Source organism: Acanthopagrus latus, chromosome 18 (assembly GCF_904848185.1).
Source record: "Acanthopagrus latus isolate v.2019 chromosome 18, fAcaLat1.1, whole genome shotgun sequence".
In the NCBI taxonomy this organism is placed as follows: Eukaryota; Metazoa; Chordata; class Actinopteri; order Spariformes; family Sparidae; genus Acanthopagrus; species Acanthopagrus latus.
In genome coordinates this window covers 637,591-698,538 of record NC_051056.1, presented here as the reverse complement: position 1 = coordinate 698,538, position 60,948 = coordinate 637,591, and the positions used below count along the sequence as shown (strand labels likewise).

At 42.8% G+C, this 60,948-nt stretch overlaps 3 protein-coding genes and 1 long non-coding RNA gene across 6 annotated transcripts in view; 2 read left to right on the top strand and 2 right to left on the bottom strand.

Annotated features, from left to right (window-relative positions):
* Positions 1 to 13,790: 13,790 nt before the first annotated feature.
* On the bottom strand, positions 13,791 to 16,597 carry LOC119008052 (probable serine/threonine-protein kinase clkA). The gene is made up of 5 exons (XM_037078083.1): positions 16,581 to 16,597; positions 15,865 to 16,491; positions 15,304 to 15,825; positions 14,881 to 15,264; positions 13,791 to 14,841 (listed from the first exon to the last, which is right to left on the bottom strand). The coding sequence occupies exons 1-5, from the start codon at positions 16,595 to 16,597 to the stop codon at positions 13,791 to 13,793; spliced, it is 2,601 nt and encodes an 866-aa protein (XP_036933978.1).
* Positions 16,598 to 22,064: 5,467 nt separating this feature from the next.
* On the bottom strand, positions 22,065 to 26,720 carry LOC119008050 (chitinase-3-like protein 2). The gene is made up of 12 exons (XM_037078081.1): positions 26,696 to 26,720; positions 25,693 to 25,719; positions 25,346 to 25,550; positions 25,199 to 25,255; positions 24,475 to 24,640; positions 24,267 to 24,385; positions 24,052 to 24,175; positions 23,776 to 23,958; positions 23,518 to 23,634; positions 23,257 to 23,389; positions 22,616 to 23,181; positions 22,065 to 22,544 (listed from the first exon to the last, which is right to left on the bottom strand). The coding sequence occupies exons 1-12, from the start codon at positions 26,718 to 26,720 to the stop codon at positions 22,065 to 22,067; spliced, it is 2,202 nt and encodes a 733-aa protein (XP_036933976.1).
* A 23,920-nt stretch (positions 26,721 to 50,640) lies between these two features.
* The window catches only part of LOC119007331 (cytochrome c oxidase assembly protein COX18, mitochondrial), a 32,393-nt gene continuing 22,085 nt past the window's right edge, over positions 50,641 to 60,948 (top strand). The window contains exons 1-3 of one of the 3 annotated variants that reach the window (XM_037076930.1): positions 50,641 to 50,807; positions 51,897 to 52,448; positions 54,080 to 54,180. In XM_037076930.1, the coding sequence (XP_036932825.1) occupies positions 51,906 to 52,448; positions 54,080 to 54,180 (644 nt within the window). In that variant the 5' untranslated portion in view covers positions 50,641 to 50,807; positions 51,897 to 51,905. The remainder of the gene's footprint in view (positions 50,808 to 51,896; positions 52,449 to 54,079; positions 54,181 to 60,948) is intronic. The other 2 variants (XM_037076932.1, XM_037076931.1) reach the window with 2 other exon arrangements.
* The window catches only part of LOC119007333, a 19,082-nt gene continuing 12,753 nt past the window's right edge, over positions 54,620 to 60,948 (top strand). The window contains exons 1-2 of the long non-coding RNA XR_005071104.1: positions 54,620 to 57,434; positions 57,895 to 57,963. This is a non-coding gene — a long non-coding RNA (uncharacterized LOC119007333). The remainder of the gene's footprint in view (positions 57,435 to 57,894; positions 57,964 to 60,948) is intronic.

The window sequence follows — 60,948 nt, the reverse complement described above, 5'->3', positions numbered from 1 at the left end:
ACTTCAGTGGTTTTTCTGCTTGCTCTCCAGTCTCGGATAGCATCTCTTAGAAAAGTTTGCAGCTAAATAACCAGTCAACCAGTCAGCTAAACAGTCATGTCTCCTCCACATCACTCCTGCATCTTTCCTGGATGCCACAGTGTGCAGAGTAACAACACCTTTAGCTTATTTAAGTTTCCTAAAGATGACAACTTAAGGAAACGGTGGATCGATCCACAGCTACTGTGGAGAATCACCACCAACACCTGTCTCTGCAGTGTCCACTTAGTTATATATAGTTAACTACAGTGACTGTCACCAGGTAAAGTCTGGATATCTGAAGAGTCTGTTGACGCTGGTCAGTGGGGCTGAACCAACCCTGCCCGTCCCCGGCTTGCATCCTCCCGTCTCGCTGACAGCGCATGCTCTCATCTCCACCGCCGGCATTATGTGCCTGCCTGCGACCGTCCCGCCGACAACAGGTGCTCTCATCCCCACCACCAGCCAGACTTTAGATTCTCTGCGCTGACCCAAACCGGACCGGCCGGACCCGCCGGGTCGGGCCGACATTTCCTGGATTGGGTCAGCACTTGATCAAGCATTTGTGTGTGTGTGTTTTTGTTTTTGTAATAACTCAAAATAATGACGGCACTTCCAGCTACAAAACGCACATCTCTCTCCTCCCTCCATGTTGTTTGTGCCGCTGCACGGTTTTACACGTGAGTGAGTCTCCTCGTGCAGAAAACGTGACTTCTCGCGCACGTGACATCACTCCCCGAGATGCAAGAAGAAAAGCTAAAATAAATATTTTTACTGAGGAAAATGACGAAAATAATAGTAACGCACAGTGATTTGAATAAGTAATTTTAATCTGATTAGTGGTTTGGAAACATTATGCGTTAGATTACTCCTCACTGAAAAAAGTGGTCAGATTAGAGTAACACGTTACCGGCATCACTAATTGGGTAGTGTAAGTACAACCTGGGGCTTGAGAACGTCCGTTATAACAGCCAACGTATTTTAAAAGAATGTCGGGTTTAAATCGGGTTCCGGCTCATAATTACAGTTAATGTGTCAGGCCGGCTGGCTCAGACACAACGTGCACGGGCTGGGCTGGGCTGGGGTGGGCTTGGGTCGGGTTGGGATTGATTGTTTTGGGCCAGATCTAAGCTCCAAGTATAAATGTGAGCGTATGTATGTTGTAAATATTGTACATTTTGGCAATTAAATGCATTTTGCTGAAGGTGGTCTCATTTGAATTGGTCTCATCTCTGATGGTGACGAGTCCGCCTACAGGTGGGAGGTTGACCACCTGGTGACCTGGTGCAACCAGAACAGCCTAGAGCTCAATGCTCTAAAGACAGTGGAGATGGTTGTGGACTACAGGAAGAACTCAGCCTCACCTGCCCCCATCACCCTCGTGACTCCACTATTGACACTGTGGAGTCTTTCCGCTTCCTGGGAACAATCATCTCCCAGGACCTCAAGTGGGAGCTGAACATTAGCTCCCTCATCAAGAAAGCACAGCAGAGGATGTACTTCCTGCGGCAGCTGCAGAAATTCAGTCTGCCAAAGACAATGATGGTGCACTTCTACACAGCCATCGAGTCCATCCTCACCTCCTCCATCACCATCTGGTACGCTGCTGCCACCGCCAAGGACAAGGGCAGGCTGCAGTGTGTCATCCAGTCAGCAGAGAAGGTGATTGGCTGCAACCTCCCGTCTCTTCAGGACCTGTACACCTCCAGGACCCTGAGGCGTGTAGGAAAGATTGTTGCTGATCCCTCCTATCCCGGTCACAAACTCTTTGAGACACTCCCCTCTGGCAGGAGGCTGCAGTCCATCAGGACCAAAACCTCACGCCACAAGAACAGTTTCTTCCCGTCTGCTGTCAGCCTTATCAACAAGGCCTGAATCCCCCCTGACACTCCTCACACTCCACCTCTACCACTGACTCTACTGTCACACTGACAGCACCATAACTCTATGCGTTACATTAACGCTCAGCTTGAACTTCCTATTCATTTGCGCATTTTCATTTGCACATCATTTCTTGTAATTGTTCACTGCCAGCTGGTCTGCTCCTTTTATCCCTTTATCCAAAAAACAGATTGTGTATATATATTTATATTGTATAGTTATATTTTTTACTTTTTAAAATAGTTTATATTGTTAATTTGTTATATTTTCTATTCTTTAAATAGTTTATATTGTTAATTTGTTATATTTTCACTTAATAGTTATTTGATGCATGCACCAACATCACCACAACAAATTCCTCGTATGTGTAAAATCGTACTTGGCAATAAAGCTTTTCTGATTCAGATTCTGTGCAAATCCTTAAAGTGATTTTACACCGTGCATCCTGTCATGCCCATGTAATGTTTGCAAATGTTTTTGCATTTAATCATGACATGATTTGGCCTCATTCCCGGAGCGGAGTTCATCTGACAGGACAATGATAATCCACAGGTAATATTTTATGTGCACCAATATAGTTATGACAAGGAATTGTAGGTAGACTGGGGTTTTACATTTGTGTGTAATGTAAAACATGGACTGTGAGGAACGAGGCTGGGCACTAGCAGTGTCTGACTCAGAGTCAGTTTCTGGCTCTGGCGGCTCATACAGGTCAGGCTGGGTCCGTCCGATGATGCTGCTAGCTTACATTGTTACTGTAGGTTATGTCCTTGTACAGTACATGGAGGCTCCCCTCCTGCGTGTGGGCGTGGCTCCAGCACCTCTATCTGACACGCCCCCACCGTTTCACAGTAGAGAGTAGTGCTTGTTTTTCCATGATTTTGAGACCTAATTTTATATACTTGTCAATTTTTTTTAATCTTTCAAATTTGGCTCAGTGGTCAATAACACGTTTCTGTGGTATGACAAACTCATAACACAAATTTATTTCTGCTTTACACTGACTTTAATATGTTTAAAAGACACTCAAAACTACTTTCAAATGTTGATTTACTGTTTTCTATTTTTATATGTATTTGCAGTGCTTTTATTTTGAAAATCTCCTGTCTAACCGGAAGTAGGAAGTAAAGATGTAAACAAGAGGAAAAACCTGTGTGCATCATCTCACGGCTGCAACAGAAAGCAATGGTTATAAGCGTTACTCATTGTTTACAGGTTTGATAAGATGTGTTAATATCTTTTAAGGGTATTTTGTTTGTAAAGTAACAATATAATGTCATGGCTTGTGTGACAGCAGTGTGTATACTTACCCGCTAATTTGCCTTGTTTTCTAGCCTGCTGTGCTAATACCTGTTGAGTTAATATCAAGCAGCTGATACTAGATAATGATATATACACAGCTGTTTATTAAGACTTTGTTTGTATCTTTCTTTTCTAGTTTCACACCAAGTTCACTGCAGTCAGAAATGCACACTTCCTGGCTCTTGAATAAGGAATTTGGCTGGCTGTTTGTCTGTGTTCATGCAAGAGCAAAACACACAGAGAGAACAGTATAGTTGCATTACCTCCTGTTTAACAGCTAAAGCTATGACACTGTAACATGTCTAAGCTCCCTCTGGTGTCATTCTGGCTAACTCTGTGGGATCGTGGGGGATTTCACAAGCATTGAGCACTTTGTCTTTCAAATCAGATGGCAACATCAGTTTTAACAGTTGCATCATAGCGGGCATATGAGGACTGTAGATCATGCACACTAAATTCCAGTCTTCTAACCATTTTTGTTTATTTGTCATTACATCTTTGGGAAAATGTCTGACTATTGCTTTTAGCTCACTTCAGCTCCAAAGTTTGTAGACAACATCTTTTCCCATTGTAAGATGTCGAGCTAATTTTGTTGGGTTTGTTTTCTTTGGTTTTCAATTTTTTTTGTTGGAACCCAGTCTTGTTATTCTACTTCATTATTTATCTCAGGAACCCAGTCATCACCAGTGTTATGAACACTGGATTCTTTTATCTCTCTTACAGGATAAAGGCTTTCTATTTTGATCGTATTTTTGTTTTAGTGTTTCTGCAGGACATTTGATTGTCCAGCTTAATCTTAGTCTGTGTTGTGTTTATTTTTTTTCCTTCTTTTTCTTCTAATTGAGCTTTTAGCTTTTTATTTTGATAAAAAGTGGCAATTTCTACATTAAATTTCTTAAAATCTTATAATCTAACTTAACTCAATTTAAACCCATGTCGGAACAAATGACAAACAAACAACAAACAAAACTAGCGTTAAACAAAACAAAACAAAACCACAGGAATTTCAACACTGATCTTTTCTATCAGACCAACAGAATCACAGAAATTCGACACTGGTCTTTTCTATGAGACCATTAGAATCACAGGAATATTCGACACTGATCTTTTCTGTTAGAACAGAATGACTGGGGTTTTTGACACTGATTTTCCATCAGAAACACAGAATCACAGGGGTTTTCGACACTGATTTTCTATCAGAGCAAATAGAGGAATTCAGAATTCACAGGAATTCAAACAAAGTTCAGACCTGGTCTTTTCTATCTAAAACGACATAATCACAGGATCTTTAAAACAAAACAGAATCACAACACCACAGGAATTTCAACACTGATCTTTTCCATCAGACCAACAGAATCACAGAAATTCGACACTTGTCTTTTCTATGAGACCAATAGAATCACAGGAACTTTCGACACTGATCTTTTCTGTTAGAACAGAATCACAGGGTTTTTTTTTACACTGATTTTCTATCAGAGCAAATAGAATCACAGAAATCTAGACCTGATTGTTTGCAACATAACAGACAAAACAAAACAAAGTTCAGATCTGGTCTTTTCTATCTAAAACGACAGAATCACAGGATCTTTCAAACCAACAAAATCAGAGGACCTTCCGACATAGGCCTATATTCTCAGAGGACAAACCTCACTTCGTTCCCCAAATCAGCCCTCTATATCACCATGTGGATGTTAAGTAAGATGCTAACCCCTAGATGCTTGGCCTTTATGAGAGTAAATCTTCATAAGACTAGGAAAACACAAGCAATTCCATAACCAATCAAAAGATATTAAAACAAGCATTCCTATACATCTAAAAACTAACTTCCCAGTAACATCGATTTTGAAACCGGAAGGCGCTCTGGGGGTCTGTGGCAAGGATGAAGGCAAAGGTGCTCTGGAGGCCGGCGGCGAGGACGAAGGCTGAGGCACTCGGGAGGCCGGTGGCGAAGACAAAGGCTGAGGCACTCGGGAGGCAGACGGCGAAGGCTGTGTGGGCTGGAACGCAACTGGGTTTGCCGGGAGCTGGTGTCCTGGGAGCCGATGAAGGGTCGCTGGCAGCAAACAACCTCGGCCAGGCCTCCGACCGAGGAGCAGGCACTGGTCTTGGCTCTGGACTTGGCATGGAACTCGGCCAGGCCTCTGACCGAGGAGCAGGCACAGGACTTTGTACTGGATTTGGCATGGGACTCGGCCGGACCTCCAACCGAGGAACAGGCACTGGACTTGGCACTGGACTTGACACGGAACTTGGCCGGGCCTCTGACCGAGGAGCAGGCACTGGACTTGGCACTGGACTTGGCATGGGACTCGGCTGGGCCTCCCACCGAGGAGCAGGCACAGGACTCGGCTGGGCCTCTGACTGAGGAGCAAGCACTGGACTTGGCGTGGGACTCGGCCGGGCCTCCGACTGAGGTGCAGGCACTGGACTGGGCGTGGGACTCGGCTGGGCCTCCGACCGAGGTGCAGGCACAGGATTTGGCGTGGGAATCGGATGGGCAGGAGACTGAGGGCTACTGGCAGGTGTCAACCGGGGTGTCAGCCATGCGATCAGTGGAGCAAACCCGGCAAGCGCTGGCTGGGCAGCTGACAATGGACAAGAAAGGAGACATTTCGGCTGAGGCTGGAGCTGAGGCATGGTCTGAAGCATGGGCAAGTTCAAATCAAACATGGAAAAAAATGCAAAAAATCCAAAACATACCAAACAGGGGACAGGAACATGGACAGGAGTATGAATGCTGACAAGGACAATCAAAGACAATGACCGGACAAGGAGTGAAGGAAACACACAGACTAAATACACAGACACTGAATACCAACGAGGAACAGGTGAGGAGAGAGGAAGGAGGAAGCCAGGTGAGGTAACAAAGGGGGAAAGGGAACAATACAGACAGAGGGAGCCAGAGGGGAGAACATAGGAGACACTTAAAGGATAAGAGACACAAGAGGGCATGGAAATTCAAGGGAAATACACAGGGAAACTTAAAGGACACATGAGGGCATGGAAAAACAAAATGATACAAAGACATAAATCAAGTACAAGAAACCAAAAACCAGACACAAGAACATAACACAAAGAACATGAATCCAAAGTCACAACATATCCATAGGGTGCAGGAGACAGACAGAAATCACCATTTATATCTGGTGGGGCTCTTTCCAGACGTCACTTCAAAATGTGTATTTTCTTCCTCAATATTTAGAGACAATGTAATGTGACAGCTTTGTCAAAATAACAACAACAACCATTTCAAATTTTGATATTTTGTAATTGCTTTACTTCAAAACGGTCACACAGTGGCGCATTTCTGTTTAATGGTCCAGCGCATTTCTGTTTAATGGTCCAGTTGGTTTATTAAGAGTAGATGAGTAGCCTCAATTTTGTCTCACGTTCCGTTTTCCTTGTAATGTCACCATTAAAGAAATTTGAACTTTGTCTATCTGGTACAAAATAGAAAGTACAATACAATTAAAACAGCTATTAATTATTATGATGAAAACTGTGCTTAGGTGCATGATTATATCACAGCTGAGGGGAATTTGCTGGCCACATTTAACAAACATGCATATCTCTAGACATATGAGATGATGCATTTTCTTATAGCAACATTATTCACATTGAATGAAATACATTTCATCAGTAGCATGGGGGCGGCTGGTTCAGGGCTGAGCTTTTACCCCTCATCAGTGAGGACCCTGATAGGGCCCTGACAAGGGCCCTGAGATGAGCTGGCGACTTGTCCAGGGAGTACCCTGCCCTCGCCCTGAGGGGTGGGATTGGCTCCAGCAGCAACACCCTACGACCCCATGGAAAGGGATAAGTGGTTACGTATAATGACATGACATGACAGTAGCGTAACATCATGGTGATAGGCCCCGGTGCAAATGTTTTTTTGTGTCCCTAAACAGAAGTGCACACTCTTGCGCACTGCATGGACATGCTTGCGCACGCGCGCCCCCCCCCCCCCACACACACACACACACTTAGACACATGCACAGCCTCTTGAGAGAACTGCTATTGCAGGGGTGGACTGGCCATCGGGAGTACCGGGATTTTTCCCGGTGGGCCGATCAATAATGGGCCAATGGACAGCCATTTTATTTATTTATTTATGCATTTACTTAATTATATAGAGGTTTCTCTGTCGACACAGTCAAGAACATGAGAGATTGGCGAAAAAAGAAAACTGAGCTTCAGCATCTGTTTGAGGAAGACAGCGACAGGGCCAGGCTGCCTGGTGGAGGTAAGAAGAAGGTTAGCGAGGAGCTTGAGATAAACATGCGGGGATGGGTGATCAGCAAACGGGCACACCACAAGAGAGTGTCCCACAAAATGATCAGGGCGATGGTGAAACAAATGTACACCACCATAAGTGACAGCAGAGATGAGGAGTTTGCCGCAAGTGCTGGTTGACTAAATCTTTTCCTTCGCCGAAACAACTTCACTTGCAGAAGGATGCCAGAGCGTTCACTAGAGGCTGGCAAAGTTTGTGACATTTTCATCCCGGATTTTTTGAGAGGAAGGAATTAAACACCTGTCCCAAATAAACGCCTGGTCTGTTAAGTGATTGAAACAAATAACACCCCAAGCTATTATCTGGTATGTTACAGTATGATAACTCTCCTGGCCCGGGGAGAGATACATGCATTGGTTCGGCCCACAGTGCTCAGTTGCTGACACAGCAGAGAGGTGACAAGACAGCGTCTCAGTGGCCCTAGCTTTCATGATGCCCTGGACAAATCTCACCTCTAGTAGCCCCCCTTCCGAAAAATGGACAGAAAAAAAAAAAAACTCAAAATAACTTATTTAATAAAGTTGTTGGAAATTTGGCCCAACATACACAGTAACGGCTACAATAAAACATATATACAATCATAAATACAAATAGGTACCAACAATCAAAAGAGTATAATAATTTTACTACACTTTGTACAAGAAACACAAAATGAATACCAACCAACTTCTAGATATATTTTCCCCACTAACCAATGACTTCCTCAAATAATGATGTTGGCAACTTCTTCCATCACTGTCGTTTCTAGGGAATACAGAGTCAGATGGTACCTGACTTGGTCCCGTGGAAACCAGCTGTGTCTGAATTCTCACAGTCAGAACTGAAGGCCAGTTAGCAGGTCAGTGGTCAGAGGCTCATCCTCAAGAGACGATGCTGCTCCAAGCGTTTCTAATGGAGAGCACAAAGGAATTAGTGTACACACATTATTCACAGTGTTTATAGTGCAGAACATCACACACACCCAGTGATAATAACATAAAACTGTCTGCAAAATGCTTTGCAGGGATGCACACACACACACACACACACTCACAGACATATGTGCACACAAACTCAAAAGAGTCTTGCTGGGGAGAAGTAGAGGTAAATGGGTCTTCATCCTTAGGATCAGACAGTTTGTGGAGACTATGTGTGGCTGAGGAGGTAGATGGCCCCTCATCCTAGCTAGTGGCAGAGGGTGCTCCAAAATATTTAAAAAGTCCCCTGCATTTGCATTAAAATACAACATGAATGATCAATGCAGGAATAGCACAATTAAATCTGTTATTAAGCATAATGTATCCAACTTTTAGAATAGGAAACAAATGAATAAAAAACAAAACACAACCTCCTTGGTTGATGGCTAATTATATACATGACACTCCAATTGACTCAGAAAGCTACATCACGATATCTGTGAAATATACGTCTTACAGAAGATTACAGAACTGATAATTCACTTTACTGAGCAGCACAGGACCTAGCGTGATGTTTAACAAACAATATGTGAGCTAGTCATGTTGTGTTACATTACTAGGGTGAAATGAATTAGATATAATGTTTGCTGGTCAGCTGGACTGAAAACGGATGCTGTTGTCATCTACTATTTTAGCCAGCAGTGTAGCAAGAGGCTAACAAACATACGAGTTAGCCTAACTTATACTAATTAACGTTATTTCATCTCATTACATGCATGGTCACACTTATGAAGAGTAGATGACATGGCTCCATGCCTTTATCTTTCGCTCTTTTCTCCTCTTCTTCTTCTCTCTTTTTCCAGAACTAGGCACCTGATGGCTGTGTCCTCTTCTTATCCATGTGTTTATTTGACAATCAACACGTGACCCCTCCCAACATCGTCAACCAAGAGTTAACCAAGAGTTAAGACTAAACCAATTCACCTCGTTTTGTAATATATTTCATAATTTAATCGAACCCCCAAAACATATGTGAAACTATGTGCTTTTATTCACAATATTCTTTAGACTGAAATTTCCTTCATGTGGAAGGAATTCATGATGTGATTGACTTTATCCTACAAACTGCATTTGTTGTGCACTATTAGATGAATCCCCCTGCCCCAGTAGGTGAGCCTGTCCCCTCCCGGCTACCCTTCCTCACAGACTCTGTGTGAGACTTTCAGCAGCAGCAGCAGACACACCTTGATAAAACACACACACACACATATATACGAAAAAACCGCCACTGCATATAACCAGAGTGCATATATATATATATATATATATATATATGTATATATATATATATATATATATATATATATATATATATATATATATATATATATATATATATATATGAATGATATGGGAAACCGTGTGCTTTAACTGCACTTTAACACTAATGTAAACTTTAACAAACACAACCTGTGACACAATTAAACAAAGGCTTACAACTACCCTATTACTTATAAAGGGGATGGACAACTATATGCATTTTAACTGACTTTTAACATTCTAACAAGTCCACTTTTTTAAAAATTCTAGTGTATAACCTAGAGGTCAAGTCTGTCTGGAGGACTGCTATGCTTCCGGTCCGTGTCACAGCCCGTGGGGGAGATGGTGATGACCTTGTGGCTGACAATCTTTGAGACGTTGCAGGGTGGCTGACGACTTCCAACACGTTGCCCCCACTCGCATGGCCCCCTTCAGTTGCACCCAAGTCCACAGGCTGCTCAGGAGACCATTCTGTGTGGGCTGACAGCTGTGGAGGGGCAACCTCTGCTGGACGGATATCGAACGTGTTGTGACGATACACTGTTCCCTCCACGTTGACGAGATAGGACTGCAGTTCCACCTGCTGCAAACATACGCCTCTCCGCCATCCTGTCACCCGGGAGTGGTTTCATTCTGATGGGATGGCCAATGTTCAGCTCCAGTAGATCCCTTGCAGATCTGTCATAAGTCAGCTTCATTGCCTGATGCTTCACTCTCAGCTTGTCTGTAACCCCCGTGATGACCTTGTGTGTTATCGCTGACTTTCCATTAAGTGATGTATCACAAAATGCTAAGTGTAGCTTGGTAATGTCTTGTGCTGTGTATGGCTTGCCCTGAGTGTTGCGACTAACTTTATATGGAGTAATGAATTACAAAATGCAAAGTGACGCTTGGATACTTGTCATGCTGTGGCTGAGGACAGTCTTTTGTTCACCAGGGGGAAATATGAAACAGTCGGATTTATTGAATGTATCACCACTATGTGGCGCCTCCTTTTGTTTAGTGAATTGTAACCTGTACCTAGAAGAAGAGCAGCTGTACTTCCACTCCACCATATGCAATGCCACCAGTGGAGTGAAGACCCCTTTTATTTTACATTATATTATGATGTGTTGGTTTAGGATCCTCGGCCTGTGTTTGTCAAGGCATGTATGCATGTGATAACTACAGCCGTAGAGACATGGCTTGGTATGGTCTGTAAGTTACAGTGGAATAAAAGTATGTGCGGAAATCCCACGTTGCCTGCCATGTCATTGAGCTAGCTGGAGCTACCGCCATTGAAGCGGACCATAACCTGCCCATTCACCGCTAGGTTACACAGTGCCACAGCACCTCTTTGCCCAGCAGGCTCCTCAGCGGTCCACACATCTCTGAATGCCTTTTGCATCTGCGGGGTTTGGCACGTCCTTGACCACCCTGACCTTCTCAGGGTCAGCTTTGAGGCCCTCCATCGACAGTATGTGGCCATGGAAGTGGACCTCCCTCACACAAAACTGCAGCTTCTTCAGGCTCAGCCTCAGCTTCACTTCCCTGCATCTATCCATAACAGCAATGAGGTGTGCATCGTGGTCACATACAGCTTCCTTCTCCGTGTCCCCACAGCCAACTACGAGGATGTCATCAGCTATGGGCTCAATCCCTGCTAACCCGGCCAGCAGATCATGTTGTTTTCTCTGGTACAGCTCCGGTGCGACTGACACGCCGAAAAGGCAGGTTTTTACTAGTGCATTGCCCATAAGAAGCATGTATTCCTATAGAAAAGCGGGAGGTTAAAGTGGGAACTTTTTCATGGATGGCCAAATGAGATTGTGTTTGAAGGTGAGACGTCAGGGATATAATTGGCTGTTTTTGACTACTTTTGATCATACCATTATATTAAAAGATTAAACACTGAAACTGCAGCTTTCTGACAATATACTGCAAAACCATGTTGCCCAGATGCGACTGGGAGATGAAGACAATGGAACTGCTACTTTACGCCGTTGATGCGATTTGGGTGGTAGACGATCTGTTTTCACTTGCACATACCTTGAAAAGCTGGTCGGGTGCTTTAGTTCAATGTGCCGTTTCAGGTTTGCTGTTGATGTTGTTGATGTACAGAGTTTCTTCTTGAAACCCAGTGGGCAAAGTTTACACAAAAAGGTCAGATTTCCCACCTGGATCATCACTGACATCACTTTTCATAAAATTGTTTTAAGTAATCATACGAAGATGCCGCATTTATGGTGGGGGCAGTGTCTTAGGTAGTGCTGCTGCCTTCATTTGTTTTTGTCTCCATGCTTAGCATTGATGATGCATGTAGCATTGTGTCTTCTGTGGTGGCTGGTGTTGCCAGATTGGGTGTTTTTCTGCAACATATAAAGGCCTGTTTAAGGTGTGTGTTAAACTGTGAGAGAGCGGTGTTCACAAACATCAGAATGAACACGTTCACAATAATGTTCATCAGGCAGAAATACATATGTTTAGTTCACGTTCAAAATATGAATGAGTTGATGAATGACCATTCACTGAATGCATTCAGGCACAACACTGGTTCTGTCAGTATTTTTTACCCCTTTAAAGACTGACAGAGTGCTATGTTTGCAGTCGATGTGGATTATCACTTTACAAGTTCAAAAATGTCTTTTCTTCTGTCATGCAGACAGGCTGCAAGATCAAAAGTGACATTCGATAGGCTTTTGTTGTGTTGATCATGTATGTAATTGCTGACTATTGTTAATACACTTTGGCAAAGACCATGTGGAAATAGATTATACAACTTAAGAAGCATGTGCTACTTATAAATGCCATGCCACTTGTGTTTAACTGATTGCTGCTACCTCCAAATGGCAGAGTGCCTTTTAATAAGGTAGGTCCTATTGCCAATTATACTCTGTTTATCGATTAAAAATAAAGTATTTATAACCAGTTGGCTATACATGATAGGCTGTTAATACATATTTGGAACATTTAATTGTTGACAGCTCACTTATACCTCACGAAACCTTCAGAGATACGATACTAATGGGAACAGCTTCTTGCGATCTTGACTAGCTAAACAACACTGTAACACAATATATCGACAATGCAGTCCTGTTAGTAGGCACACATGTTATAAAAAGGGTTTATAATATGATACATATATAATACATAATATTTATTAGTATGCATTTACATTTAGACATACAGTATGTAAATATGTGCAATACACAACATTTGTGTCATTATATAAGACGAATCTAATCACTCTGTCACTCACCTAAATGTAAAGAAACCAGCACACCCATACAATAGAGTCAGCACTGCCAGCAATGGCATGTAACTAAAACCACCATGTAATCAAGTATGGCTTGTCAGATTGACTGATGGCAGAAAAAAAACAACAGCAGAACATACCCATCTAAAAATGATATAGCTAGATGTCAAATTAACACCACTGGGATAACAATTGTAAGTGCACAGCACATGTTGTAGGTGTTATATATTGATAAATGAATAAATATTGTATATTGACAGGCATGTGATGTTAAGATGTTATCACTCTTAATATGTATACACACTTGCAATTGATGAGAGTAATTAAATGCTAAAAGATTGCGTGTAATGACCTGAATGCATAGCACAGCTTTTTTGTGACAGAGAACTTAGAGATTTGATAAAATAAAGGTTCTGTAACCTCCACCTGCATATTTGTGTTTAAAAATCTATACAAAATGTATCACCAAAAAAAAAAAAGAAAAATAAGAATAAAAGAAAGAGATTTGATAATTTTCTTTTTTCTGTCATTTCTTTTGGGACAGAGAGTTTATGTATGATATTGCAGATTTCTCTGCAAATTATTTTTATTATTAGATTTAAGTCTATACTGCTGTAGAATTTTTTAAATGTCAGTCAACAGTGAATAATCGTTATTTGCCACCCAGTCGCTAATGACAGTTGAATAATTTCATGTGCAATTCTTCATGGCTGTTCACAGCAGTCACAACCTACTTTGAAGATCAAACCTGGGTCGCATTGTAAAATGAAGGATTTCTGACCTGCACATTTGTAATAAGAATTTGGGTTGTTAGGCACAGGGAAATTGGCATGACTCTTGCCATCACAGGGGATTGGAGCTGTGGTAGCGGTAGGGGGCACTGTAGTAGTTGTGGTTAGGAACATTGCAGTGGTTGTTGTAGGGGGGGCTGTTGTGATTGTAGAAAGTGAGGTTGTTGTGGTTGTAGTAGGGGAAGCTGTTGTTGTGGTAGGAGACACTGTAGTGGTCGTTGTAGATGGGGCAGTTGTGGTTATAGTAGGGGGCATTGTAGTGGTTGTTGTAGGTGGGGCAGTTGTGGTTGTAGCATGGGAGGTTATTGTGGTTGTAGCAGAGGGGGTTGTTGTGGGTGTAGTAGGGGGAGCTGTTGTCGTGGTAGAAGACATTGTAGTGGTTGTTGTAGATGGGGCAGTTGTGGTTATAGTAGGGGGCATTGTAGTGGTTGTTGTAGGTGGGGCAGTTGTGGTTGTTGCAGGGGGGGCTGTTGTGTTTGTAGCATTGGTGGTTGTTGTGGTTGTAGTAGGGGAAGCTGTTGTTGTAGTAGGAGACATTGTAGTGGTTGTTGTAGATGGGGCAGTTGTGGTTATAGTAGGGGGCATTGTAGTGGTTGTTGTAGGTGGGGCAGGTTTGGTTGTAGCATGGGAGGTTATTGTGGTTGTAGCAGAGGGGGTTGTTGTGGGTGTAGTAGGGGAAGCTGTTGTTGTGGTAGGAGACATTGTAGTGGTTGTTGTAGATGGGGCAGTTGTGGTTATAGTAGGGGGCATTGTAGTGGTTGTTGTAGGTGGGGCAGTTGTGGTTGTAGCAGGGGGGGTTGTTGTGGTTGTAGTAGGGGAAGCTGTTGTTGTAGTAGGAGACATTGTAGTGGTTGTTGTAGATGGGGCAGTTGTGGTTATAGTAGGGGGCATTGTACTGGTTGTTGTAGGTGGGCCTGTAGTAGGTTGGGTTGTTGTGGTTGTAGTAAGCGGAGCTGTTGTTGTGGTTGGAGACATTGTAGTGGTCATAATAGGGGGAGCTGTTGTTGTGACAGGGGCAGTTGTCGTAGGGGGCACTGTAGTGGTGATTGTAGGTGGGGGGGCAGATGTGGTTGTAGCAGGGGGAGCTGTTGTTGTAGGGGGAGCTGTGGTAGTGTTAGGAGACATTGTAGTGGTTGTTGTACGTGGGGTGGTTGTGGTTATAGTAGGGGGCATTGTAGTGGTTGTTGTAGGTGGGGCAGTTGTGGTTGTAGCAGGGGGGGTTGTTGTGGTTGTAGTAGGGGAAGCTGTTGTTGTAGTAGGAGACATTGTAGTGGTTGTTGTAGATGGGGCAGTTGTGGTTATAGTAGGGGGCATTGTACTGGTTGTTGTAGGTGGGCCTGTAGTAGGTTGGGTTGTTGTGGTTGTAGTAAGCGGAGCTGTTGTTGTGGTTGGAGACATTGTAGTGGTCATAATAGGGGGAGCTGTTGTTGTGACAGGGGCAGTTGTCGTAGGGGGCACTGTAGTGGTGATTGTAGGTGGGGGGGCAGATGTGGTTGTAGCAGGGGGAGCTGTTGTTGTAGGGGGAGCTGTGGTAGTGTTAGGAGACATTGTAGTGGTTGTTGTACGTGGGGTGGTTGTGGTTATAGTAGGGGGCATTGTAGTGGTTGTTGTAGGTGGGGCAGTTGTGGTTGTAGCAGGGGGGGTTGTTGTGGTTGTAGTAGGGGAAGCTGTTGTTGTAGTAGGAGACATTGTAGTGGTTGTTGTAGATGGGGCAGTTGTAGTTATAGTAGGGGGCATTGTAGTGGTTGTTGTAGGTGGGGCAGTTGTGGTTGTAGCAGGGGGGGTTGTTGTGGTTGTAGTAGGGGAAGCTGTTGTTGTAGTAGGAGACATTGTAGTGGTTGTTGTAAATGGGGCAGTTGTGGTTATAGTAGGGGGCATTGTACTGGTTGTTGTAGGTGGGTCTGTAGTAGGTTGGGTTGTTGTGGTTGTAGTAAGCGGAGCTGTTGTTGTGGTTGGAGACATTGTAGTGGTCATAATAGGGGGAGCTGTTGTTGTGACAGGGGCAGTTGTCGTAGGGGGCACTGTAGTGGTGATTGTAGGTGGGGCAGATGTGGTTGTAGCAGGGGGAGCTGTTGTTGTAGGGGGAGCTGTGGTAGTGTTAGGAGACATTGTAGTGGTTGTTGTACGTGGGGTGGTTGTGGTTGTAGCAGGGGGCATTGTAGTGGTTGTTGTAGGTGGGGCAGATGTGGTTGTAGCAGGGGGAGCTGTTGTTGTTGTAGGGGGAGCTGTGGTAGTGGTAGGCGGCATTGTTGTGGTTGGGGGTATTGTAGTGGTTGCAGTAGGTAGGGGAGCTGTTGTTGTGGTAGGAGACATTATAGTTGTTGTAGTAGGGGGCACTGTAGTGGTTGTTGTAGTTGGGGCAGATGTAGTTGTAGCAGTGTGAGCTGTTGTTGTAGGGGGGGCAGTTATGGTTGTAGTAGGGTGCATCATAGTGGTTGTTGTAGGTGGGGCACTTGTGGTTGTAGCAGTGGTGTTTGTTGCGGTTGTAGGAGGGGGAGCTGTTGTGGTCGTAGTAGGGGGAGCTGTTGTTTTGATAGGGGCAGTTGTGGTTATAGTAGGGGGCATTGTAGTGGTTGCTGTAGGTGGGGCAGTTGTGGTTGTAGTAGGGGGAGCTATCGTTGTTGTGATAGGGGCAGTTGTGGTTATAGTAGGGGGCATTGTAGTGGTTGTTGTAGGTGGGGCAGTTGTGGTTGTAGCATGGGGGGTTATTGTGGTTGTAGCAGGGGGGGTTGTTGTGGGTGTAGTAGGGGGAGCTGTTGTTGTGGTAAAAGACATTGTAGTGGTTGTTGTAGGTGGGCCAGTTGTGGTTGTACCATGGGGGGTTGTTGTGGTTGTAGTAGGCGGAGCTGTTGTGGTCATAGTTGGGGCAGTTGTCGTAGGGGGCATTGTGTTGGTTGTTGTAGATGGGTCAGATGTGGTTGTTGCGGTGGGAGCTGTTGTTGCTGTAGGGGGGGCTGTGGTAGTGGTAGGCGGCATTGTAGTGGTTGTGGTTGGGGGTATTGTAGTGGTTGTAGTAGGTGGGGGATCTGTTGTTGTTGTAGGAGACATTGTAGTGGTTGTTGTACGTGGGGCGGTTGTGGTTGTAGCAGGAGGAGCTGTTGTTGTAGGTGGAGCTGTGGTAGTGGTAGGCGGCATTGTAGTGTTTGTGGTTGGGGGTATTGTAGTGGTTACAGTAGGTAGGGGAGCTGTTGTTGTGGTAGGAGACATTGTAGTGGTTGTAGTAGGGGGCACTGTAGTGGTGATTGTAGGTGGGGCAGATGTGGTTGTAGCAGGGGGAGCTGTTGTTGTAGGGGGAGCTGTGGTAGTGTTAGGAGACATTGTAGTGGTTGTTGTACGTGGGGTGGTTGTGGTTGTAGCAGGGGGCATTGTAGTGGTTGTTGTAGGTGGGGCAGATGTGGTTGTAGCAGGGGGAGCTGTTGTTGTTGTAGGGGGAGCTGTGGTAGTGGTAGGCGGCATTGTTGTGGTTGGGGGTATTGTAGTGGTTGCAGTAGGTAGGGGAGCTGTTGTTGTGGTAGGAGACATTATAGTTGTTGTAGTAGGGGGCACTGTAGTGGTTGTTGTAGTTGGGGCAGATGTAGTTGTAGCAGTGTGAGCTGTTGTTGTAGGGGGGGCAGTTATGGTTGTAGTAGGGTGCATCATAGTGGTTGTTGTAGGTGGGGCACTTGTGGTTGTAGCAGTGGTGTTTGTTGCGGTTGTAGGAGGGGGAGCTGTTGTGGTCGTAGTAGGGGGAGCTGTTGTTTTGATAGGGGCAGTTGTGGTTATAGTAGGGGGCATTGTAGTGGTTGCTGTAGGTGGGGCAGTTGTGGTTATAGTAGGGGGCATTGTAGTGGTTGTTGTAGGTGGGGCAGTTGTGGTTGTAGCATGGGGGGTTATTGTGGTTGTAGCAGGGGGGGTTGTTGTGGGTGTAGTAGGGGGAGCTGTTGTTGTGGTAAAAGACATTGTAGTGGTTGTTGTAGGTGGGCCAGTTGTGGTTGTACCATGGGGGGTTGTTGTGGTTGTAGTAGGCGGAGCTGTTGTGGTCATAGTTGGGGCAGTTGTCGTAGCGGGCATTGTGGTGGTTGTTGTAGATGGGTCAGATGTGGTTGTTGCGGTGGGAGCTGTTGTTGCTGTAGGGGGGGCTGTGGTAGTGGTAGGCGGCATTGTAGTGGTTGTGGTTGGGGGTATTGTAGTGGTTGTAGTAGGTGGGGGATCTGTTGTTGTTGTAGGAGACATTGTAGTGGTTGTTGTACGTGGGGCGGTTGTGGTTGTAGCAGGAGGAGCTGTTGTTGTAGGTGGAGCTGTGGTAGTGGTAGGCGGCATTGTAGTGTTTGTGGTTGGGGGTATTGTAGTGGTTACAGTAGGTAGGGGAGCTGTTGTTGTGGTAGGAGACATTGTAGTGGTTGTAGTAGGGGGCACTGTAGTGGTTGTTGTAGGTGGGGCAGATGTGGTTGTAGCAGGGGGAGCTGTTGTTGTTGTAGGGGGAGCTGTGGTAGTGGTAGGCGGCATTGTTGTGGTTGGGGGTATTGTAGTGGTTGTAATAGGTAGGGGAGCTGTGGTAGTGGTAGGCGGCATTGTTGTGGTTGGGGGTATTGTAGTGGTTGTAATAGGTAGGGGAGCTGTTGTTGTGGTAGAAGACATTGTAGTGGTTGTAGTAGGGAGTATTGTAGTGGTTGTTGTAGGTGTGGCAGATGTGGTTGTAGCAGGGGGAGCTTCTGTTGTTGTAGGGGGAGCTGTGGTAGTGGTAGGTGTCATTGTAGTGGCTGTGGTTGGGGGTATTGTAGTGGTTGTTGTAGGTGGGGCAGTTGTGGCTGTAGTAGGTTGGGTTGTTGTGGTTGTAGTAAGCGGAGATGTTGTTGTGGTTTGAGACATTGTAGTGGTCATAGTAGGGGGAGCTGTTGTGACAGGGGCAGTTGTCGTAGGGGGCACTGTAGTGGTAATTGTAGGTGGGGCAGATGTGGTTGTAGCAGGGAGAGCTGTTGTAGTGGTAGGCGGCATTGTTGTGGTTGGGGGTATTGTAGTTGTTGTAATAGGTCGGGGAGCTGTGGTAGTGGTAGGCGGCATTGTTGTGGTTGGGGGTATTGTAGTGGTTGTAATAGGTAGGGGAGCTGTTGTTGTGGTAGAAGACATTGTAGTGGTTGTAGTAGGGGGCACTGTAGTGGTTGTTGTCCATGGGGCAGATGTGGTTGTAGCAGGGGGAGGTGTTGTTGTCGGGGGAGCTGTGGTAGTGGTAGGCGGCATTGTAGTGGTTGTGGTTGGGGGTATTGTAGTGGTTGTTGTAGGTGGAGCAGTTGTGGCTGTAGTAGATTGAGTTGTTGTGGTAGTAGTAATCGGAGCTGTTGTTGTGGTAGGAGACATTGTAGTGGTTGTAGTAGGGGGCACTGTAGTGGTTGTTGTAGTTGGGGCAGATGTGGTTGCAGCAGTGTGAGCTGTTGTTGTAGGGGGAGCTGTGGTAGTGGTAGGCATCACTGTAGTGGTTGTGGTTGGGGGTATTGTAGTGGTTGTTGTAGGTGGGGCAGTTGTGGTTGTAGTAGGGTGCATCATAGTGGTTGTTGTAGGTGGGGCACTTGTGGTTGTAGCAGTGGTGTTTGTTGCGGTTGTAGGAGGGGGAGCTGTTGTGGTCGTAGTAGGGGGAGCTTTTGTGATAAGGGCAGTTGTTGTAGGGGGCATTGTAATGGTTGTTGTAGGTGGGGCAGTTGTGGTTGTAGTAGGGGGTGTTGTCGTTGTTGTGATAGGGGTGGTTGTGGTAGGGGGAGTTGTGGTTGTGGAAGGTGGGGCAGTTGTAGTTGTAGTAGTGGGAGTTGTTGTGGTTGTAGTAGGGAGAGCTGTTAGTATAGGGGCAGTTGTGCTTCTAGTAGGGGGCATTGTTGTGGTTGTTGTAGGTGGGGAAGATGTGGTTGTAGCAGGGGGAGCTGTTGTTGTAGGGGGAGCTGTGGTAGTGGTAGGCGGCATTGTTGTGGTTGGGGGTACTGTAGTGGTTGCAGTAGGGAGGGGAGCTGTTGTTGTGGTAGGAGACATTGTAGTGGTTGTAGTAGGGGGCACTGTAGTGGTTGTTGTAGGGGGAGCTGTGGTAGTGGTAGGCGGCATTGTTGTGGTTGGGGGTATTGTAGTGGTTGTAATAGGTAGGGGAGCTGTGGTAGTGGTAGGCGGCATTGTTGTGGTTGGGGGTATTGTAGTGGTTGTAATAGGTAGGGGAGCTGTTGTTGTGGTAGAAGACATTGTAGTGGTTGTAGTAGGGAGTATTGTAGTGGTTGTTGTAGGTGTGGCAGATGTGGTTGTAGCAGGGGGAGCTTCTGTTGTTGTAGGGGGAGCTGTGGTAGTGGTAGGTGTCATTGTAGTGGCTGTGGTTGGGGGTATTGTAGTGGTTGTTGTAGGTGGGGCAGTTGTGGCTGTAGTAGGTTGGGTTGTTGTGGTTGTAGTAAGCGGTGATGTTGTTGTGGTTGGAGACATTGTAGTGGTCATAGTAGGGGGAGCTGTTGTTGTGACAGGGACAGTTGTCGTACGGGGCACTGTAGTGGTAATTGTAGGTGGGGCAGATGTGGTTGTAGCAGGGGGAGCTGTTGTTGTAGGGGGAGCTGTGGTAGTGATAGGCGGCATTGTTGTGGTTGGGGGTATTGTAGTGGTTGTAGTAGGTAGGGGAGCTGTTGTTATGGTAGAAGACATTGTAGTGGTTGTAGTAGGGAGCATTGTAGTGGTTGTTGTAGGTGGGGCAGATGTGGTTGTAGCAGGGGGAGCTTCTGTTGTTGTAGGGGGAGCTGTGGTAGTGGTAGGCGCCATTGTAGTGGGTGTGGTTGGGGGTATTGTAGTGGTTGTTGTCGGTGGGGCAGTTGTGGCTGTAGTAGATTGGGTTGTTGTGGTTGTAGTAAGCGGAGATGTTGTTGTGGTTTGAGACATTGTAGTGGTCATAGTAGGGGGAGCTGTTGTTGTGACAGGGGCAGTTGTCGTAGGGGGCACTGTAGTGGTAATTGTAGGTGGGGCAGATGTGGTTGTAGCAGGGGGAGCTGTTGTTGTTGTAGTGGGAGCTGTGGTAGTGGTAGGCGGCATTGTTGTGGTTGGGGGTATTGTAGTGGTTGTAGTAGGTAGGGGAGCTGTTGTTATGGTAGAAGACATTGTAGTGGTTGTAGTAGGTGGAGCAGATGTGGTTGTAGCAGGGGGAGCTTCTGTTGTTGTAGGGGGAGTTGTGGTAGTGGTAGGTGCCATTGTAGTGGCTGTGGTAGGGGGTATTGTAGTGGTTGTTGTAAGTGGGGCAGTTGTGGCTGTAGTAGGTTGGGTTGTTGTGGTTGTAGTAAGCGGAGATGTTGTGGTTGGAGACATGGTAGTGGTCATAGTAGGGGGAGCTGTTGTTGTGACAGGGGCAGTTGTCGTAGGGGGCACTGTAGTGGTAATTGTAGGTGGGGCAGATGTGGTTGTAGCAGGGGGAGCTGTGGTAGTGGTAGGCGGCATTGTTGTGGTTGGGGGTATTGTAGTGGTTGTAATAGGTAGGGGAGCTGTTGTTGTGGTAGAAGACATTGTAGTGGTTGTAGTAGGGGGCATTGTAGTGGTTGTTGTCGGTGGGGCAGATGTGGTTGTAGCAGGGGGAGCTTCTGTTGTTGTAGGGGGAGCTGTGGTAGTGGTAGGCATCATTGTAGTGGTTGTGGGTATTGTAGTGGTTGTTGTAGGTGGGGCAGTTGTGGTTGTAGTAGGGTGCATCATAGTGGTTGTTGTAGGTGGGGCACTTGTGGTTGTAGCAGTGGTGTTTGTTGCGGTTGTAGGAGGGGGAGCTGTTGTGGTCGTAGTAGGGGGAGCTGTTGTGATCAGGGCAGTTGTAGGGGGCATTGTAATGGTTGTTGTAGGTGGGGCAGTTGTGGTTGTAGTAGGGGGAGCTGTCGTTGTTGTGATAGGGGCAGTTGTGGTTGTGGTAGGGGGAGCTGTCGTTGTTGTGATAGGGGCAGTTGTGGTTATGGTAGGGGGAGCTGTCGTTGTTGTGATAGGGGCAGTTGTGGTTGTGGTAGGGGGAGTTGTGGTTGTGGAAGGTGTGGCAGTTGTAGTTGTAGTAGGGGGAGTTATTGTGGTTGTGGTAGGGGGCATTGTAGTCATTGTTGTGGATGGAGTAGTTCTGGTTGTATTAGGAGACATTGTAGTGGTTGATGTCGGTGGGGCAGTTGCGGTTTTAGTAGAGGGAGTTATTGTGATAAGGGCAGTTGTGGTTGTTGAAGGTGGCATTGTTGTGATTGTTCTAAGTAGGGCAGTTGTCGTTCTAGTAGGGGGAGTTGTCGTGATTGTAATAGGGGGAGCTGTCATTGTTGTGATAGGTGCAGTTGTGCTTGTTGTAGGGAGCATAGAAGAGGTTGTTGGGGCAGTTGTGGTTGTATTAGGGGGAGTTGTGGTAGTAGGTGGTGTTGTTGTGGTTGTAGTGGGAGACATTGTAGTGGTTGTAGTAGTGGGAGATGTTGTTGTGATAAGGGCAGTTGTGCTCGTGGTAAGTTGCATTGTAGTGGTTGTTGTGGATGGGGTAGTTGTCGTAGTAAGAGACATGGTAGTGGTTGTTGTAGGTGGGGCAGTTGTTGCTGTAGTAGGTGGGGTTGTTGTGGTTGTAGTAGAAGCAGCTGTTGTTGTGACAAGGGCAGTTGTGGTTGTGGAAGGGGGCAATGTTGTGATTGTTGTAAGTGGGGCAGTTGTTGTAGCATTGGGAGTTGTTGTGGTTGTGATAGGGGTAGTTGTGGTAGGGGGGGTTGTGATAGTGGAATGTGGGAAAGTTGTGGTAGTGGGCGTTTTTGACGTAGTGGAAGGTGGCATAGTTGTGGTTGTAGTAGGAGGAGCTGTTGTGGTTGTAGTATGGGAGGCTGTTGTTCTGATAGGGGCAGGTATGGTTGTGGTAGGGGCAGTTGCTGTGGTTGTGGAAGGTGGGACACTTGTGGTTGCAGTAGGGGGTGCTGTTGTTGTTGTGATAGAGGCAGTTGTGCTTGTGGTAGGGGGCACTGTGGTTGTAATAGGGGTCATTGTAGTGGCTGTTATAGGTGGGGTTGCTGTGGTTGTAGTAGGGGGAGCTGTTGTTGTGGTTGTAGTAGGTGGAGCTGTTGTTGTAGTATGTGCGTTTGCTGTCATTGTGGTACGGGGAGTTGATGTTGTTTTAGTAATTTGGGTTGTTGTAGTTGTAGTAGGGGGAGCTGTTGTTGTGGTTTTAGTAGATATTTTTGTTGTGGTTTTAGTATGGGGGGTTGTTGTTGTAGTAGGAGGAACTGTAGAGGATTTGGTAGGAGGTAATGTAGTAGTTGTGGTAGGCAGGATTATGGAGGTCACTGTAGAGGAAGCTGTGATTGTTATAGTAGCAGTTTTGGTAGTTGTAGCAGGGATTGAAGTGACTGTCTTAGGGGGAGCACTGGTTGTGGTAGGGTGAGCTGTGGTTGTAGTAGTAGGCATGTTTGTGGCCGGGGTAGTTGTTGTGGTTGTCTGCTTGGCTGTTGTTGAAGTGGTAAGGTCAGGAAAACCTGAAAAAAAGTTAGATATTTGTTCATCACTCTTTGACAATAATTGACAGCATAGACACTTTTTTGTTTTGGTACCTGGAATCAGGAGAGCATGCAGGTGACTGATGAGGGAGAAGTTGCCCTGTTTACAGAACTTTCCACTAAAGTCATCCAGGTCCATAGACCAGACCAAAGCTCCTCCAATGTTGTTAGTTTTTAGGTAACTGACCTGAGAGGATGAAAAAGAAAAAATCTCTGCAGCTCAAGTCCTGTTAGCAAAGAAAAACTGGATCTGTTCTCAACCAGTCATTTGTTATGGCTATACTGAGCAATAGTTGGAGATATACACATGATTACCTTAGCGTCAAGGCTGTCTTTGTTGTCAAATCCAACCCATTGGTTTTCTGTTGTGGCATATGGAACTTTTTGATCAGGAATCATCTGTATTGTAATGTCTTCAAGGTAAAGACAAGTCTGAAATGAAGGGTCAAATGACATATTCCGATCTAGTGAATTCTTCTAAAATTAACAGAATTTGGTGTTAGACAAATAGTACAAGTGGTTAGAATACATTAAGGCTTTTTATATAAATACACTAAATCGTGCAGTTTTTACCTCATAAGAGGCCCAGAATCCCTCTACACCGGTGTAGCAGCCATCGTCACCAGCACCACTGATCGATGCTCCAACATTGCTGGATGCAGAGGAGAGGGTAAAAGCACGTCCATATGTTGCTAACCCCAAGTTTAGCTTTTGTGAAGGTGCTCCCTGGTCCTGCCAGTACTGCATGGCAGAATCCTAAAATGTTGAAAAGAAATAGCTATTGCAATGATGGAACTTCTCTAAATGGAAAGGTATCCAGGAAGCTGAAGTGTGAATCCCTGTACTTGCAGTGTTTGAGTAGATATTGTCTCCAGTGTCTTGGGATCCCCGATATAAGGGGCTGTGGTGTCCTGTGACATTTTCCCAAGGACCATGAAAGTCAAATGTCAGCACATTTATAAAATCCAGGTGCCTGATAAAATGCAGAGGAGATCAAGTTCACCATAACATGACAACAGTTAACCATGGATACAAACTTGAGAATTACATGAATTCATTTTTACATTGCAATCTGTGTGACTTCGTAACTGGCATTGATAATGGCTCTCTCAGCAGACACACTCGCAGTGACAATTAATCTCTCACGGTTAGTTGCCTCAGCCTCAAATGCGTCTTTTAGCTCCTATACAACACAGAAGCATGGTTCAGTCAAGGATACAGTCTTATATTTTCTCGTCATGTTTGTCACTCAATAGAAATTCAGGATCTGACCTTTGTCAGCAGTGTGAATCTCTGCTTGTCCTCTGGTTGGCTCTGAGCTCCACCAGGGTACCTCCAGTCAAGGTTTATCCCATCAAAACCATTTGCTCTCAGCAGAGTGATGACAGACTGGACGAACTTTGTTCTGTCCTGTTGTGTTGATGCCATTGTACTGAATCTGTTAAAGATTTGGACAGAACAGTGCTCTCAAGTAGAATAACACAAATGTATAGATCAGTGCAAAGCACAAATATCCAGCCTCGGGTAAATGTTTTTTACTCATAATTTTGAATCATATTGAAAATATTCCACATAACCAGTTACAGTATCAACCTCTTTTTTAGGGTATAAGCACAAGTAAAACAGATAACCTGGGAACTAGACAAATTTCATGTCTTTCACAATTCATTTGCTCTGGCAGATGCATCTGTAAGTAGCCAGGTGAAGTTTAACCAATATACTTCACCATTTTCAGTTTAAGCTTAAGTTCACACTTTTTTTCAATTAGCTTTAGCCCTCATGTTTTTTGTAGATTGGTGATATAATCTCCAGATCAGAGCCAAATTAGTCCTCCCCAAGTTAGTATGTATTTTCATTATTATATACTGTCCGTATAAAAAAATGTTACTTATTTTCTTAGCGCCTGCTCATGAAAATGTTTTGTTATCAACTATCAGCATCTCACTTTTTTGCTTGTGCAATACATACGGCTTAAACGTTCTTCTAAGAAACTTACTTTCTCGTGTCAAAGGTTATACCACCAACTGCTAACAGTGTTTTCAGCAGCGGATTCCTGTGGGTAGACACATTTTAAAAAACAGCATTTAACAAAACACAAAATTCAAGATAATTTCTATCATACCTAGAGGCTAAAAACACTGACCTGGTTTTGAGTCCATTAAAGGACTCATAGCGTTGAATGTCAGCTTCACTGTTGGGAACCAGCTCATGTTGGTTGTTAATGTCAGAAAAGGCATAGATCAGATGTGTACACTGGTTCGGATCGATATCTGAAACCTGGAACTTCCCGTCCTCAGCTCTATTTTCAGCTGAGCTGTCATAGTAACACACCAGCCTGGTGGAGGAGGCTGAGACATGGAGGAACATCATGGCATTATAATTTGAAGACATCGATTATTCCACAACTTGGGGACATTATATAACCTCTAGAAGGATTTTTAATTTTGATTAAGGATTTTCGATTATGTTTAATACATAACATTAACTTACTCAGACAGGAGATGATCAAGCAGAGTCCTTCAAAAAAGACAGATTTGGCCAGTGTAAGGGATAAGAAGAAAAAAAGAAATTAAAGAAAGTGTAACAAGTCATTTCATCCAAAATACAAAATTTAAAAATACCACGGGTTTTCTCACTCACTTCTACTGGAGTTCTAGCATTACATACTGGTTAGGTTTTATCCTTAAAAGTTAATGAATTATTGTTCTTACTTATATCTGCAGTCACCCCAATACATTGCAGGTAAATGAAATTAATTTTACGTTATAAAATTTCAGAATTCTATATTCTATAGTGTACACACATTAATCAATAACTTCAATTTTAATAACTTGCTTATTACTATGCATATAAGCATCATAATTGACTTGTTTATAGTCCTCATAAATTGTCTCTTTATTAATAGTTATAAATAACCTTTTCATTTAATTAGGTCCACTTAATTAAAGCAACATTATGTGATGTTTTTTAACCTCAAAACTACAGCTTCAAAATGATTCATTCAATCATTTTGGTGGTACAGTAACATAGATTGAATGGTGTCTCTTTCTCAGCCACTCCAACCCCCCTATGTAACTTCAGAGAGTAGGATTAGTGCATTATATACATGTTTACTTCAACACAAACGTTAATTATGACTCATAACATAATCATGACTCAATGAGTTTTGTTTGCAGTTAGTGCCTTTAAAGCAGAATGATTATTCTTGTGGTAGTTCTATTTTAATGACTAATAAAAAACAACTATGCTACTAATATGCATGCCAGTAATGGTTATTACACAATATATACCTTAAAATGAAGTGTTTTGGGTTGAATTTTTTACAGTGCATCTGTAAAGTCCAAAGCACAAGAAATCAAATTCCACTCATCTACACTGTGCTGTCTTCACCTTTTTCTTAGCGACAAACACAAAGGTAAAAGAAACAAATGTAATGTGCATATGCTTGATACTTAATCCTTAAGGGAACACTTACGTGACTGGCGTGTCTTACCTGCAGTCAGAGTGAGCTTGAACATTTTGTTGCTGTGGATAAGCAGAAATAGGAAATGTGTTTAATATGCGGAAAAAATATATATAAATACTACAACAGATAACAGAACTGCTGATTAGCAAGATGGTTTCTCATTAATATACAGGCCTCAACATTAGCACCAGCCACAAGGGAAAAGTTTTCATTGAACCCCACTCATTAGTCATGGGTCTGTTTTATCTGCATCATATTTCAGCGACTGTTGAACCATCTGCCCCGCCATTTTGTAATCATCTGTCCCATCACCTACTCTGTTTTAGTGAATATGAAACAAATTAACTGATATTTAATGTAGGAGGGGGCGGCACAATGCTGCGCCTCACTGTGTGTGTGCGTGTGTGGATCAGGCAGGATTGGTCATCAGAAGTATCATCCTGATCAATAACCATGGGATCAAAGTGTGAAATATGTCCTTAAAGCAGCAGCAGAAAATATACGGGTATCTCTACATTAACATGCACATTTGTGTATGAGGAACAGATGATAAAAGTCATTGATTATTCAGAACTCCTGACTCTACGGTTTTTAGTTTTGCTCATTAACTGTGCCATGATATTTGTTACACTGACATGACTTTGTGCCTGTAAATGTTTAAAATAACATGTACTTTAAATAGCAGGAAACAGACTACATTTTTGACTTTATATCAGCTTTTTGTTGGTCTATGGTGCTGTAGCTTTCTGCATACTCAAGATAGCAATCCACGATAGATGCACTTGACCACCTATTTGCACTCAACCTGTGATATTTTTTACTTATCTTTATCAGGATAATTGTTGAACATCCAGTCATTAATCAAAGAGCCTCTGGAATAATTGGCGAACACACATGAACAACTTTAAAACACACTGATGGATTTTATAAAAGAAAAAAAAAATTGGCAAACACTCACAAACATGAGTCATCTTTTTTTTGCAAATTTCTTTGAGTCTTGGTTACACCTCTGCACTGTCAGAAAATTTCTTGTCCAGCTATCAAGCTCAAGGTAAGCTATTTGACAAACAGTTGACCTTAATTACTGTTCAAACTACTGTTTTTTTTTGTTTTTATCAAAGTAAAATGAATGCCTACAATCCCCAAATTCCAACATTAACAGTTTTACAGCCACAAGAACACATTCAACTTTGTCACAGAAAACATTCATGAAGTTTGGCTCTGTATTGAATTTATTACAGGTCTTCTGAAAATGTGGCTGAATCTACACAATATTCATACAATCATGCTATTGGTAAAATTTCCCTTGGCCATTTTCACCTAAATTATGTGTTTTTCATAGCCATCCACACCCTTCTAGTAGTCCTCTGGCTGAAGTTTTAACCACTTTACTTGACAGAATCAGTGAAGTTGAACTAAATTTGTCAGTTTACTAGCACAAACTTGTGTCTTCAGCACATTCCACATGTTCTCGATGAGGTTCAAGTCAGGAGGGCCATTCCACAACCTCAGTTCCAGCCTGATTTAGCATTACTTTACCACTTTTGATGTATGTTTGCTATCAAATACCGAACTGCACCCAAGACCCAAGATGTTCTGGCTGATGATTTTAGGTTTTCTTGAAGAATTTGAAAATAATTACCTCTGTACCTCTGTCCCAGATATCAGATTACTCTTTTTTATTGCATGTTTAAAATCCCACTTAAGATCTGATTAGATCAGATGTGATCTAACATAGCAGGGTGGTCACTGTGTTTTCTAATCAGTCTGATTAAGGGATTTCCTGTCTCATGTAACAAGACTGGTTTAAGTGAATAACACAACATGTGCTTTTAAAAAATTGTAGAATAAAAATAATGTAAGAGCAGGAGCGCTTCCTATACTCAAACTGAGATTGTTTGAGGTGCACTTTGGATAAGAATGCATGTAAACATAAAAAGACTCCAAGACAGCCTCTTTTAAACTATTCAAATTACTCTTATTGTGATTTAATGGTCATGTTAGACCTTACAAACAAACTCAGAAAAAACAAAAAACAACAAAATGTTTTTGAAATCTTGATGCCGAAATGCATCATAGTCATTCTTAACCATGCTGTTACAGTAAAGACATTATGATCGTTTAAAAGAAAACGCCTTGCAGTTTTTTTTGTGATTTTTGTGACAACATTCACATATTTGGCGCACACACAATAACCATAATATTAGGTTCAAAAGAATGAAAAGGGAAAAATTCTTTACGTTCCTGCTGGATGAACCTTCCAATATGTTCAGTTAGGCTAGTGACTTAGTTAGAAATGGAGCAGGTATAGCAATGTACACAGAATCAACGAAGCAGTTTACAAAATGCGGTTGAGTAAAATCAGATTAAAAGGAGTACTTACAATGTTGGTGTATACAGTCTCTCTACTCTGATGGAGGATGTATGAGAAATGGATGACTGTGTGGTTTTAAATTGGGAAGGGTGTTGATGGTTGACAGGGTGCGACAGTAAGTAAAGGGTGAGGTAACTATTGCAACACTGCAATTTCCAAAGCAATTAGACACAGATGGAAACTGAGACTAAATGACCAAATGAGTCACCTAATGCTAGGCCCTTTTGATTATGAATTCCAGTCCTATTCACTGAAACAGCATGACACCACCATGTTAAAGGTAAAGGTTAGGTAAAAAAAAGATCTCACAGCTACAGCTATTAACAGAGACAAGTCTGTTATCATGTAAGCAGCATCAAAGGCATGGCTAGTTGGCTATATATTCAGATATAGCTGCTAATAGACTTTCTGAACTGAACAAAGGCAAAAGTAACGATACATCAACAGAACAAGTTGGTAGAAATGAGCAACAGCAGTAGCATCATCTAATTACACAGTGGTTAAATAACAAAGAGGAAACATACCCCACAAAAGCTTAGCATCAGTGACAAAGCAAGCATTTTCTGACTGATATGTAGTAAACAACAGTGTAATCAAAAAGGAATGTGCTAATACAGGGTTGTAAAGCACAACACAAATTGCACACACACCCACTTTAGCATACACATCTACACCTTCTTGTTTTTACTTTCAGGATTTCAGGATTGAGCTATGTGCTAGACCTCAACAAGTCGACAGTAGGGGACCAGCAAATGGAAATGGTAGGGGGTAGGGGGCATTGTAGTGCTTGTGGTTGGGGGCATTATAGTGGTTGTATTTGATGGTGGGGCAGTTGTGGTTGTAGTAGCAGGAGCTGTTGTTGTTGTAGGTTTGGCAGTTGTGGTTGTAGTAGGGGGAGCTGTTGCTGTAGGGGGAGCTGTGGTTGTGGTACGCGGCATTGTAATCGTTGTTGTTGGGGGCATTGTAGTGGTTGTGGTTGGGGGCATTGTGGTTGTAGTAGCGGGAGCCGTGGTAGTGGTAGGGTGTACTGTAGTGGTTGTTGTAGGGGGAGTTGTTGTAGTTGTAGTAGGGGCTAGTACTTGTGGTAGAGGGAGTTGTGGAAGGGAGGACTTTAGTGGTTATTGTGGAGAAAGCTGTGGTTGTGCTTGGTTGAACTGTTGTCGTAGTAAGGGGAGCTTTTGTTGTGGTAGGGGGAGTTGTTGTTTTGGTTGTAGCAGTTAGAGTGGTTGCGGTAGTGGGAGCTATTGTCGTTGTTGTAGGGGGGGTTGTAGCAGTTGTGGTGGGAGGTGATGTAGTTGTCGTGTTAGGTAGGATTATAGTGGTTACGGTAGGGGAAACTGGAATTGTTATAGTAGCAGTTGTGGTTGTGGTAGCAGGGATTGTAGTGACTGTTGTAGGGGGAGTAGTGGTTGTGGTAGGGCGAGCTGTGGTTGTAGTAGTGTGTATTTTTGTGGCCTCAGTAGTTGTTGTTGTCTGCTTGGTTGTCGTTGGAGTGGTAAGGTCAGGAAAACGTAAAAGTCAGATATTTGTTCATCACTCTTTGACGCTGCCATAATTTACTGCCCAATACCACCCATCGACAGCATAGACACTTTTTGTACTTGGTTACCTGGAATCAGGAGAGCATGCAGGTGACTGATATCATACCTAGAAGCTAAAAACATTGACCTGGTTTTGAGTCTTTTAAAGGACTCATAGCATTGAATGTCAGCTTCACTGTTGGGAACCAGCTCATGTTGGTTGTTAATGTCAGAAAAGGAATAGATCAGATGTGTACACTGGTTCGGATCGATATCTGAAATCCAGAACTCTCCGTCCTCAGTTCTATTTTCAGCTGAGCTGACATAGTAACACACCAGCCTGGTGGAGGAGGCTGAGACATGGAGGAACATCAAGGCATTATAATTTGAAGACATTTTTTATTTTTCCATCTTGGAAACGTCTAGAAAGATTTTTAATTATGATTAAGAATTTTCAAGTATGTTTAATGCTTGTCATTAACTTACCCAGACCGGCGATGATCAAGCAGAGTTCTTCAAAACAGACAGATTTGGTCAATGTTAGGGATAAAAACATAAGTGAAAAATAAATATAGCGTAACACGTCATTTCATCCAAAAATACAAAATCAAAAGATGCCACAGGTTTTCTCAGTCACTTCTACTGGTTTCTGGCATTACAGACAGGTTTGTTTTTATTTTACAATGTTAATGAATTACTGTTCTTTGAGATCTCTGCAGTCACCCCAAGACATTGGAGGTAAATGGAATTTACTTTACAGTGTCCATAGTGTACACATATAAACCAATACATTTTAACTTCAATAACTTTCTTATTAACATGTATATAAGCATCATATTGACTTTTTTATAGTCTGCATAAATTGGCACTATTAGTAATCATGAATAACCTTTTAATTTAAGTAGGTCCCCTTAATTAAAGCATCATGTAACTTCTTTTTACCTAAAAATAACAGCTTCAAAATGATTCATTCAATTATTTTGATGGTACAGTAACATAGGTTGAATGGTGTCTCTTTCTCAGCCACTCCATACCCCTATGTAACTTAAGAGGGTAGGATTAGAGCATATACATGTCTATTTCAACACAACATTTTTCAAGACATAACAATAACATGACTCAATTAGTTTTGTTTGCAGTTAGTGCTACAAGCAGAATGATTATTCTTGCGGTAGTACCAACTTATACAGTAAGGTCTTGTAGTATCTGTGTGTTTCCTACACATCCTGGGTTCTAAGACAATAGTGAATAGGAGGAAGACAGGATGAGATGGGACCATACGCTCCCCTTAGACAACTGCGGGAATGTGACAGTGTGAGGGTCCCCATAACCAGGAGCCCTGATCAGCCCTGAGGTGGGCATCAGAGATAAGCTACAGGAAGGAGCCCACACCAGAGGTTTAGAGCTAACTCAAGGTATACATTGTCATCTAAGTATAGAGAGACCATCCTGTCCACTTTAGCTGACATCAGCAAAGTTAAGTAGCACACACAAGAGTTATTTCATAGAGGATGTGAGGCAGACCCATCCCTCTCTTCTTTCCCATTGGATAGATGTACCTTGAACCCACCAAAGCGACCAATTGGGAGAAGAAGGCAGTTATGGAGAACAGACTTTAAAAAAGGCCCCCACACCAGAGAAAGGGGGGTGGCATTTGGTAGAATTCCTAAGATCGAAGGCGTAGGAGTTCTGATAGTGCAGAGGGCAAAGCGTTTGGCATTACCTTGCCCTAGATTGGAGAACACCAGATGTGCGGCCACACTCTGCTCGGATGCTGGGCTACCTGAAGTCTGTTTCAATAAAGACTGCTCCATCATTCCACCCAGCCTTGCCTCCGTAGAATTCTTTTATCAACATACTACACGTCGACAACTTTGAGGAGGACAGCCCAGAAACTACAGTCTGTACTGAAAATTCTTTAATGGCAGAGTAGAATGCAGAGTAATAAATTGCACAAAAGTATCATATTGCCTTTTTTACAGTCTATATAAGTTGGCTCTTTGGACCATTGTCTCCGCGAAGTCCAGTAATTCCTGATTATGGACACCTCAAAGGGTATTATCCCGCTTACACCATGGTCACTTGCCACAGAAAATAAATTAAGACCATTAATTTATGTTTTCATGTGTTTTACAATCAAAATATGAAGTTTTTCACAAGCCATAACTAAGTATCCCTGGTAATGCCTGATGGTTTGACTAATACCTATAACAATCTTTACCCTCCTGTAAGGTTCTCCTCCAGTAAATAGGGCGGACCATAGATACGACTTGGCAACGGTAGATATTCTAGTCCACTCAGGGATGAGCCAGAAAGCTAACGCTATGCTAGCAAGATTCAAAGTCAATAACATTGCATACAGTTTACAAACAGTAAATATAATTTGACAGTATGTTTAACAACAACACTAGCTAGCTAACCAGTCATGTCATTGTCCCCAAATCAATATTAAGATTTTCACGAATAAATGATTGGCCGTGTGTAACGTTACTGTGGCTGCAGCCTGAAGTAGAGAGTTGAACAGCGAACAGGATGTGCAATTATTCACTTTTAAGGGGAAGTGTACTTTCTGCAGCTTGTGTGTTACAGTCGCCACCCTGTGGTGTTCAGAGGATAAGGCACTAAAGGACTGACGGACTGCACTCAGTGTTGGAAATAAAATATTCCGATTTTTTTTCATGTGGATAGGCCAGCTAGCGCATAATTTAGAGCAGTGAACAGACAATTTGACTGGAACTACTTAGTAGGTGTCCATATATCAGGGGTTAATGGACACCCTGCAGCCAATCAGAATTGAGTATTCCCCCAGACCATGGTATAAAAATGGTTATTTAACAGTATGTATCCTAAAATAAAGTGTTTTGAGTTCAATTTATTGAATGCAATGTTGCAATACTAAGCACCAGAAATCAAATTCCATTGAGAAAATGTGTGTTCATGTTATTTGGATTAAATGAACCCTTAAGAAAATAGTTACTGGACTGGCTTGTCTTACCTGCAATTAGAGTGTGCTTGAACATTTTGTTGCTGTGAATAAGCACAAATAGAAAAATGTGTTTAATATGCAGCAACATTTTAAAAAAATAGACAAAAAAGACAAATACTACAAAACTGTTGCATAGCACGATAGTTGATCATAAAGGCATTAACATTAGCACCAGCCACAAAGCAAAAGTATTCTTAGGACACTAGATGAGGTCAGATGTTATCCAAAAGAACAGGTTGGTTACTGTGTCTCTAATCAATTAAGTTTGATTAAGGAATTTCCTGTGTGTGTAACAACAGTGGTTTAAGCCTGAGAATGTTGTGTGTCATATATCAGATAGTTGGCAGGCTTAAAAGACAGCTGTAACTAAAGGGAAGCAACATTCTTTTGAGAGCATACCAGCTCAGATTAACTTCCTACAAGGAAGTGTGACATTAAGCTTAAGGTGAGGCATTTGTCAACAGTTGACAAATAGTTGTTTTTAAGAACTGTTAAAACTACTGTTTTTTAGAAAGATCATACATTATGCATGATTACAAAATCCTCAAGGGAGGGCCATTCCAAAACCTCAGTTCTAGACTGATTTAGCATTCCATGTCTGTTTGGGATCAAACACTCAACACCCAACTGCACCTAAGACCCAAACGTCTGGCTGTCAATTTTAGGTTTTCCTTAAGAATTTGAAAATAATCACCTCTATACCGTCAGAAAATTTCTTGCCGTGATATCAGATTACTCTTTGTTTAATGTCTGTTTTAAATCCCACAGAAGATTGGATTAAATTAGATGTGATCACGCATAACAGGGTGGTTACTGTGTTGCTAATAAATCAAGTTCGATTAAGAACTTTCCTGTCTCATGTAACAACACTGGTTTAAGCCAGAAAATGAACATATGTGCCTTGAAAAATAAAAGAAAAATAGAATAAAAATAATGTAAGAGCACGAGCACTTCCTCCACTCAAACGGAATTTGTTAGAGGTGCACTTAGGATAAGAATATATCTGTTAAGTTAGGCTAGCGAGTTAGTTAGAAAAGGATCAGGTATAGCAATGTACACAGGATCAACTAAGCAGTAAAAGTAAGTAAAAGTAAAATCAGAATAGAAGGAATACTTACAATGTTGGTGCTGAAATAAGCATAAACTGTCTCTCTACTATGATGGATGATGAATGAGAAATGTCTGGCTGTGTGGTTTTAAATGGGAAGTTTGTTGACAGTTGACAAGGTACAGCAGTTAATAAACCATCAGGATGACCCTGCAATTTCCAAGCAATTAGACAGTGACAGAAACAGGGACAAAATATTTGTACAGAGTGACCAGAAAGATGTAAAACTTCCCCAATATACTATAATGACAATGAAATTATTCTGGGGTGCTTTTTTTCTTAGAAATATCAAAGCAGAGAGAAATTATAGCAAAAACCTTAAAAACACCCCACAAAAGCTACAGCTATGAATAGAGCCAGGTCTATAATTATATTAGCAGCATCAAAGGCTTAGCTAGTTTTCCACTGTATATCCAGAACAGCTGACAAAATAAAAATACATCAACAGAGCAAGTTGGTAGAAATGAGCAACGGCAGTAGCATCATGTACGGCACATCTAATTACACAGTGGTTAAATAACAAAGAGGAAACACACCCCACAAAAGGTTAGCTTCAGTGACAAAGGAAGAAATTAATGACTGGTACGTAAAAAAACAACAGTGTAATCAAAAAAGAATGTGTTAATACATGGTCAAAGCACAACACATATTGCACACACACGCTTTTTGGCATACACACCCACCACCTTGTTGTTTTTGCCTTCTATTGAAAAACAGCACAGTGTATTGTGTTATTAAAACAGCTTTAGTTCTTTCTTTTCTTTTCCCTCTGTTTGAATAAACATTGTAGAGGTTTCAGGATTGAGCTAAGTGCTAGATCTCATCCAGTCGACAGCAGGGGACCAGCGAGTGAAAATGGAACTTGAATCAGATCTCTTTAATACATGCATCATGGTGAGAAGACCCGAAGTCTCTCGAATCTTTCAAATGCTTCTGACTTAAATACAGTGGTAACATACTTTACAACCTTCCCATAACAGTGACCCCCTGATGTTTGTGTTGATCATGCCTTTCCCATGTCAGTGTCAGTGCCATTTACTGTTTTATTTGAATGTAAATGTCATCCTCTGTACCTTCCTTTAAATACCTAAAGCGAAGAGAATTGCCCCTCTTTTTACTTTATGGCCTGTTCTAATACAAACAAACCCCCACATTTAATATGATATGTTATCACCATACATTGATCACTGGATTCCAGACTATTTAGTTTCCCACACTTGTCGATGGGTTTGGCCCTCTGCCTTTCAAATCTACTGATGAAAAATCCTTTGGCTTCCAAATCATCAAGAAAACTGTGCTGGACATGTTTCAGCACTTACTGTCACTCCAGGTAGATTCCAGATTGATTAAATTTTAGAAAATGCTTTTGATATTAATGTCCAAGATTCCCACAAGTTGTCACAGCGCGGTGAGGTTGTCTTGTCTTGGGGTCTGTCGTGTGAACTTCCTGTTTTTATTTTGAAATTAATTCTCCTCTCGTTTCAGGTCACTTGCCCTTCCTCTTGTGTCCCTGGTCTGACGTCATCCCTGATTCCTGATTGTTTCCACCTGTGTTCCCCTCCCTCATGTGTATAAAGTCTTTGTCTTCCCCTGTCTCCGTGCCAAAGTATTTCGTCTCTACGTCGTATGCCTAAGCCCTTCGAAACCACAGTCTTGATCTCCTTGGTGCTAAGTATTTTCATGGTTTATTTATCTGTATTTTTGTCCTCTCGTGAAGAGTGATTTTTTGTTGTAATTTTCTGGTTAAGGTTTTGTTTGTATTTTGAGATTTCCTAGCCCTTTTGGTTTTCCTCCTCGTGAGCGAATTTTTGTTGGTTAAAGTTTCATAAGATAGAATAGATAAGTTTCATAGCCCTTGTGCTTCCTCTTCGGAGTGAATTTTTGTTGTAATTTTTATAGCCTCAGATTTTGATTCTAGCATAGTGTAGTTATCCTCCTTCGGGAGCGCTTTTCGTTTTCTGTGTTCTATGTTGTTTGTCTTGTGTGTGTCTCAGTATTTTTCATAGCGTTTGTTTTCATTCTATCCTGAGAGTCAAAAATCAGATCAATAAAACTTGATTGTACATCTGCCATTCTGCATCTGAGTCCTCTCCTTTTGTCCAAGCCTGACAGTATACTTTGGCCAGTTATGGACTCAGCAGAGGCAGAGCGACTTTCGGAAATGCTGAGGACCCAGGAAGCTCGGTTAAGCCGCCAGGAGGAGTTCCAGACTGCCATGGCGGCCAACATGGGGCAAATCTCCGCCCAGTTCCAAGAGCTACTGGGACAACTCGGTCGACACAACCAAGCCACCCCGAACGCTTCCACTCCAGCCCACCCGGAAGTACTACCACCATCCGGAGGATCCTCCTGCAAGCTGGCGCCTCCTACGCAGTACGCCGGTGAGCCGGGGCTTTGTCGAACTTTCCTAATAGACTGTTCTATTCACTTCGAGTTTATGCCACAAGCTTTTCTAACAGACCGCGCCAAGGTGGCGTTCATGATTTCGCACCTGACAGGACGAGCTAAAGCTTGGGCGTCGGCGGAATGGAGCCGCAACTCCGCCGTGTGTGACACCATTGCCGGTTTCCAGGCGGCTCTAACCCGGATTTTCGATCCCGTGTGTACCAACCGAGAGAAGGCTCAGGAACTCAGCTCGCTGAAACAAGGGACAGACTCGGTATGTGACTATGCCATTCAGTTTCGCACGCTAGCAGCCTAAAGTGGATGGAACAACGCAGCACTCTACGACATATTTCTGAAAGGCTTGTCAGTAGAGATCCAAGAATTGCTGGTGCCGTTGGATTTACCCACCAGCCTGGACGCACTCATCGCTCTCGCTATACGTACAGACAATCGGCGAAATCAACTCAGACGACATCACGAAGGAAGACGACACAGCCGAGAGGAGCATACGACACCGCGAGAACCAAGATGGCCGACTCCGCTACGATCAACTCCAGAAAAACCCCCTTCTCGCCCTGACGAGGAACCTATGCAGCTAGGAAGAGCCCGACTATCCCAGGAGGAGCGCCAGAAGAGACGCCAAGAGGGAAGGTGCTTTTACTGCGGAGAGACCGGACACCTCGTCAGCGTGTGCCCAGCCAAACGGACCCGGGGGGTAAGTTCGAATCAAGTTGCTAAAATCGCTGTGCGAGCACTCACACCGGTCAAGCTAAATTCACAGTTCGAACTGGAGGTTTTGATTGACTCAGGGGCGGATGAAAGCTTGATGGATTGGAACCTAGCTAAGAAACTGAACATTGACTGTGAGCCCCTAGCCAGCCCCATCTGGGCGCGCTCTCTTAACGGAGCAGACATTTTCACGATTTCCCATATAAGCAGCCTGGTCAAATTATCTATTGGAAATCATCACGAAGACATCCAGTTCCATTTATTCACTTCTACCTCCCACTCTCTGATCCTGGGGCAACCTTGGCTTTTTCATCACAATCCCCATATCGACTGGAAGAATGGTCAAATCAGAGAATGGGGGGAAGACTGCGCCAAACATTGCCTTATTGAACCGGTCACAGAAATCAATCTGTTCACTACTAACTCTGTCTCTGACGCAGAATACCCGGACCTGACCTCAGTCCCGAATTGCTATCATCATCTCCGAGAGGTTTTTAACAAGACCAAAGCCCTTTCTCTCCCGCCTCATCGGTCCTACGATTGTGCCATTGACCTGATTCCCGGCTCTACGATTCCTAAGGGACGTCTGTACTCCATCTCCGGACCAGAGAAAGCGGCAATGAACGATTACATCTCCGCATCTCTGAAAGCCGGACTAATTCGCCCCTCATCATCGCCTGCGGGAGCCGGGTTTTTCTTCGTGGGTAAGAAAGATGGTTCACTTCGCCCATGCATTGACTATAGCCCACTGAATGACATAACCATTAAAAATCGCTACCCACTTCCACTGATGACGTCTGTTTTCGATCAACTGCAACAAGCCCAGGTGTTCACGAAATTAGATCTTCGCAACGCCTATCATCTGGTCAGAATCCGCGAGGGAGATGAATGGAAGACCGGCTTCAACACCCCCAGTGGACACTATGAGTATTGCGTGATGCCTTTTGGACTGACAAATGCTCCTGCTGTATTTCAGGCAATGATAAATGATGTTCTCCGAGACTTCCTGGACCAATTCGTCTATGTGTACCTGGACGATATTTTGATTTATTCCCCAGACCTCGCCACACACCAAGATCATGTAGCCCAAGTTCTCAGTAGACTCCTTGAACATAAATTGTATGTAAAAGCTGAGAAAAGTGTATTTCATGCCGAGACTGTCTCATTCCTGGGCTTCATTGTAGCCCCTGGAAGAGTTCAGATGGATCCGGCTAAAGTTAGCGCTGTAGCAGAATGGCCCACTCCAGACAGCCGCAAAAAGGTTCAGCAATTCCTCGGATTTGCTAACTTTTATAGGCGGTTTGTCAGAGGTTTCAGCGCAATAGCCGCTCCTCTCCATGCTCTTACCTCCACCCAGGTGCCGTTCAAATGGAGTCCGGAAGCAGACGAGGCGTTCCAAAGACTCAAGCATCGCTTCACCACGGCACCCATCCTCACCCTGCCAGATCCCCAAAGACAGTTCGTGGTGGAGGTCGATGCCTCTAATGATGGGGTCGGAGCGGTCCTGTCCCAAAGATCTGAAAGAGACGGCAAGATGCACCCGTGCGCATTCCTGTCCCGACGCCTATCATCAGCGGAACGGAACTACGACGTCGGCAACCGGGAACTGTTGGCGGTAAAGTTAGCATTGGAGGAATGGCGACATTGGTTAGAGGGTGCCGAGCAACCTTTCATTGTCTGGACCGACCATAAGAATCTAGAATTTATCCGTAAAGCCAAAAGATTAAACTCTCGCCAGGCCAGGTGGGCGCTGTTCTTTAACCGTTTCTCCTTTACTTTGTCTTACAGGCCGGGATCCAGAAACGTAAAACCTGATGTGCTGTCCAGACTATTTGATCCCGAGCCTAAGACCAAGGAACCCGAACCCATCCTGCCACTGAATTGTGTGGTAGGAGTGGTGACTTGGCCTATAGAAAATGAGGTAAAGCAGGCTAATGGTGGTGTTCCGTCACCTCGTGGCTGCCCCGACGATCGTTTGTATGTACCCGCTGAGCTGCGGCCACAGGTGATCCATTGGGCTCACACCTCACTGCTTTCATGCCATCCGGGGGTCAAACGCACCATGTATGTCATTTCCCGGAGGTTCTGGTGGCCAGCGATGGAGTCGGAGGTCCGGGAGTACGTAGAGGCTTGTTCGGTCTGCGCCCGAAATAAGACGTCTTCCAGAGCACGCACTGGCTTACTACAACCACTCCCCATCCCATCCAGGCCATGGTCGGACATCTCTTTGGACTTCGTCACAGGGCTCCCGGTCTCACAGGGAAACACCACGGTCCTCACGGTGGTGGACCGCTTCTCAAAGATGGTGCATTTCATCGCACTGCCGAAACTACCGTCAGCCAAAGAGACAGCCGAAGTCATGATGACACAAGTCTTTCGTATCCATGGATTTCCAAAAGACATTGTTTCAGACCGGGGGCCCCAGTTCGTATCCAAGTTCTGGAGCGAATTCTGCAGCCTGATTGGGGCCACAGCCAGCTTGACCTCAGGTTATCACCCTGAAGCAAACGGCCAGACCGAACGCCTTAACCAACAGTTGGAAACCGGCCTCCGATGTGTGGTACACCAGAACCCCTCAACATGGAGCAAACACCTGGTCTGGGTTGAGTATGCACACAATTCATTGCCCACTTCAGCTACAGGTCTGTCCCCTTTTCATTGTGCTTTTGGTTATCAGCCACCTTTGTTCCCAGACAATGAAAGGGAAGCTTCGGTACCCTCAGCCTACGCCATGGTCCAACGCTGCCGCCGCATCTGGGCAGCCGCCAGACAGGTCTTGATTCGCCAGGGAGATCGGGTGAAAAGATATGCAGACCGGAAGAGACGTCCGGCTCCTAACTACCGTCCAGGACAAAGGGTGTGGTTATCAGCTAAAGACCTGAACCTCAAGGTAGCTTCGAAGAAGCTAGCTCCGCGATTTGTTGGTCCTTTCCCAGTCACCAGAAACATTGGTCCAGCAGCGGTTCGTCTGCGTCTGCCTCGGTCCCTTCGAGTTCATCCCACATTCCATGTCAGTCAACTCAAACCAGTGAGAGAAAGCAGGATGGTGCCTACCACCACGCCCCCACCACCACCCGAGGTCATCGAAGGAGGTCCGGTGTATAAGGTCAGACGGCTATTGGCAGTCCGGAACAGGGGCCGAGGCAGGCAATATCTGGTTGACTGGGAAGGGTATGGACCTGAGGAACGTCAATGGGTGCCATCCCGACACATCGTAGACCCACAGTTAATAACTGACTTCCACCGAGACCATCCTGGTCAGCCTGGGCCGTCAGGAGTCGGCCCTAGAGGGGGGGGTACTGTCACAGCGCGGTGAGGTTGTCTTGTCTTGGGGTCTGTCGTGTGAACTTCCTGTTTTTATTTTGAAATTAATTCTCCTCTCGTTTCAGGTCACTTGCCCTTCCTCTTGTGTCCCTGGTCTGACGTCATCCCTGATTCCTGATTGTTTCCACCTGTGTTCCCCTCCCTCATGTGTATAAAGTCTTTGTCTTCCCCTGTCTCCGTGCCAAAGTATTTCGTCTCTACGTCGTATGCCTAAGCCCTTCGAAACCACAGTCTTGATCTCCTTGGTGCTAAGTATTTTCATGGTTTATTTATCTGTATTTTTGTCCTCTCGTGAAGAGTGATTTTTTGTTGTAATTTTCTGGTTAAGGTTTTGTTTGTATTTTGAGATTTCCTAGCCCTTTTGGTTTTCCTCCTCGTGAGCGAATTTTTGTTGGTTAAAGTTTCATAAGATAGAATAGATAAGTTTCATAGCCCTTGTGCTTCCTCTTCGGAGTGAATTTTTGTTGTAATTTTTATAGCCTCAGATTTTGATTCTAGCATAGTGTAGTTATCCTCCTTCGGGAGCGCTTTTCGTTTTCTGTGTTCTATGTTGTTTGTCTTGTGTGTGTCTCAGTATTTTTCATAGCGTTTGTTTTCATTCTATCCTGAGAGTCAAAAATCAGATCAATAAAACTTGATTGTACATCTGCCATTCTGCATCTGAGTCCTCTCCTTTTGTCCAAGCCTGACACAAGTGTTTTGATATAATTTATTAATGCGCAGGTATTTCTGTCAGTAACACAAGCAGCCGACGCTTCAAAGACCTGACCAGTGATATTTATCACTTTGCACCCTCTGGTTTAAACCAGAGGTAAGAATCTAAAATGTCTAACACTGAATAAGGCTTCATTCTAATATGCGGTCATTCTAATAAATTGCCTGTCTAATATAATCTTTGGAAGACTAAAAGGCAACTTTTGGGGGCATCATTTAAAATACAGCACATAACTTAATGATGTTCTTGTTGTCATGTGAAATATATCAATTAGGACATTACAGAATATGCATACAAAATCACAGTATATGTTGTATTGATAGGCAACACAAAAGGTTACTAGTTTATTTTCAGGCTTGTGATACCTAAGGAGGAGACAATCAGCTAGACTTTATTAAAATTGGCATATTGAGTGCATCACAAATTGTTTCCAACATTAGAGTCAAATATAAACTAAAAGTAAATATTCCAATTTCTGGCTTTGCCGCTCTATTGTTCCTTTTAGTTAGCCCCCTTGTTGGAGTTTCATCAAGAAGTCCAGAGGGTAGTGTTCTGTCAGTAATTTTACCCCTTTAAAGACATTCACAGTGCTATGTTTGCAGTCGATGTAGGCCATTGCTTTACAAGCTCAAAATGTTTTTTTCTGACAGTACACTGGCTTTTCTTCTGTCATGCAGACAGACAGCAAAATCAAATGTGACTTTTGGTAAGCCTTTGTTGTATTGATCATGTATGTCAATGCAGACTATTGGTAATACGCTATGGCTTTGTTGGCATACATCATGTGGACATAGATTATACACTGTGTGCACAATTATTAGACAAGTCAGTATTTTGACAATATCATCATCATTATTATGCATATTTTCCAGCTCTAATTGGATTGGATTTAAGCAAAGCAAAAGCAGGCGGTGTGTATTTGTGTAATGAGAGGATGTGGCCTAAGGAGAGCAACACCCTATATGGAAGCGTGCATTATTATTAGGCAGCTTCTTTTCCTCAGGCAAAATGGGGCAAAAAGAGATTAAATTGAGTCTTTCAGAGGGATGCAGCACTTTTGACATTAGTAAGATACTGGGGCATGATCACAGAACCATCAAACCTTTTGTTGCAAATGGCCAACAGGGTCGCAAGAAACGTGTTGAAAAAAAAAAGACAAATTAATTGCCAAAGATTTGAGAAGAACCAAATGTGAAGCTACCAGGAACCCATTATCCTCCAGTGCTGTCATATTCTAGAACTACAACCTACCCGGAATACCCAGAAGTACAAGGTACAAGGTGTTCAGTGCTCAGAGAGTCCAAAGTAAGGCTGAAACCCAACCAACACTGAATAAGACACAGAAGTTGAGACGTCAGGCCTGAGCCTAGAAATATCTGAAGAAAGATTTCTCCAAGATTTTATGGATTGATGAGAGGAGAGTGACTCTTGACGGACCAGATAGAAGGGCCCGAGGCTTGATCTGTGACAGACACAGAGCTCCACTTCGACTCAGATGCCAGCAAGGTAGAGGTGGGGGTAGTGGTATGGGCTGGTATTATTAAAGATGAGCTACTTGGACCTTTTCGGGTTGAATATGGACTTAAACTCAACTCCCAAACCAACTGCCAGTTTTTAAAAGACCCTTTCTCCAAGCATAGGTACGGGAAAAAGTCTGCATCTTTCAAGAAGACCATGATTTTCATGCAGGACAATGCTCCATCACATGCATCGAAGTACTCAACTGCGTGGCTAACCACTAAAGGCCTTAAAGATCAAAGAATAATGCCATGGCCCCCTTCCTCACCTGACCTAAAGCCCACTGAGAACTTGTGGTCCCTTCTTAAATGGTCAGTTATGGTGAATGAAAAACACCTCTCTGCCTCTCTGAACAGTGTCTGGGAGGCTGTGGTTACTAAAGCACAAAAAGTTGATCGTTAACAGATCAAGAAATTGACAGACTCCATGAATGGTAGGCTTATGACTGTTAATGAAAAGACAACATTCTACAAATGCAGTCCTGTCAGTAGGCATAAATTTAATGCATAAAAAAGAGTTTATAATGTATATCCACCAGGTTTCCCCTCGGAGCAGTTATACCACTGGTCATCTAACACCTGATAAACTTTGACAGACAAACAGAACAACTGTAGAACAGGATAAACCAAATGTGCTGATACTTGTGGTATTTGATGAATTTATTATTATTAATTAAGTCATTTTGTAATGTTAATTAGTATGCCTTTACATTAAGACAGATGGCAAAAAACAACAACAGAACATAAGCATCCAAATGATTTAGCTAGACATCAAGTTAACAGACATCCAACAGGATAACAACTGTAAGTATACAGTACAAGTTGTACATGTTATTTAGGTTAAGTCATTTTCTTTTTTCTGGCATTTCTGTTTGGACAGAGAGTTTATGGGAATCCACCTGAAAATGCTAGTGCAGAATTTTTTGGATAAATTACATGTATTAGATTTAAATCTGGATTACCAAAGCCTAAAAACGCAAGAACAGCCATTACTCTGCACATGTAACTGAACAGTGAATAACATTTTTTTTGTTTTGTTTTTTTGATTTTTTTTGCTTTTGCAATGGCATCTATATGCAATTCTTCATGTCCAGTCACAGCAGTCGTGGCTTACTTTGCAGACCAATCCTGTTTGGCATTGTTGAATAAAGACTGTCTAACCTGCACAGTTGTAAAAATAACTTGGGTCATTAGGGACAGGGAAATGCTGATGACTGCCGTCACAGGGTGTCCCAGGAATTCCAGCAGAACTAGTCGCAGCAACTGTAGTGGTTGTTGTTGCGGGAGTTGTGGTAGTGGGCATTGTAGTTGTAGTCGTTGGAGATATTGTTGTTGTGGTGGGGAGGATTGTAATGGTAGCAGAAGGGGGGGTTGTGGTTGTGGTAGGGGCAGTTGTGGTTGTAGTAGACGGGGCTGTTGTGGTTATAGTAGGGCAAGTAGCAGTTGTGGTAGGGGGAGCTGTTGTTATAGTAGGGGCAGTTGTGGTAGTAGAAGGTGGGGTTGTTGTGGTTGTAGTAAGTGGAGTTTTTGTGGTTATAGTAGGAGGAGCTGTTGTGGTTGTGGCAGGGGGAGCTGTTTGTGTTGTGGTTTGGGGAGTTGTGGTTGTGGTAGGGGGCACTGTAGGTGTTGTGGTAGGGGAAGCTGTAGGTGTTGTGGTTGGGAGAGTTGTGGTCATGGTGGTTGGGGGAGTTGTGGTTGTGGTAGTAGGGCTAGTTGTGGTTCTTGTAGGGTGGCTCTTATGGTTGTGGTAGTGGCACTTGTGATTGTGGTTGAGGGCATTGTAGTGGTTGTGATAGGGGGAGCTGTAGTGTTTGTGGTTGTAGTGGGAGTTGTGGTTGTGGGAGGAGGAGCTGTTGTTGTGGTAGGGGCAGTTGTGGATTTAGTAGGGGAAGTAGAGGTTGTGGTAGGAGGAGTAGGGGTAGTTGTAATTGTAGCGGGGGGGCTGTTGTGGTTGTAGTATGGGGCATTGTAGTGGTTATGGTTGGGGGAGTTTTAGTTGTGGTAGGAGAAGTAGCAGTTGTGGTAGGGGTAGTAGTGGTTGTGGTAGGAGGGGTAGTTGTAGTTGTAGTGGGGGGGCTGTTGTGGTAGGGGGAGCTGTTGTGGTTGTGGTAGGGGGAATTGTTGTGGCTGTGGTAGAGGACATTGTAGTAGTTGTAATAGTATCAGTTGTGGTAGTGGGAGCTGTTTTGTTTGTGGTAGTAGCAGTTGTGGTTGGGGGCATAGTAGTCATTGAGGTAGGGGGAGGGTTAGTGGTTGTTGTTGGGGCAGTTGTGGTTTTAGTAGGGGAATTAGTGGTTGTGGTAGGAGGGATAGTTGTAGTTGTGGGGGGGGGCTCTTGTGGTTGTGGTAGTAGAAGTTGTGGTTGGGAGAGCTCTTTTTGTGGTAGGAGCGCTTTTGGTTGTCGTCCTGAATTTCCACCACTAGGTGGCGCTGTTATTAAGGAAAGTGCGTTTTGGTTAATAACTCCCATGTACTTTGTTGCACATTCAAAAACCTCATATGCACATGTTCAGTGAATTGTGCTGAGTCTCGTGATGTAGGCCACGCCCATTTCCACCTGCCGTTTTTTTTTTCTGCTACGTTGTAAAATGTCGAAAACCTACTTTTTCGAACTCCTCCCAGGTGATTTCACCGATTTTCACGAAACTTGGCACACAGCATCTGTGGACGCTCCTGACAAAAAGTTATCAAAAGACTTGTAATAGAAAGTTTTCAGTTTTCGAGTTATTAAATAATAACTTCCTGCAGATTTGGTTCAAAACAGGAAGTCTTGGATATTTCCACAGTGGTCAGGTCTAATCATAGACATATAAAGAGTAGACGCCTCGTCGAACGCTGCTGCCTGTTGGCGCTGATGAGAATTGGGGCGGCCATCTTGGGGCGGTCACCCGTTCCACTCAGTGTAATCTGTTCAGCAGGCGCGATTAGGTGTCAGCGCATTTAATCAATCGTAACTCTGATATAGAAACTGATTTTCACGCATTTTTTTTTTTGCTGTAAACGTCATACATTATAGGTATGACACAGGACACATGGGCCGGCGTATTTTATTCATTATAAATGGATTAACAGTAATAGAATATTCTGATGTATGATATATGTTATGTATGATAGGTATTTTGCAAACACTATAAACACAACAGAAATCATATAGGCTCTCTCTCTCTCTATACATATATATATATATATATATATATATATATATATATATATATATATATATATATTTACACACACACACACACACACACACACACATATTATAGATACGTTTATATATCAGAGAAAATTATCAATATTATCAATATGATTCATATATAATATATTATATATATACATTTATATATCAGAGAATATGAAAAAAATATAAATCATATATATCTATCCATATATGTAATAGATACATTTATATATCAGAGAAAATGAAAAATATATAAATCATGTAGAGTATCAATATGATTCATATATAATATATTATATATATATACATTTATATTTCAGAGAAAATGAAAAATATATAAATCATGTAGAGTATCAATATGATTCATATATAATATATTATATATATAGAGATTTATATGAGAGAGAAGGTGATATATATATATATATACAGTATATAATATAATATAATATATATATATATCTATATATCTATAGATATATAGATATATATATATAGATAGATAGATAGATAGATAGATAGATAGATAGATAGATAGATAGATTTATATATCAGAGAATATGAAAATATATATAAATCATATATAGAGTATCAATATAACTCATATCAGGTCAATGAGTGAGAAATGAGAGAGAGAGAATCATGAGTGACTAAAACAAAACCTGGATAACAAATGGGGACGGGAAGGAAGTGGAATGCCTCTTTCTTCGTTCTTCTTAGTAGCCTACATTCATTCAACTCGGAGTAGAATGACCGCCCCAAGATGGCCGCCGCATTTCTCCCTGCCCGGCAGCCGTTGCGGCGTCTACTCTTTATATGTCTATGGTTTTAGCGGCCCTGTTCAACGTAAACATACATAAGACGCCGCATCGACTATGGAGGGGTGTGCCTAAAGCGCCGCCATCTTGGAACAGTGCTAACAGGCAGTGGTGCATCAACCTACGAGGGAAAGAGTTACTCCTTAATCCCTAAGTAGAATTATTCGCTGAATTTTGGAAAGATTATCAAACGTATTGGTTTGTTAAAAACGTTACACGTAGCTATGATACAGGGTGCTTGGATATTTTTAAAATGCTGGTTTTACTACCCAAATACAAATTGTACTTAATGTTATCAGCAGACGAGATTCTGACAGAAGATGTGTGAATGAAAAGATGCTGGTGTTTCGGATTTACTGGCGACCGTGAGCCGAATGCGACTGTGGCCACCATCATAGACATATAAAGAGTAGACGCCGCAACGGCTGCCGGGCAGGGAGAAATGCGGCGGCCATCTTGGGGCGGTCATTCTACTCCGAGTTGAATGAATGTAGGCTACTAAGAAGAACGAAGAAAGAGGCATTCCACTTCCTTCCCGTCCCCATTTGTTATCCAGGTTTTGTTTTAGTCACTCATGAATCTCTCTCTCTCATTTCTCACTCATTGACCTGATATGAGTCTATATATGATTTATATATTTTTTCATATTCTCTGATATATAAACGTATCTATAATATGTGTGTGTGTGTGTGTGTGTGTGTGTGTGTGTAAATATATATATATATATATATATATATATATATATATGTATAGAGAGAGAGAGAGCCTATATGATTTCTGTTGTGTTTATAGTGTTTGCAAAATACCTATCATACATAACGTATATCATACATCAGAATATTCTATTACTGTTAATCCATTTATAATGAATAAAATACGCCGGCCCATGTGTCCTGTGTCATACCTATAATGTATGACGTTTACAGCAAAAAAAAAAAAAAAACGCGTGAAAATCAGTTTCTATATCAGAGTTACGATTGATTAAATGCGCTGACACCTAATCGCGCCTGCTGAACAGATTACACTGAGTGGAACGGGTGACCGCCCCAAGATGGCCGCCCCAATTCTCATCAGCGCCAACAGGCAGCAGCGTTCGATGAGGCGTCTACTCTTTATATGTCTATGGCTAAAACCATAGACATATAAAGAGTAGACGCCGCAACGGCTGCCGGGCAGGGAGAAATGCGGCGGCCATCTTGGGGCGGTCATTCTACTCCGAGTTGAATGAATGTAGGCTACTAAGAAGAACGAAGAAAGAGGCATTCCACTTCCTTCCCGTCCCTATTTGTTATCCAGGTTTTGTTTTAGTCACTCATGATTCTCTCTCTCTCATTTCTCACTCATTGACCTGATATGAGTTATATTGATACTCTATATATGATTTATATATATTTTCATATTCTCTGATATATAAATCTATCTATCTATCTATCTATCTATCTATCTATCTATCTATCTATATATATATATAATATTATATAATATAATATTATATATATATACACTATATTACCAAAAGTATTCGCTCACCTGCCTTTACTCATTCTATGAACTGAAGTGCCATCCCATTCCTAACTCATAGAATTCAATATGATGTCGGTCCACCTTTTGCAGCTATTACAGCTTCAACTCTTCAGGGAAGACTGTCCACAAGGTTGAGGAGAGTGTTTATAGGAATTTTTGACCATTCTTCCAAAAGCGCATTGGTGAGGTCACACACTGATGTTGGTCGAGAAGGCCTGGCTCTCAGTCTCCGCTCTAATTCATCCCAAAGGTGTTCTATCGGGTTCAGGTCAGGACTCTGTGCAGGCCAGTCAAGTTCATCCACACCAGACTCTGTCATCCACGTCTTTATGGACCTTGCTTTGTGCACTGGTGCACAGTCATGTTGGAAGAGGAAGGGGCCCGCTCCAAACTGTTCCCACAAGGTTGGGAGCATGGAATTGTCCAAAATGTTTTGGTATCCTGAAGCATTCAATGTTCCTTTCACTGGAACTAAGGGGCCAAGCCCAGCTCCTGAAAAACAACCCCATACCATAATTCCTCCTCCACCAAATTTCACAGTTGGCACAATGCAATCTGAAATGTACCGTTCTCCTGGCAACCTCCAAACCCAGACTCGTCCATCAGATTGCCAGATGGAAAAGCGTGATTCATCACTCCAGAGAACGCGTCTCCACTGCTCTAGAGGCCAGTGACGGCGTGCTTTACACCATTGCATCCGACGCCTTGCATTGCACTTGGTGATGTGTGGCTTGGCTGCAGCTGCTCGGCCATGGAAACCCATTCCATGAAGCTCTCTGTGTACTGTACTTGGGCTAATCTGAAGGTCACATGAAGTTTGTAGCTCTCTAGCAATTGACTGTGCAGAAAGTCGGTGACCTCTTTGCACTATGCGCTTCAGCATCCGCTGACCCCTCTCCGTCACTTTACGTGGCCTACCACTTCGTGGCTGAGTTGCTGTTGTTCCCAAACGCTTCCATTTTGTCATAATAGAGCTGACAGTTGACTGTGGAATATTTAGGAGCGAGGAAATTTCACGACTGGATTTGTTGCACAAGTGGCATCCTATGACAGTTCCACGCTGGAATTCACTGAGCTCCTGAGAGCGGCCCATTCTTTCACAAATGTCTTGTTTCACAGTCTGCATGCCTGAGTGCTTGAATTTATACACCTGGGGCCAGGCCAAGTGATTAGAACACCTGATTCTGATCATTTGAATGGGTGAGCGAATACTTTTGGTAATATAGTGTATGAATCATATTGATACTCTACATGATTTATATATTTTTAATTTTCTCTGACATATAAACGTATCTATAATGTGTGTGTGTGTGTGTGGGTGTGTGTAAATATATATATATATATATATATATATATATATATATATAAATATATATATATATATAATATGATTTCTGTTGTGTTTATAGTGTTTGCAAAATACCTATCATACATAACATATATCATACATCAGAATATTCTATTACTGTTAATCCATTTATAATGAATAAAATACGCCGGCCCATGTGTCCTGTGTCATACCTATAATGTATGACGTTTACAGCAAAAAAAAAAAAAAAAGCGCGTGAAAATCAGTTTCTATATCAGAGTTACGATTGATTAAATGCGCTGACACCTAATCGCGCCTGCTGAACAGATGACACTGAGTGGAACGGGTGACCGCCCCAAGATGGCCGCCCCAATTCTCATCAGCGCCAACAGGCAGCAGCGTTCGACGAGGCGTCTACTCTTTATGGCTATGGCTAAAACCATAAACGGCCCTGCTTACGTCACATTTGCTCGACATGCGTTGGTAAACAAGAGTGTAGCGTCATATGTGTGGGACGCAGTGTTGCCCGTGGACGGAAGAATTAAGGTGAAAGAATGAAGAGAAACATCTGAGTTCTGATCAATTGTTCTAATACTGTTGATAGAGCAGAGACCCGAGTACACTTCACGTGACGGCTGACGTCACACAGGTACGTTCAGGCTTTGTTCTCAACAGTGGAATTATGATTCAGTCCGAAGACACCCAGCGGCGCCTCGTCGCCAGCTTCACCTAGTGTCTGCAGCAGGAGGACGGTCATCTGCTTCCTATAACCTCCGTTGCTCTGGAGGCTGACCGATCAATAAATGACCCTATCGATAGAATTACACTAAAACTCTGTTTCTTCAGACTGACCGAATGACATTAGTGACAGATATGATAGAATACTTACTACTGAATTTATATAGAACGCGCATATTGATTTCTAATGATTTGGATAAGAGACAGTGTTCTTTATTTATCACCCTTGGGAGAAATTTGCTGGCAACCCAGCAGTAATTAAATAACAATTTGAATTAAAGCTGCAAGCAGATGAACGGCCCTCGCAGTCCACGTGCATAGGGGCATGCTGACGACAGGGCTTGTTCATGCATCACCTTATGTAGAGGAAGTCCTTTTATAATTTGGTTGCTTGCTTCCACTGGTATGAAATAATGCATGCATGTTCAGGCAGTGAAACTGAAAAGTAAGAGGGCTGAAACAGTTTTAAAAGGTGGACAGTTTGAAAGTTGAATAGTTTCTCCAGCTGACCATAAAGCTGAATGTATGCTGAAAAGGCAGAAAGAAGAATATTTTAAAAAGCTGATAAATAGATGGCTGAAAGAGCTTAAAAGGGTGAACAGTTTCTCTGGCTGCACATGCTGGAGCAGTAAAAGAGCCAAAAATGTCCACATAAGAATGAATGGGAAAACGCCTCCCAAACTCCTTCCATTTTTGAAAAAACACTTGTTTGTTCCATTTTTTTTCACAAGTTTAACTGAGAGAACTGAATTATTCTGTAAAATCTGTCAATGAGCACGTTTTACAACCTGACAGGTGAGTCATGTAAAATATAACATGGTGCACAGTTGTGTTTGGACTGTCACAATATAGTTTGTTCGCTCTGATCACCACACAATGACACCTGTTAAAGTTTTATTGGTCTTTGTTGGTCTGTGCTGGTTCAGCCTTGTCTTTACTTTCTGATAAGTTTCAGGATCAGGACCTTGTGTCTAACCTTGTTTGTCTCCTCATGTTTCAGAGAGTCACCATGTTGACTGTGAAGTCGTTGCTGAGGTTTGGCAACTTGCAGCTTCCTGTACAAAGAATGTGTCCTGCTGTGTTCAGTAGGAAGTCACCTTTACCTGGTCACACCTGCTCTGCACCTTGGTCTGCTGGACTATCTGCAGTCTGCTGTCACATATTACCTGTCAGAACGCGGTCAGAAGTTTTGACCAGGTCAGGTCTGAGGACACCATTACATGTGTGGACGTCATCAGGTCTGAGGACACCATCAGGTGTGTGGACACCATCAGGTCTGAGGACACTGTCAGGTCCGTGGACATCATCAGGTGTGAGGAGGCTCTCAGGTGGTGGTGGTGGTGGCAGTGGTGGTGGTGATGGTGCAGGAGAGGCAGGATGGTATATCAACCTGTCGGACTCAGCTCCAGTTCACCTGTGTGAGCACTTCCTGGTGAGCATGCAACAGGTAAATGGGCTGCCGTGGTGGCTAAGCATCATCATGTCGACGCTCTGTGTCCGGACACTCATCACTCTGCCACTCGCCGCCTACCAGATGGTCATCATTGCTAAGGTGAGACATGTAAGGAGGAAAGGGTTAGCCAGACACAAAACCTTAAGTGGTCTGATGATCAATTATCTGACTGATTAGTCCAGAGATGAATGCTGCTTTTCTCTTGCATCTTTTCGCCACCCCCTTTTGTGCTCCTCTAATTTGATTGGCGGTTGATAAAAGTCTTTGCCAGTTTAATAGTTTAAAATATTATGAGTCTACAATTGGCTTCATTATATGAAAAAGAAATCCTGAAGTGTCCCTTGATCCAGTCAGCTGATGTTTGTCTGCTCTACCATCATTAAAACAAATGTGCTGATGTGATGAAGTTACAGCAGTGTTACTCACTCAATTCATTCTAATAAAAATGATGTCTTGTGTCAACATGAGACATTTAAAAACATTTAAATTTAACCAGCAGGGGGCGTACTACACTACACTATATTAATCCTGATGAAGATGATGACTAAAACCCTGTGAACATAATTTAAGATGAAATCTTCTTTACTCTTATACATAATTCTAATACGCCAAATAACAAAAAACATTCTAACAATTTAAATGTTTTAATTAACTCAATTTTATTTGCACAATTTAAAAAAAATACCTAAATAAGAGGGATAGTAAATACTATTCAGAGCAGGAGGAGGAAGAAAACCCAACTTTAAGATATCACAACCAATAAACCCTAACACATAACAGGGCTCCAGACTAACTTTTTGCATTGGTTGCACTGGTGCGCCTAACTTTTTTATTTAGGTGCACTGGCACAAAATTTAGGTGCACTCGAATTTTAACACCATAAGGAGACCTTTCTGGCTCCATAACTGAATGATCTCCAAACAAGAATAAGATATTGAGAAATCCTTGTCTTTATTTGAAGGACATTGACATAAGAAAAAATAAGGTGTTTCAAGTGCTTCACTGAGCTGAAATTGCAAAATAAAACATTAAGCACAATAAAACATTCCCAAATAAAACAGTGCTTGTGCTTAAAGTGCTTCACTGAACTGAAATTGACTATTTCGATCAAACATTTCAAGTAAAATAAAACATTTCAAAATAAAAAGTGCTAATGGTTAAAGGACATATTCTGCCCCTTTTCCACAAATTATCATTATGTCAAGTCAGCTGGTCTCCCCTTGCTGTCACTTGCCACTCAGATGGCCAACACTTGTAATGTGGCCTTCTTGCCTGTTGGCCGTGGCTAAACCAGCTTGCCACACTCTCCCTTGCATCAAAATCCTCCAAACTGGGCCCCTCCACACTGATCCTGATCAGGTCCTCCACTGTGTCTGTGTGAAGCAATGCTCTAGCATTTGACTTGATCCTCTTCTGTGTGGAGAATCCTCTCTCACAAACGGCAGATGACAGATGTCGCATATGCGACCAAAATGGTCGCACTCTGGAGCCCTGCATAATTAACATCCAGAAATGAATAAAAATATGGTGTCCTCCTCTCCTCCACCTCCTTCTCTCTTTTTCATCCTCATCCTCCTCCTCCTCCCTTCTTCCTCCTCCTCCTCCTCTCTTTTGCCTCCTCCTCCTCTCTTCTCCCTCCTCCTCCAGCTTTTTGTCCATATATTTAATCACAGTTTACAGTAGCCTCTTGTCCATCGTGGTAACCATAGTAACCTAAAGGATATGTGCAGGTGGAGGCACTGCAGGTGGAGATCTCAGAGCTGGCCAAGAGGCTTCGCTATGAAGTTTCTGTCTGCGCACGAGAGAGAGGCTGGCCAGAGAAACAGAGCCGGTAGGACATGACGTCTGAGTGTGTGTGTGTATTAATGTGTGTTAGTATGTGTTTTATTGTGTGCATGTTACTGTGTAACATTAGCCCCTTTCATACAGACAAGCCGCATTATCGCCGCAGTGGCAGTTCACCAATTCTCAAAGTTATTTATTTTTAGCACAAACACTAAAAAGCAAAAGTTGAGTAAAAGTTTTTTGCTAGTGACAGACAGAATGTTTTTAGGCAGAAATATGATGAGGAGTCGGTAGGACAGACAGGAGGACAGATGCTTCTCTGTGTAACTACGGTATTTTTTTCCTCATATAAGTTGCCAAAGATAGTTAGTTACTACGTTACTTTTGTTTGGTCCTGTAACGTGGCTTTGTGGGACATTTACAATTATTAAGTTGAGTGAGGGTCCTGTGTAGTTGCTGCAAATGTGCCACCTTTTCTATCTAAAAGGGGCTAGTGTGTGTGTGTGTGTGTGTGTGTGTGTGTGTGTGTGTGTGCGTGTGTGTGTTTCAGTTGCCCCTTTCTTCTTTTCCCAATAAGCCGCCACTTGGCGTTTCTTGCTATATGCAGACTATGGGGGTGCATAGGACCCAAGCACCACTAGGGGGCCCCCTCAAGTAGCAAGTCCAGTCTCAATTAAAGATGGATCATTTGCATATGAATCAGTTCCAAGGAACGATTCTTTAATGCGAACAAACTGACCTGATTCCATGTTTCACTTCTCTCTCATTAGTTCTTTCGTTCTGACAGACTATTCGCCGTGTTGTTCACTGTTTACTTATCAGAGTGGTGAAGAGGACTGAGAGCCAGCCAATCGTATGCTGAGTCTAGGACACTGTCGTCAAATTTTATTCAGTGAGAAACAGGAATGCATAACAACCATTTCCATGAAAAAAAAAACATTTCATTTTGTTCGTAGCTCATCGTTCCCGTTCAGTCAGACAGTCACCCTTGGCTACATGTCAATTTAATGTCAAGGTGAATATACACATTATCTATTGTTGTGTTGTCTAAAAGTACACATGATCATGAAGTTGTCTGTGTATTTGCCTTGAACTACAGTGTTATGTTGACCATTAGTACTATTGTTTGAGAGCGAGAAGCTGAGAACTGTGCATTACATGATTCACCGCTAAACGACACAACTGAACAAACAAACGAACAATGTGAATGATTCTTCCTGCCGAACTGACCGACGAGAACTGAATCTCGACATTGAACTATGAAATCCACCTCTGGTCTCAATATCTGAGGAGCGATCCAGTGGAAGTACCTGGATCGCTGATTGGTCTCTACTACGCCGCATTGCTATGACGATCAGTACTACTAAGCGAGGAGAGGAGAGGTAAGGTGAGGTGAGGCTAGTTGCGCTGAGCCACCAGTACCAGTCATTCATGGCATGGCATCAAAAAAAAACATATTCATCTGGTTCAGAAAGAAGAAGAAACAGGATGAAGAAAAACGCTCACAGGATAGAGGTAAGTTTTTTTTTTCATGATGTTGGGTGGAGGGAAAGCTTTAATGATGATTTTTTTTTTTTTTAGCTAGCTTAAGGGTTTTCTGAAAGGGCTAAATGTAAATTGTATAGGTCACATGTGAATGCCTTAAGACTGATTGACTGAAGTGACCCCTGTCTTAGTGAATTATAGCAGGTCCATTGCGTTAGCCTTACATTTGGGAGGGAGGGTGTGTTGTTAGGCAGATGTCTGTCATGTCTGCTTTATCCTTGTCCAGTGGGAGCTGCTGTTCCATCATAGACCTCCTCTGTTGTTAAATATCTGCCACGTAACACTACTTTAGGATTATTTTAGTGTGTCCTCAGTTTATAGGTCTTTAATGTCATGTGTGCTAAACAACACTAATGCATATTGGGCCTACTGTGGATTATTATGGACTGTTGTGGTAGTGGGTTATTGTTAACTCTACTAAGTTTCTTGCAGTCTGTCTTTACCACATTTATTAGAATATTTATTGACAATATAATTTAAACAAATTTGCCTACATTCCTGCAGTTTAGTTATGTTTTTGATATATTTCTTTGTCAAATTATAGAAAATTTAAAGTAAACTGTACTATATATATGTTAGTTCTGCCCACAGAATATAGAATATAGGTTAAGACCATATCACCAGTTAGGCACAAGTAGTCTACTGTATAATACCCTGCAAAATATACACAAACATATTCCTTCAGTATCACATAGTGCTCATCGGTCATTTATCTCTGTTTTATAACTCTAACAAATAAAATGTGTCGTAAACTGCTTAAAAGTGACAACTTTGAAATTGGGTGCATGCTTTAGTTTAAAGGGACACTGTACTGTATGTTGCAAAGTTTAATATAAAAACAGATTATGAATTTCTGCATTAGTGTAACATAACTCAATTATATAGTATGAATATTTGCCAAGCATCTTTTTTTGCTTGGTAACGTGGGAGTTTTGTCTTTGCAGGAGTAATTATGAAATATTTTGGAGATGCGGTACAGGTAGCAGCACAGCTGCCTTCAGCACCACCGGACCAGGATTTTTAAGTTTTAAAATGTTTTTACAATTTAAAATAAACATTTTTGAGGAACACTGTATCAATTTTACATGACTTAGACAACTTTATTACTCTTTATTACTCAGACTCTACCCTGTTTTCCTCTTAAAATGTAATAGATTGTTGCATTGTTGTGGAGCACCTAAAAAATTTACACTAATTTAGTTGTGCGCATTAGTCATGATAACTTCTAATTCATTGTCAGTATGACTACAAACAGTTGTGATAATTAAAATGTTTATTGTTCAGAATTTTGTGTTCATGTCTTCTCATCTAGTGAAAAGTTTTCAAACTAAGAAACAAGATCCAATTGAAATTTAAGAATGTCAGTCAAAAGGATGTATAGATAATCGCTTCTGTCATTGGCTGACATAGGCAGGTTCAACTAACGTTTGGCACATAATTATTATATAATTATAATTTATATTATAATAAATGTTTAGCCTTTTATTTGCATTAGTCACCAGAAGCAACCAGATGGACATGCTTCTTCATTAATGTCTTTTTGCCGTTTCTTGATATCGCTGATATCCCGTAAACTTGTGTGTAATTGCGGTGCCGCGCATGACCCCGCCTCCCTGTCTGCAGAGTGAGGCCGAGCTGATTCTGTCCCGGGCAGGTGAGCTCAATGTAACGGAAAAACCAACAGCTGCTGCACAGAGACACTCTCCTTTCTCCTCAGGAAAAAAACTGGTGCCTGCTCCACAGTTTGTCATTAAGGTGGGTTGAGTTAATTAAATTGCCTTTGTCTTGTCTTTCTTTTGCTAACTTGTTAAGTTTGCAGTAGCCAACTTGGTAAGTTAGCTACTGCTAACTTAGCAGTAGCTAAAGTAGCTTGTAGTAATATTGATGTTGTAACAGTTAACTAGTTTCAGCCCGGCTCGGATGGATTGGTTTTTCAGGGGTATATCAAGATGACCATGAAACTTTATTACCACAGAGCTACCATGATTGCATTTTCTGATCTACTGTGTTGTTTTAGAGATAGGAGAAGAGTGTTGAAAGGGGTGAAAATCACTACAAGTCTCAGTGGTAACAGTAACTAGCGAACATGAAATTTGCGGCTTCGGTAAACATTTCCATGGTAACAGCGAGCTCCAGCAAGTTACACTATAGGATTGTGGGTAGTGTAATACTTTTCCATGACATCACAAATAAAACATGTTTTTCTTAACACTAGGTTGATATCATACGGACTTGTGGCTTCTACAGGATCATATACCATTGTTTCACAATCTCATAACTCTTGGTAAGTCCACTTTGGATGTTAATGACATTATGGTCAATAATCAAAATCCTTTATCCAGAATATGAATGGCATTTTCACCTCTGGAACCTCACTGTTGAGCTCTATTTCTCACAAAGTTGAAAACAAACAAAAACACATTCATAACTGATAATGTCACGGTGTCAAAAAGAGCTACGCATGTGCACAGACAGAGAGCTCTGCTGCGCTGTTAGGTTATTCAGAGAAAAGAGAAATATTCACAAACTATTTAAGTGTAATTTCTTCCAGTGCTCAGAGTAATCGCAGTCAGAAACTCTTCTAGCAGCAGCAACACCTCACCTCTCATACCGTGAGCACACAGGATTGACAGTCCGTTACTGTGCTTAAGAGGATGCTTGTGTCTGTCACACTGAAACTTTCTCACTATTCCCAATAAGTGGTTTTCAGGTTAATATGCTTGTGCAAAGTCATGGATGTAATTTTACCTTAATGCTGAAATCTAGTAATATAGCATAATTTTAGACTTTTGATTAAAATTATTCAGGGTTGACAAGACGCTCTCATCTCTCTGAAATCAATCTCTCAAAGTTCACGCCAAATAAGAGCACCTCAAAGCCTGTACATCTTGACAAAATATGATATATGTGAAATGTATTTATGTATGTGTTATATAAGTGTATATGTCTATGGATTATGCTCACTTTATAAGGCATGCAAGGAGTCGGACATTAAAGAAAATATAGAGAGAAAGAGCAGAACAATCAACTATGTAGATGAAATTACGGACATCCTGTGACAGTAATTAAGTATCTCAACCTGTCAGTCACAATTTGCATTCAAATCAAGCATCAGGTTTTGAGTCTAAAAACTTTGCGTTGCTGGATACAGAAAAATCTCATCGTTTAGAGACGTATTGTATAATTTCGTACAATATTGTCAAAATATTAAACAAATTTACTTGACAAGTTTAAGTGGATAGAAACATTAAGTTTTATTGAAGTGGCCTTAGAAATTGTAAACAACTACCCTACTGTAATTTCAGTGTGATGAGGGCGAGAACATTATGCATCATTCTTGAAGGAGAGATGTTGGTGGAAATAACACTTAAGGTAGAAGCCAATAGGCCCATACGAAAGATGGCGCCAGTGCCTTCATGAAGTCAGTTTTCATTCCACATATTCAGGTTTCATTCAGTATATTCAAACGTTAATTCCGGGGACCTCCGCCTCAGCGAAATATGGCTTAAGTCGCACAGCTCGGGGCTCCTGCAGAGTTTATTTTTGTATGCGTTTTTAGGCACTATTCGTTCTTTTCCTACGATCTACTAGTCTCTGTATAACTTTTATTTTACACATTTTTCGGTTTTACATCATTACAATGCCGCCCAAAGTTAATAAAGAAGGAAACACCATACAGTCACACATGCGGCCTGTCACCCACGATGCTTCCTCACTGTGTGGTGAATCCACGTCCCGTTGCAGGCTACCAACATACGACCCACCTGTGCTTCTGGCTCTCTATGAGGAGGTTACTGCTGTATTTAAAGCAGAGCTCCAGGCTGCCCTGGGTGAGAACCTTTCCTTCATTCCTTCAAGACTGAGCTGCTCACCTTGAAAAGTGAACTATCCTCCAGCATATCTGCTATGCAGCAAAACTCTGCCGGGCTGAAGTGTACCGTGGTGGAGATAGAGCAGTCTGTGTCTATTTGCACCAATGATATTGTAACCCTTCAAAACAAAGTGCAACACCTCACTTAAGAAATGGCCAAAATGGAAGAGAAGTGTGAGGATCTGGAGGCAAGGTTGTTGTTTTGTTTTTTTTATTTATTTTAGTTTTTCCTTCCTTTTCTTGTAGGGTGTGGAAGCAAATTTGTTCCATAATTTAAATTAAAATGGATTAACAGAAATGCTTTTTCATTTCAAGGTCATCGCTTTATTATGTGACTCACAAATGAAGTGAGTAATAAATCATCCAAATTGCATTTTCATTTTCTTCTTCAAGCCTGCTGCTTTTTCGTTTTCAAGCCCGCCCCCTGCAAAAAAAATGTTCCAAAATTCAATTTGTATTTGCAATCCCAAGCAGCGCAGGAGAGTGACGTCAGCGGCCTCTGTTCTTCTTCAGCCCCCAGTCTAACCGACCATGCTACGCATCTACATTAGGAGGCGGCAGTGTGCATATTAGACACTGGAGCAAGAGGAGAGACAAGAGGTGAAGAGTGTGAAAGCTGTGTTGGGAGTATAGACTGTGGTACATGTTTTCAGAAACAGCAGGGAAATCACCATGTCCAGTTCTGTACTGCTGTCAAGACAGCCATGTTTCGCGTTTGCTTGGTCAAATCAGCCGCACCTTTTTTTTCCAGTGCACAAATGCTCTAACGTATCAGTGCTGGACCGTACATCTTTGTTGTCCCCATATTGGATGTGGCAGCTCAGCCCCGTGAACTAATACAAGTAAATGGAGTGAACTTTATAAAGCTCCTTCTACAAAGTGCTCCAAGTTATTGTCTCTCATTTACACATTCACACACGCACTGATACATTCAGGAAACACACAGAACCAAAAAACATGTCTGTAATGTTTCTCTGATGATTCTTAAATGTTATCTACTCCTTATATGTTCAGTGTACAGGTCAGCATCAAACCACAGCATGGCATTTTTTATGAGTGTTTACAGCTGCTAACGTTTGGAACGCTGTTACTGTGATGACACATGACAGCTAAATATTTATAAAAATGCATCCTGTGGTTTGGTGCCGACCTGTATACCGAGCGTATATGGAATAGCAGGGTTCTCCCCAGACGGTGGAACAGTGGCGCTGCACCGCTATACTCATTTTCAGTGGTAGCTGCTTTGTAGTGGGTGAGGGTGACGAGAGAGTGTCCGTCAGTCCCCCACCTGATGGCGAGGAGCACCACCCCCCTTCTGACGATAGCGACCGTCCTCCCCTCCTGGATGGCGGTGCACCGCTACATTAAAACTTTCTGGGGAGAACCCTGGAATAGTTA

Bases quoted from the DNA above. Each gene is read 5' to 3' on its own strand.
- LOC119008052 (XM_037078083.1), bottom strand. The intron at 15,826-15,864 runs GTACAACAACCA...ACACTACCACAG, and splicing joins TACAACCACAACCACCCCAC to CTCCCCCTACAACAACAGCT. The intron at 15,265-15,303 runs GTACAACAACCA...ACACTACCACAG, and splicing joins TATAACCACAACCACCCCAC to CTCCCCCTACAACAACAGCT.
- LOC119008050 (XM_037078081.1), bottom strand. From the start codon at position 26,720: ATGTTCAAGCTCACTCTGACTGCAG. The intron at 24,176-24,266 runs GTAAAAATGAAT...GCATTTTATCAG, and splicing joins GAAGTCACACAGATTGCAAT to GCACCTGGATTTTATAAATG. The intron at 23,635-23,775 runs GTAAAAACTGCA...CCTTCATTTCAG, and splicing joins GATTCTGGGCCTCTTATGAG to ACTTGTCTTTACCTTGAAGA.